This window comes from Cydia amplana, chromosome 14, assembly GCF_948474715.1.
Source record: "Cydia amplana chromosome 14, ilCydAmpl1.1, whole genome shotgun sequence".
Classification (NCBI taxonomy): Eukaryota; Metazoa; Arthropoda; class Insecta; order Lepidoptera; family Tortricidae; genus Cydia; species Cydia amplana.
Genome location: NC_086082.1, coordinates 15167015 through 15239103, shown reverse-complemented (window position 1 = coordinate 15239103; position 72089 = coordinate 15167015). Strand labels below are relative to the sequence as shown.

The 72089-nt window shown below is 39.1% G+C and overlaps 3 protein-coding genes and 1 non-coding gene across 4 annotated transcripts in view; 3 read left to right on the top strand and 1 right to left on the bottom strand.

Annotated features, from left to right (window-relative positions):
• LOC134654233 (activating signal cointegrator 1 complex subunit 2) overlaps positions 1-15298 on the bottom strand; it is a 24159-nt gene extending 8861 nt beyond the window's left edge. Inside the window, exons 1-9 of the mRNA XM_063509703.1 lie at positions 15220-15298; positions 15063-15140; positions 14071-14222; positions 10400-10580; positions 8884-8993; positions 7193-7280; positions 6793-6939; positions 4600-4703; positions 1830-2009 (exon numbers count right to left, since the gene is read on the bottom strand). Coding sequence (XP_063365773.1) covers positions 1830-2009; positions 4600-4703; positions 6793-6939; positions 7193-7280; positions 8884-8993; positions 10400-10580; positions 14071-14222; positions 15063-15140; positions 15220-15249 — 1070 coding nt within the window. The 5' untranslated portion in view covers positions 15250-15298. The remainder of the gene's footprint in view (positions 1-1829; positions 2010-4599; positions 4704-6792; positions 6940-7192; positions 7281-8883; positions 8994-10399; positions 10581-14070; positions 14223-15062; positions 15141-15219) is intronic.
• Positions 15299-16278: 980 nt separating this feature from the next.
• Positions 16279-16382, top strand: LOC134654394 (U6 spliceosomal RNA). The gene has a single exon (XR_010097326.1). It is a non-coding gene; the product is annotated as a U6 spliceosomal RNA (small nuclear RNA).
• A 4786-nt stretch (positions 16383-21168) lies between these two features.
• Positions 21169-22233, top strand: LOC134653851 (uncharacterized). The gene is made up of 2 exons (XM_063509215.1): positions 21169-21486; positions 21876-22233. The coding sequence occupies exons 1-2, from the start codon at positions 21211-21213 to the stop codon at positions 22158-22160; spliced, it is 561 nt and encodes a 186-aa protein (XP_063365285.1). The 5' UTR covers positions 21169-21210; the 3' UTR covers positions 22161-22233.
• Positions 22234-33690: 11457 nt separating this feature from the next.
• LOC134654172 (S-adenosylmethionine decarboxylase proenzyme) lies at positions 33691-70535 on the top strand. The gene is made up of 8 exons (XM_063509618.1): positions 33691-34050; positions 34996-35082; positions 62247-62448; positions 65488-65584; positions 66786-66949; positions 67752-67844; positions 68572-68727; positions 70369-70535. The coding sequence occupies exons 1-8, from the start codon at positions 33926-33928 to the stop codon at positions 70501-70503; spliced, it is 1059 nt and encodes a 352-aa protein (XP_063365688.1). The 5' UTR covers positions 33691-33925; the 3' UTR covers positions 70504-70535.
• Positions 70536-72089: the final 1554 nt, after the last annotated feature.

Below are 72089 nucleotides of genomic sequence, written 5' to 3'. Positions count from 1 at the left end.
CTACATCACGCTGTTAAGATTTTTCTTAGGATAATGACCTGAACTTATACAAATTTCAATTCAGTTACTGAATTGATCGCTAGATGGCGCTGTTTCCTGTAGCAACAGTTCTACATCGCGCTATTAAGATTTTTCTTGGGATAATGACCTGAACTTATACAAATTTCAGTTCAGTTACTGAATTGATCGCTAGATGGCGCTGTTCCCTGTAGCAGAAATTCTACATCGCGCTATTAAGATTTTTCTTGGGATAATGACCTGAACTTATACAAATTTCAGTTCAGTTACTGAATTGATCGCTAGATGGCGCTGTTCGCTGTAGCAGAAATTCTACATCGCGCTATTAAGATTTTTCTTGGGATAATGACCTGAACTAATACAAATTTCAGTTCAGTTACTGAATTGATCGCTAGATGGCGCTGTTCGCTGTAGCAAAAATTCTACATCGCGCTATTAAGATTTTTCTTGGGATAATGACCTGAACTTATACAAATTTCAATACAGTTACTGAATTGATCGCTAGATGGCGCTGTTCGCTGTAGCAAAAATTCTACATCGCGCTATTAAGATTTTTCTTGGGATAATGACCCCCGACTAGCAAACATTTTACTTAGTTTACAAACGTGACGTAAGATGTCGCTGTACCATCCAACAAAAATCCTATATCGCGCTATAAAGATTTTTCTTGGGATAATGACCCCAACTACCATAAATTCTGGTTAGTTAACTAATATGACACAAGATGGCGCCGTTACTTGTAGCGAAAAATTCTACTTCGCGCTGTTAAGTTTTTTTTCGGGAAATGAGGCCGTAAAAGTTTTGCTTGGTTACGAATCGAACGCTAGATGGCGTAACCACGCACGCAGCTAAAATCCTGCATCGCGCTATTAAGATTTTTCTTGACCCCAGACTACTAACAAATTTATTTAGGTCGGAAAATCACACTTAATGACTCTGTTTTGTGTGTTAACCTTTTCGACGCCGTGCCAAACACAAAAGCTGTCACTCGGACGTCACGTTACCGAAGTGTCGCTGAAATTGAACTTTATGCATATGCACGTAGGTCTACGTTGCCCTGTGGTCTATGACGGATTAACCTGTCAGATCCCAAGGGCCCGTCTTTGGCGTTAGACCTGCAGTTCGGATATATCCGTCGTTGGCGTCTTTTCGAAAAAAGTTGTGTGTTTTGATATTTTCTCAGAAATCGAAAGTCGACGTTGCCAGTTAATCTGTCAGCTCCCACGGCTCATATATGAGCCAGAACGCTTATGGTGACGTCATATCGTGGGATTCGACAGGTTAAAAATAGGTCGCGAAGAGCGTAATTTATGGTCATTCAAAAAATTAAAAAGTTAAAAACATTGCAGTCTCGATTTCGGGACTGCAATGTTGCATACAAATTTCATTATATAACGAGTTCCAAACTTTTAAAAACTTTAAATGGCCATATCAAATGAAGGCATAGGTCCATTAAACAGCCAAACAGATGATCAGCACTTATTATTATAATGTTGGTACCGCGACTATTTAGGTGTCTCAAATACGTTGGCGTATTTTAAGCAGAAAAATACACTTCTTTTTTTTTAAAGGCGGCATGCAAATCTTTTTAATGGTTTTACTTTTTTCTGTGAAAATTAGAACGTTGCTTCTGTAAAATATTTCTATTTCTTGCACCATTTTTGAGAAAAGCACTATATATGACTCGGCTGGAAGGCTACTTGCTGGCTTCGGATTCAATTAAACGGACTCCCAAGGTCGTCCGTTTAAAACGAATCCTCAGCCTGCAAGTAGCTACTTCCGAACCTCGACAATAATGTACTATTACTCACTCCCCATTCAAAATGGCGTTCTTATACACCGCCAGCATTTCCCTGAATATGTCTATGAGTTCAGCGCGCGCCGTGTCTATGTGCCCCTCCACTTCCGTGTACGCGACGCTGGTTTCATCGCCCACTTCTTTCAGCTTGTCATACAAGTTCGGGATGCCGTATTCATAGAGTTGCACTATACTGAAAAAGATACAATATCGATGTAGATACTAGATATTCTTATACCCTTATAGAGCAAGTTATTGGCAAAAATTTCATTTTTGGTACAAGCTTTTATCGCTGACTGTACTTTTCTTACGACAGACAACTAATACTCATCGAGACAATAGGGATGATGACACATGTTGAATTTTATAACAAAATTTAGGAAAATAGATAGCAAACGAGCAATTTATCACAATAATGTGGATATTAAAATAAAATGTTGAAAAATTACAAAAATACAGGACCTGAAAGTTTCAAAATTTAAGTTTTTTTTTAACTTCCAAAAACGATAAAAGTAAGGGTGCCATTCGATTCCTTACATTTCATCCAAAAAAATATTGTATAGCAACTATATACATAAACGCAATATTTCACCGACAAAAACGCAATTTTCTTGTTTTGTCCATACTACAAGATGGGCGATGACGTCACGGCCCCTGGCGGTTTTGTATAGGGCGTTTCGCGAGTGAAGTGCGACTGTCGGCCTTTGACTACAATTTCTGACTTTTGTGTTACTTTAATGCAAAGGGTCCCATATAGACATTTGATCCTAAAAACAAACCCGATCGATTGATACCATAAATGAAAATTAGTCATGTAGCCTATCCAAAAAACCCTAAAACAATTAGGTTGCGTTGTTTCATCACAGAGTTCCTATGGCCACCTGTCTCCATCATCAGATCAGCTCGATGGTACCATAATATGATAATATTGCATTGTCACCCGACTAGGGCTTGCATATTCGAAACTTTCAGATATTCGAATATTCGACTTTTTCTGACGACGTATTCGAATATTCGAATAATTATTCGAATAATTATTCGAATATTACAAAAAATAAGATAAGGAACGAGAAATCGGTTTATTATCGTTTTTTCAAAAGCTTTTTTCACATATTGCTAAAACTAAGGATATTTGGCAGAAATCCACTTAATTGACTAGATTTTATCATCCTACTATTTATAAGATGCCCACATTTATAAAAACAAGTAAAACGCCAAAATTAGACGTATTTAATATTTCTAGATAACACTTATTATAAATGCGTCGTTGCGTGAAATAATATAACTTTAACCATCCAAACACCTAGGTATGTAAGATATTTTTTTTAGTAGGTAATTATTTTCCGATTTAAATTAACTTGTAATCACTCAAAGGCCTGTAAAAAGGCCTTTAATTTCATTGTATTTTGAATCTTTATTGACTTTATTTGTTTTGGCAAGTTATTATTCCTAATGGTCGGCTAATTATATAATATTAGAATATTTAAGGGAAAAAGTTAGTTGAGTACTGGGTGGATTATTCGTCAGCTAAAGGTGCATGGTTAGATTACCAAGTTGGGCAGGTTTGGTATGATTAAATTTGAGAATTGCGATAAGTGGCAAGGTTTAGACTTCAAAAATTCGCTTAACGTACGCTTGTACTGAATAAACAGAATGACCCTTTAACTTAAAACTTACGCACCGTAAAAATAACATACTTTTTGATTTCGTTTTCTTTTAAATTGAGTCAGGTTTCACTGTATTCACGAAGTCTAGAGTGAGAGAGAGAGAGGAATAGAGTAAAAATATTATTTCCTTCGCATTTGGGGACCTACCGTTCCTCATTCACTGTAAATACCCGTAAAACACACAGAAACTGTAACTACAGCGGATGACATAGATTTTATTACAGTAATAAAAAATATTCGAATATTCGAAACCTGAGCGGCCGAATATTCGAATATCAAAACAGGTCGAATATTCGACAAATTCGAATATTCGAATTGCAAGCCCTACACCCGACTTACATGTGTATGCAAAATTTCAGCTCAATCGGAAACCGGGAAGTGGATCAAATTTGCAAGATTTGATTACAGACCGACAGACAACGGGACAGGTGAAACTAAATAAAATATAGTAAGAATAGAGCTCACTCCATACATCAGTGTTGGTACCAAAAAGACTATGACTTTCGTAGTGGTCATTTCGCAAAACAAAGCCCTGCACCCGTGTTTGATAGCACAGAGTGCAAGCGTTATTTTAAACGTCATAATTTCATAGAAGTTTGACGTGATGATAACACTTACACACTGTGTTATTAAACACGGCGCAGAGTTCGCTTAAGATCGGTTTTCCTAGGATAGCGGTGCCGTCATGTAGCGGCCGTCTCCATACTAAATAATACGGCTAAATATGCATGTCATAGTATTTGTATGGAGACGGCCGCTTTATGACGCCGTTTTCGGAGGAAACCAAAGCTTTAACCAAAATCGAACATGTTTGAAGTACAATAAAATCTTGGATTTTTTTTTTCTTTTCTCCACTGACTTATAAATTCTTATTATAAAACAAGAAATATTCTATAGGTATATTTTATCCTCCTAAGGCCCAAGGTCCTACCTATAGTACTTCTTCAGTCCGATGAAATTTAAACCATATTCAATTGGAACAGAGTTGCATTTCTTGTTTAAAATTTCAAACAAATAAAAATAACTCTATTCCCTGCACTATAGGTTAAAATTTCAATGGTAAATTTTGAGTTTTTCATTTGTATGGCTGGGCCTTTAGGAAGTTATTCAACTTACCTATTTACAAAATTAGTCTTTCTAAATATTTTAACTCCCTTAGGGTACGCTTCCAGAAATATCCTCAGCGTCATCGCCATATCCAGTAAGTGTATGACCAAATCCTGCAACAACGTATTTTATTAAATATTATAATTTGTGTTATTTAAAGTTTTTTATCTACATATTTGGGCGTTTTCTAAAATAAATATTGAAAACCTGATTATTTCAAATCTGGACGTCCTAGGGTTCATTCTACTCAGAATCGACAGCATTCTCCATCCCGCCATTAAAAAAAGATGTCCCGAAATGTCCATTCCATTACGTCACGTTTTAGCATGAATTTTTTTTCACTTGTATGGACGTGACGTAGTGGAACGTACAATTTTCATACAAATTGTTGGGACATTTTATTTTATCATCAGAATTGAATATGCTAGTGATTCTGAGTTGAAAGAACCCAAAAACACCAGGATCAGTGAGAATCAGGTTTTCGATATTTATTTTAGAAAAGGCCCATTTAAAAGAAGCCTTTATCAATGAGACATGTCGGTGGATGGCATGTTGGCTCTACATTACAGAGTTTCAATAAGTGTTACTAGATATGAAAACAACTGTACACGAATTTCGCAGTTTTAGGGGTACCGCCAATATCGAGTGAAAACCCCCAATATCAGTTACTGTATAACCATTAGCTTCAAATAGTTGCGCCATCTTATGTTATTTAAAGTTGAAAATGAACTGAAAACTATGTAATAGGGTTAATCAACTTTTTCTTGTCACACGTTGCTATGGTTACGGTCTCCTGAGTCACTCTCAAAATTTTAGTGTTTTCGCATTTTAATGAACCAAACTTGCATTTTATGGTAGTTATAAGACCTTTCCATAATGGGACATCTGAGCATGTTAGTAGAACATGGTACAGCAGCTCTTCTAACAATCTATGCTACTATTGTCTCCTCGCTGATGGGACAGAATAACAACAAGAAATAGTTGATTGACCCAATATCGTATTTCCCTCGCCACGCCTTTTTGGGCCGATTCAGCGGGTCTACGGCGTCGTACGGTGCCTTACCTTCAATATACTAAAGGTGAGCGGTCCCTGTTCCTTGCTGTTGGGAGGTCTCTTGATATCGCTGAAACCCTCGAAGGTCTTGGGCAGGTCCGGCAGGTCTACAACTTCGTTTGTTCACTTGTAGTAGGTGGTGCCTTACCTTCAATATACTAAAGGTGAGCGGTCCCTGTTCCTTGCTGTTGGGAGGTCTCTTAATCTCACTGAAGCCCTCGAAGGTCTTGGGCAGGTCAGGCGGGTCTACAGCTTCGTTTGTTCACTTGTAGTAGGTGGTGCCTTACCTTCAATATACTAAAGGTGAGCGGTGACCCTGTTCCTTGCTGTTGGGAGGTCTCTTAATCTCGCTGAAACCCTCGAAGGTCTCGGGCAGGTTCGGCGGGTCTACAGCTTCGTTTGTTCACTTGTAGTAGATGGTGCCTTACCTTCAATACACTAAAGGTGAGCGGTCCCTGTTCCTTGCTGTTGGGAGGTCTCTTAATCTCGCTGAAGCCCTCAAAGGTCTCGGGCAGGTTTGGCGGGTCTACAGCATCGTAGTATTTGTTCACTTGTAGCAGGTGGTGCCTTACCTTCAATATACTAAAGGTGAGCGGTCCCTGTTCCTTGCTGTTGGGAGGTCTCCTTATCTCGCTGAAGCCCTCGAAGGTCTCGGGCAGGTTCGGCGGGTCTACAGCATCGTAGTATTTGTTCACTTGTAGCAGGTGGTGCCTTACCTTCAATATACTAAAGGTGAGCGGTCCCTGTTCCTTGCTGTTGGGAGGTCTCTTAATCTCGCTGAAGCCTTCGAAGGTCTTGGGCAGGTTCGGCGGGTCTACAGCATTGTAGTATTTGTTCACTTGTAGTAGGTGGTGCCTTACCTTCAATATACTAAAAGTGAGCGGTCCCTGTTCCTTGCTGTTGGGAGGTCTCTTAATCTCGCTAAAACCCTCGAAGGTCTCGGGCAGGTTCGGCGGGTCTACAGCATCGTAGTATTTGTTCACTTGTAGTAGGTGGTGCCTTACCTTCAATGTACTAAAGGTGAGCGGTCCCTGTTTCTTGCTGTTGGGAGGTCTCTTAATCTCGCTAAAACCCTCGAAGGTCTCGGGCAGGTTCGGCGGGTCTACAGTATCGTAGTATTTGTTCACTTGTAGTAGGTGGTGCCTTACCTTCAATATACTAAAGGTGAGCGGTCCCTGTTCCTTGCTGTTGGGAGGTCTCTTAATCTCGCTGAAGCCTTCGAAGGTCTTGGGCAAGTTCGGCGGGTCTACGGCGTCGTAGTCTTTGTTTACTTGCAGGATTATGTATTTGAAGGCCTGTTAAAGATTGTTATGTAAAATTAGCATGGGGGAGTTTTGTTTATGAGTCAAAGACGATTCTAATCCTTTAAAAAAAACCTAATTTGGCTAAAATGCAACTTTAACCAACATTAAAATTATAATTTTAGTACGTCTCGCGACAGTTTAAATTCGGTTTAGACCAACAGTTTAAAGCTGTTTTGTGAAGTTGGTTCTTTTTTTAAGCTATACATATAAGTGGTGATAAAAATAATGAGTCTCTGATCCTTACCTCATTCACGAACGCTACCGCGGCCGCCGCGTCGCTCTCGTACCGCGGCTGCAACGTGAACACGCTCTCCAGCACACGGGACACGTGCCTGAAGAAAAAAAGCGGCCAAGTGCGAGTCGGACTCGCCCATGAAGGGTTCCGTATTTAGACGATTTATGACGTATTAAAAAAAACTACTTACTAGATCTCGTTCAAACCAATTTTCGGTGGAAGTTTACATGGTAATGTACATCATATATTTTTTTTAGTTTTATCATTCTGTTATTTTAGAAGTTACGGGGGGGGGGGGGGGACACATTTTACCACGTGTCTCTCGCGCAAACTATTTAGTTTAGAAAAAAATGATATTAGAAACCTCAATATCATTTTTGAAGACCTATCCATAGATACCCCACACGTATGGGTTTGATGAAAAAAAATATTTTGAGTTTCAGTTCTAAGTATGGGGAACCCCAAAAATTTATTGTTTTTTTTTCTATTTTTGTGTGAAAATCTTAATGCGGTTCACAGAATACATCTACTTACCAAGTTTCAACAGTATAGCTCTTATAGTTTCGGAGAAAAGTGACTGTGACATACGGACGGACAGACGGACAGACAGACAGACAGACAGACAGACAGACAGACAGACAGACAGACAGACATGACGAATCTATAAGGGTTCCGTTTTTTGCCATTTGGCTACGGAACCCTAAAAAACAACATTCCTTGAGTCTTTCACATGACAATAAAACATTAATAAAACATTGTCCTGGTAAGGGCATCTATTTGTGTGATGAGCACAGATATTTGTTCCTGAGTCATGTGTGTTTTCTATGTATATAAGTATGTATTTATCTATATAAGTATGTATATCGTCGCCTAGCACCCATAGTACAAGCTTTGCTTAGTTTACGGCTAGGTTGATCTGTGTAAGATGTCCCCTGATATTTATTTATTTAAAAAATCGACATTTTATGTTTTGTAATTAATAGACGACCCCTTACTTCACTTACTACTAATATAACAGAAATATAGTCTCTGTGGTCAGTAAATCCTACTAAGTACACTAACTGGCAGGAAGTTTGCGCAAATTTGGGACAGGTGGCATGCTGTCGTTTCGGAGGCCAAGATTCACTTTGGATCGCTGAGCCAAAATAGTTAGTTTAGTTAGTCAGTAAATCCTACATTTAAAAGAACATGTAAAGACTTCTCTAGGTAAGAAAAAGAAATCTGTACTAAACGAATAGGTATAATTTGAAAGAGAACAGGATTTCTAAGCGTAAAAATAAATATATTAATATAATGTCAAAGTTTTTTGGACGTTTGTTCCTTTATAATTTGTAACGCAAGAACGGCTAAATGGATTTACATTAAGGGCCACACCGCACTAGTGTGTTTTGAACAACGGCGTCTAGTCAGCGCTATGGAAAATGGCGTCGCTGCGCAGTTGCGGCAACGTTGCGTCGAGCAGCAGCCATAGAGTTAGCTAGACGCCGACGCTCGGGAGAGGCTAGTGTGGGGTCTAAATTTGGTACAAAGATATATACGTGTGTAGTTAATAAACTGGAAAAGGACATAAAATACTTTTTACCACAGAATCCACCTTCTAAGAGACAAGCGGGTGACGCAGGCACGGACAAAGACGCGATAAGGGGGTTAGAAATATTTCAGAGTTTTAAGTTAACAGTATAAACCAGGATTATAGTCACCTAGTGTTGTCCACGCCGTACACCAGACACGTGTCCCATAGTATAGGTATAGTGAACACGAAATTGTCGTATATGAGGTCGGCCATGTATTCTTTGCTTATCCACTGAGACTGGAAAATAAAATTTATTTTTTTGTAACCAAAACAGATGTGTCTATGGAGTCAACTGAATCTATGAGATTCAGAACCACACCGATGGAGTCACGGGACAGGCTTATCCTAGTGTGATCCACCAAAATTAATGTTTATATAACTGACTGATTTTAAAAATATAACTTTACTTTTAAAACGGTACTTATAAATCAATTTAATACATATACATTAGACTTAAAATTACTACCATCCATGATAATTCTCTGGTACCATGAGTGCAATGTAGAGCATATAATTCATAGATAATATATTTATTTATACGCAATTACGACTTTAGCAGGCGTGGCTCACTCCGCGATTTCGTCGCTTTGCTACAAGTAGCTAAAGTACATCCGTTCCACACCAATTTTGGTGGCTAGCCATAAGCCGCACGTGGCGCTGTCGCCACCTAGCGGCCATAACTGACCTGATCGTAACAGACGCGTTTTGTTAGAGAGTGAGTCTTCTGTACTTAGTACTATTATTTATTCTGTGACTTTAGTGAATAATACAGTTCCATCTCACCTTACTCTCCTTATTAGTAATAAGCCTGCTGAACACAACCAGTATCAGCCTCCTAATTTCGGCATACAGTTTCTGTACGTCTCTGGTCTCGTGCGGCGGCATGTACGGCGGACTCGCCTCCTGTAGGAAGGACACCAGCGAGTCCGTGCACTGCGGGTGGTATAGCACCGTGCTCCAAAAACATATCATTGCAGGTGACTGTACATACATCATACCTTACTCTCCTTATTAGTAATAAGCCTGCTGAACACAACCAGTATCAGCCTCCTAATTTCGCCGCACAGTTTCTGTACATCTCTGGTCTCGTGGGGCGGCATGTACGGCGGACTCGCCTCCTGTAGGAAGGACACCAGCGAGTCCATGCACTGCGGGTGGTATAGCACCGTGCTCCAAAAACATATCATTGCAGGTGACTGTACATACATCATACCTTACTCTCCTTATTAGTAATAAGCCTGCTGAACACAACCAGTATCAGCCTCCTAATTTCGCCGCACAGTTTCTGTACATCTCTGGTCTCGTGGGGCGGCATGTACGGCGGACTCGCCTCCTGTAGAAAGGACACCAGCGAGTCCGTGCACTGCGGGTGGTATAGCACCGTGCTCCAAAATCATATCATTGCAGGTGACTGTACATACAACATACCTTACTCTCCTTATTAGTAATAAGCCTACTGAACACAACCAGTATCAGCCTCCTAATTTCGGCATACAGTTTCTGTACGTCTCTGGTCTCGTGGGGCGGCATGTACGGCGGACTCGCCTCCTGTAGAAAGGACACCAGCGAGTCCATGCACTGCGGGTGGTATAGCACCGTGCTCCAAAAACATATTATTGCAGGTGACTGTACATACAACATACCTTACTCTCCTTATTAGTAATAAGCCTGCTGAACACAACCAGTATTAGCCTCCTAATTTCGGCGTACAGTTTCTGTACGTCTCTGGTCTCGTGCGGCGGCATGTACGGCGGACTCGCCTCCTGTAGGAAGGACACCAGCGAGTCCATGCACTGCGGGTGGTATAGCACCGTGCTCCAAAATCTGCAAATTAGGGTTCAGTCACAGCGCAGACACGCCATTGACGCCATACATCAAAAATCATTTGCGTTTATATGTGTGCGCGGCACGTCTGTGCACGCGTCATTGTGTACAGTGCCAGCCACTTGAATAGCCTCACTCACCAAAATTAATATTTCTCATAGTAATATAAAAAGGAGATATACATTAAACATTAAATATGAAATAAAACAAGAAGCCTTGTAATAGTAAATAAAATATTTATTGTTATCTAATCAAAGTTTTAAGAAATAACGTCAAACAAATAATTGACCCTTCCACTTGAATAGCCTCACATGCTAAAAGATACTGTTTAGTTATTAAAACTCTTTCGTTTAATATTTCGTATACCTTCCATTAGACCTTATTAATTCGAAAATACGTTTAGGTAGTGATTCATATAAAGAATGTATGTAATTAACGTCCACAGAATCCCAAACAGTGTAAATAGCTTGAATCAGTTCTTCTTTATTACTAAACTGTCTTCCGTTGTAATAAACTTGCACAGAAAGCCAACCCCAGACATTTTCCATGATGTTCAGATCAGGGGACAAGGATGGCCAATCTAGAACTTCAATCTGGTTTTCTTCAAACCACTTTGTAACTAAGGCTGACGTATGAATGGGAGCATTATCATGCTGAAAAAACATTTTTTTCTACCTATTACTTTTCTTATCTTACTTTTTGTTTCTTTTAATAAATTTAAATACTTTTCAGCTTTTAGTCTTCCGTCTACCGTCAGTAAAATCAACAGTACCATAGTAAGAAATTGCTCCCCAAACCATCACCGATCCGAGAGTTGAATGATGACGTGATAGTACTTTCGGTTCTTTCCTTAGGTCATGAAAATAATATTTAAATCCATCTGGACCATCTAGATTAAACTTTTTCTCATCACTAAAAATCACATTTCGCCACTCGGTTTTCCAGCACATGTACTTTTTAGCAAAAGACAGTCGACCCGCCACATGTTGTTCGCGCAAAGGAGGTTTACTCATGATTTTTTTTCGTTTGAGGTGGGATGATATTCTAATAATCCGTCGAACCGTAGAGAGAGATGCTCTAGTATTTATTTCACTAGCTATTTGCCTGGCGGTCTTGGTGGAATTTGAAGCAGTGCGTAAAATAAGTCGACGTTCACGATCTGTAGTGGCAAATTTTGTGCGTCCTTTATACTGGTGGCCGTAATTTTCCTTATTATTAACATAATTATTAATAACTTTAGGGCTGCGACCTATTTTTTTAGCTATCTCACGATGGGATAAGTTTAAAGTAAAATAAAAATTAACCTTTTCAATTTCTAAACTTGTAAGTTTTTTACCACGTCCCATAGTCACAAAACTCACAAAAACACTGTGTTTATCGCGTTACTGCAGGTACTTAATAGAATGCCATCTGTATTATCTAATCATAATAAAATAAATTTGAAAGCGAAACTTAAATGCACGGTTTGGACGATTATGTTACACTGAGGCTATTCATGTGGACGGCCCGTATTAGCTCTTGCGTCCACAACGTTTCGCGCGCAGACAAGTTCGGACTTGTTAATGTGTCGTTCGATAAACGTCAGGGCGTACAATTCAAATTTAAGATATATTAATCAAAATAATCACGTATAATTATAATACTCACAATATATAGGTGAGGCTATTTAAGTGGTTGGCACTGTATGTGTGGGTAGGTCGCTTTACTGAGAGTACGCCAGAAGTCCGCCAGATTCGTGTCGTGGGGCGAGGTAATGCGAGTCGGGGCGGTGCGGTGCGTGGCCGTTCTGTATGATAATACCATAGACTAGGAATCCTCTAGACGGAGTTTAGAGCAATTATTTCATGAAACCGATGCTGCCAAAAATACGGGGGTGATTGGTCCGTTCAAAGACACGGACGTCACATCACACAGACACTTTGACTCAAAGATGGAGTAAAACTACCGTATATTTGTGCAGAGGGGGTAGTGCTATGCTCAGTCTAGAGGATGTCTTGTCTGTGGATAATATAATACTATTACTTATTCTGTAGCTTAGTCAAGTGACTCAATCATTGAAAAAACCGGTCAAGTGCGAGTCGGACTCGCGGTCCAAGGGTTCCGTAGAATCCGTACCCAATTTTTAATAATGTATTTTTTTATGTGGAACTAGAATGAAATGTCTTTAAAAACCCCATAAGAGTCGGATCAAACACAAAGTGATTAAGTCCGACTCACGCTGCACATTTCAAATAGGTTTTCCTGTCATCTATATGTAAAGAACTATTTTGTGTAATTTTTTTCAAAAATTTAGGCCCAGTAGTGTCGGTGATAAAGGGGGGGGGGGGGGTGTTCGGACAGACAGACAGACGCACGAGTGATCCTATAAGGGTTCCGTTTTTTCCTTTTGTACGGAACCCTAAAATACAATTAAAAAAACCCTTTTTAAATATTTTTGTTATCTATCTAATACCTTTAAACGAGCAATTCTTGTTTATTTATTTATATATATATATATATATATATTTCGGGGATCTCGGAAACGGCTCTAACGATTTCGATGAAATCTGGTATATGGGGGTTTTCGGGGGCGAAAAATCGATCTAGCTAGGTCTTATCTCTGGGAAAACGCTAATTTTTGAAATTTTATATGTTTTTCGAGCAAAGCTCGGGCTCCCAGATATTTTTTATTATCCTGAAAGCAAAAAGGAAGGAAATCTAAATAACGCGATGTAGTTTTCTTGTTATATTAAACGGCGCCATCTAGAGTAGGATTCGTAAACTAAACAAAATTTGTATGTGGCTGGGGTCATTATCGCAAGAAAAATCTTAATAGCGCGATGTAGGATTTTCACTACATGAAACGGCACCATCTAGCGTGGGATCCGTAAACTAAACAAAATTTGTATGTGGCTGGGGTCATTATCGCAATCTTAATAACGCGATGTAGGATTTTCGCTACATGAAACGGCGCCATCTAGCGTAGGATTCATTACCTAAACAAAATTTGTGTCGCTAGGGTCGATATAGCAAGAAAAATCTTAATAGCGCGGTTCAGAATTTTAACTACATGGAACAGCGCCATCTAACGTGTTATTCGTAAACTAAACCTAATTTGTATATGGCTGGGGGTGGGGTCATTATCGCAAGAAAAATCTTAACAGCGCGTTTCAGGACTTTAATCTACAAGGAACAGCGCCATCTAACGTGTTATTCGTATACAAACGTGGAATCATTATACCCACCAAGAATCACTACAGTATAAAACAAAGTCGATTCCTACTGTCTGTCTGTCTGTATGTATGCTTAGATCTTTAAAACTACGCAACAGATTTTGATGCGGGTTTTTTTAAATAGATAAAGTGATTCAAGAGGAAGGTTTATGTATAATTTGTTAACCCGTGCGAAGCTGGGGCGGGTCGCTAGTAACTTATAAATATCATTAATATCTGAAAAACTATTGTTATCATTTTAAAGATGATATCCAACTAGAACTATGGAACAAAATTACCTGTGATGTTCTAAACTAAGGAGCCACTTGAGATCTTCCAAGTACCCGTCCATCCGAGTCTTCCACGCGTCTACAGCGCCGAGTACCAGCCCACTGCCCGACGGAGGGCTCTCATACACTATCATCTCTCTGCATTCCACCCAATATGGGTCCTGGAAAAGGGACAAGGTAAGTCTTCATTACCATAGAGAAATATAGTAAGACAAGAGTGCTCACTCCATACATCAGTTCAGACTATTAATTTCAGTGTCTACATCTAGCATCGAGTAGTGGAACTATCAGTACTGCTACTTGACAATAGATGTAGCACCGACCGGAAAGTCTTATTTCAACAGCATAAGACTTTCCGGTCGGTGCTACTCAAGTAATAATAATTCGTTGACATTAGTATAAAGAAGACTGTGTTGTACGGAACAGGGTAATGTTTTCAAAATGACGGGCGTTTTTCCGAGCCTTGCTAATTAGAGATGTGAAAGTTGCAGAAAGTTTCAAAAAAGTTGGGAAAGTTCACAGAAATTTTAGCTTTCATTTTTAAATGGAAAGCTTATATTCCCGTACAAAATTATGACAAGCTTCCAATTTTTTTTGCAATTTCATAAATTTTCCAAAGGCTATTCTATTGCTCATTGCAATTTAAAGCTGAAGAATTAATTACATTTTATAGATTTTTTTGTTACAACTTGTGATAATGTGCCTCCTAAGCATGTGAGTTTTACAATAATGAATGAATGCATTAATTTTTGTTTAAGTAGTTTTAAAACTATATTAGTAATATGGTACAGTACAGCAGGTTGTAGTTTGAATGTAGAAACAAAATATAACATAACCTTGAACAAGTGGTAAGGAGACTATACATATGTTCAATCATAGTAATGATTCTACAGACAACTATTCTATGTTACATTAACAGTAACATTCGGTACAGTTTATAAATGCCACTTGAGCGCGTTCATATTGCACAACCTTGTACAAAAATCAAAACAATGTCTCACCAATGCTTTGATTTGTCGCATAAAGCCCGAGTCCGACACCGACAGCAGTAGCCTCTCGGCTGGCAAGTTCTGTGGGTTCTGAAAACGATAAAAGTTTACAGTGCACCGATTTAATTAACTTCGGTAAAAAGTTATTCGGTGAGTAATAGATTCTTACCGAAAATTCAACATTTTTGTTACTCATCATACGTATACGTATTTAAATAATTCTAGGTACTAATATACGAAATAAAATTTTATTTTAAAACACACTTAATGGAATTAAATAAATTATTTAGCAGATTTCGTTCTGCACGTACAGAACCACGATTGCAATATTCAACATTAAACAACTGTACCGATATTCGGAACCTAAAGTAATATATTGAGAGTGGCAACACTGTAGTTAGTCGTATTGTCCTTTTCTAGCATATACGTCCATCTCTCTCCCACACCCCCACCACTTCAGGCAGTTGCGTTTGACAATTTTGACAGTTAGAAACAAACGCAAATTACCTCATTGGCTTGCTGTTTTTCCATCTGGAAGGTCGTGAAGCTAAACTGCTGGTGAGTTTTTGAATTTGTACCCCAGTTTAGCTGACTATATTGAAAAACAGTTTCTAACGGCTTTTGCCGTTCGAAATAAATATTTAAATTTAGTTGTCCGTTAAACTATCTAGCAAATAAAAATGATCCGGAATAGTGATGTGCAAGTGTTTTCAAAGGCTGCCTGCGCGCACCGTGGCTATGCCAATGAAAATACTAAAACACATGGTAGAAAACACATCGAGCTGGTAAAGCGTGCACGTGTCACCATTATAATTTAATTTTATTAAGTCTCTTCCGAGTCTTGTTAGTTTAAATCTTTGTGTGTGTATAATAACGGTTGAAATTATATAATACTTAAATGGTGATGTGTGGAGGTATACCCTTTCAAGTGATTTGTGTTTTCGAATACGAATGGATCGGATAGTTAATACGTGTTACGTAGAACCTACGTATTAAGGTAGAAGCTTATAGACGTGTAGGTTTTTTATCTGTCCAAGTATCTATCAGCAATTTATCTTTTTATCCCGTTCCGGGTTAATATAATATTGCAAAATTAATTTTTTGGTAATAAACTTGCTGATAAATAACGTGTACCCGAATAGGAGTCGACGATATTTCCGCTCTAAGGGACACAAGGTAACGAACAAACCTACATCGCAAACATTGCATTTATTTTTGTGGAAAGTGAGTACTTCGGCAGTACATAAACTTAAATCTGACTAGACATAGAGAGAGATTAGCATGGCTCTGCGCAAGAATGACATGGGAATTCGTGAAGTATTTCACTCTGTATCTATCAACTTATATCTCTCCAACTAGATCTTTGATTTATGTAGGTAGGTACCTACTTAAATATATAACTTAGCAGGTACTTACAGCTTTAAAGGTTAAGGAAAAGAACTCTTGCATGTAGGTGCTATATGTGCTTGTGTTATTTTGAATTTGAATAACTTGATTATTAATTCTATACGTAACTACATACAAGAGGGTCAATTCTTAAGCCTACTTACCTACCTACATAAATAGTACACTTAAATTAAACGTTTCAAATAAAATCGGAAGCCTGTGACATGGAAGGGCATTAACGATACGGGAATCTTTAGATTGATTCATTGACGAAGACGCATGGTTTGGTTCATATTGTCAAATTATATTAGTTAACTGTAGAGTTAAAGTTTAGTTTTGGCAAATCTGCACGTCACCGTGAATGACACTTTCTAAAAGTGCCTGTTAAAGCCTGCGTAAAGCCTTTCACCTTGTCGAGCAAGGAACCCGCAACTTAGGGAATATTACCCATAAACTCAGGGTATTTGATTTGAATGATACTTATTCTTAAACTTACGTTTGTTATGGTTCCACCTGCTAAGGTGCGCCTAAGAGAATCTTTTATTCGTTCACAAACTAACGTCAAGTTATTTGTGATGAAACCAATATATTATGTACCTATCTAAACCTGCGCAAGGCTGCCATGTTTACACCTGCGTAAGGTGTGCCAAAAGAATCTTTGATTCGTTCACAAACTAACGTCAAGTTATTTGTGATGGAAACCAATATATTATGTACCTATCTAAACCTGCGCAAGGCTGCCATGTTTACACCTGCGTAAGGTGTGCCAAAAGAATCTTTGATTCGTTCACAAACTGACGTCAAGTTATTGATGATGATATTATAACCTATGTAAGCCTGCGCAAGGCACGTCAGACATATTCACAGAAATATAAATGATATGGTCATAACACAGGCGTGCGAGTAGACCACAATCACAAAAATATTACAAAGATTAAGTTGTAAATATCTCTTTTTAGAGAAAGTAAAAATGGTTTAAAATAATGTTTTGGGTAAAAATCAGTCGAAATAGGCAAGGCTTCGTTATTAGAGTTTTCATTTTTGTTTACCAATCTATTTCAAGGGTCCCGAACACCCTATTGGCTAAACCCGAAATTGGGCTAATTAACTGTGGTAAAAGTGAAAACTGCTTTCCATTTACATAACATTTCTAAAATTATAATAGGTAAAATAAAAACCTAAGATTCCAGGCCTATCTCGACTCATTTTTATTTTAAAGATGAAAAAATCTTTGCACCCTAATATAAAATTGTGGTCTGGAGACGCTAAGCCTCATAACTTGGGTGGCATAGATAATACTAAGAGATTTAGTCACCTAATTTCGACTATAAGCCCAGGCAGAATATTGATAATTAGAATAAGGAGTGGTCAATCCTCCAAGGTCCATACAATCTGTGGACTCTAATTAAATCAGGCTCGGTAAGCTCACGACACGACAGAGCTTATGATTCCATTCTGAAATAAGCTATGTTTACAATATATATTACCCATGGTGTGAAACAAACAGCCTGCTCAAGGTGTACAAAGGGTCCGTTTAACGGCCCTATAAACATCTACAAACCTTTGAAGTCTAGGCCTGCTACAATATGACAGACTAGAAATAAATACATGCAGTTGCATAAATTATATTTGGCTGGAGAGCACTTGTCTTTCAGTTAACATGTTTACGAGTACCTACCTATGTACACGACATGACCAAGGTTACCTACCTTTTTTACATAATTATTATATCCCTGACTGCCATGGTATATTAGGAAAATTATCATGTGCTGGCGGTGCTGCACAAACATGTTTGAAATAAAATATACAAAACTGGCCTAACGGGCGTTTATGAATTATGTATTTTACACCCTTGTGTCTGTATTGTGACCCTGGAAGTTTTAAACCACCTGTATCGTAAGTGCTCCTATGCACGGATTAAGTTTATAATAAACTACCCATGCCCTAACCTCAAGGGCAAGTGCTTCTATGCACGGACCAGATACTGTTATCACTTATTTCACTTATCATGACTTGTCATAGTTTGATACTACACGTTTAATAAATTTAAGACCGTGGAATGTACCCACTACAAAAGGTTTTTAAAAATAGTGACTGAATGGTTTGCACGAACGGTTCTAGCACAGTTTCTGGGCGGTCACGTCTAGGGCATGACCCTCTAGTTCTCAATTTATACAAAATTATAGCATTGTGATACTGTTCGCTTTGCACAATAAAATAGGGGAACAGAAGCACGCCTTGCGAAAAGGCGAAGCTATTTTGAAACGCAAACCTTTCAAAAATAGATTGAAATATATAAATAATTATGTTTTTGGTGTGGAATATGTAATTGTACACCCAAACAAATGCAATCATTTATTATATGTTAGCAAAACTCTGCCAAAGTGTTAGTCTGTCTCTACAGTGTAACCTGAAGGCATGAATGCACATGAATCTCTTGAAACATGGTGGATTAACTAATTTACACCCCGTCTGTGTCTTGCTCCTACCAAATCCACAAGTTGAGGACCTCAACCTATCTAGGCACCCTTCTTGCTCGAGACCTGAAAAAATAATCTCATGCAGTCAAGTGTCGGAAAACCAGGTCCACACTCTTAGCACTACCGTGAATATATCTAAGAAGTCTGTATACTGCCTTCCAGGAGGCGGGATGTTAATAGACTAGCCTATATAGTAGGCCAGAGATATAGTATACAAAAGCACACTGGCCCAAATCCAGTAATATTATATGCACTTCAGAATACAAAATAATTGACTATTCTGCGTATATTTGATATCAAAAAGTTACAATTACCTACCCTTAGGTCATAAGGAGGATAAATATATACATAAATATCAAATATATTCGACAAAGTGTTGACCCTAGCATTGGATAAAATAGGTTCCTCTTAAACGGCATCTGCGCTGTTGGCTTTGGGCCCACGGGTGCCCGGCAAAAGGTCGGGGACCCCATGGTTCCGCACAGTTATTGCAAATAATGTAAAATCACAAAATAAACACAAATTTTCATTTTGGTTAAAAACACATATGCGATGAGCTAAGGTTTCGAATTAAGTACCTTATTCTTAATCTGGAAAGAGAAGACTGAATATTCAGAATTAAGCTATGTCTATGAATGGTTTACATAAATTAAGCCACTTTAGCGTTCAGAAACAATCAATGTCTACTAGTAGGCACCAGATAAGGTAAACTACTCATACTGCATATATAGACAATAATGAGTACAATTAAGGTCACTTGATGATAGCTAATCATGAATATAAGCAGAATGAGCTGCACCTATACAAATATCATTGATAAAGCTCTGTGGCAATTCTACATTTACCATTTGAACGCCAAGAGCACCAAAAAGCGTCGTAACTAGTGCCCACATGAGTATTATGATATGGCTTAAGCTCTCAAAGTAACCTTCACAATTTTAAGTAAGGTTTGTTTAGGTCCATTAGCTCGCGTTCGCGTTAGTAAAGCGTACAAACGATTAAATGCATTTTATAGCTATAACCAAATAAATAGCTCACACTGGCTCACAGTCATTAAAAGAATTCAGTAAAATCATTAAAAGTATTCCCTATGACATTTTATTAAGTACCTACCCGATATTAACTTTGTGGGTAGTGATAGTGATATAACGAATATTTAAAATATTCGTCTACTTAATCCTGAGGGATTCTGGAAATAAGAAAAGTCTTGTCCTTGTTATATCCTGCAACTGCTTACCTTACTAGATAATTATTATCAAATTTGTCAATAATTGGGAGTTATAAATAAAAACTACTCGAGTACTTTATGATTTTTATCTTTTCATATTTTAATTACATCACTCCATATCACAGATGTTGTATGCTCCCTGAAGAGTAGACTGACTTATCTTCTTTTACATAGTCTCACATACATATAGTTAAGTACTATAGCACCCTTGTGGTGACTCACTTATTTTCGTTGAAAATTTATAAGTACCTACATTAAATACGTATATAAAATGGAAAGTTAGTATCATAATATAATGGTATATAAAATTGTATGCTTTACTAAATACCTCTCTCCTCACATGTATTAAAATAAAGGGTGTACTACATAATTAATTAATTAACTAAACACTCCTAATATAATAATATTACATATACATAATATGTAAGTACATGTATAATCACATTGGCTTGGCGTCTTCCCACCACCAGGCGATAACAAACACGTCTCAATATATTACTTTAGGTTCCGAATATCGGTACAGTTGTTTAATGACAGCGTTTTACACAAAAATAAAACGCTAATTAAATAACTTACCATATTCGGAACCTAAAGTTTTAATCCTGCCTGGTGTAAATATGTATAATTTTGAGACAATGAGGTAATTTGCGTTTGTTTCTAACTGTCAAAATTGTCAAACGCAACTGCCTGAAGTGGTGGGGGTGTGGGAGAGAGATGGACGTATATGCTAGAAAAGGACAATACGACTAACTACAGTGTTGCCACTCTCAATATATTACTTTAGGTTCCGAATATGGTAAGTTATTTAATTAGCGTTTTATTTTTGTGTAAAACGCTGTCATTCAATTCATGTCAATTTTGACATTTTTGACAGACTTGATGTTTCGTCGAAATCCCCTAGTACGTCGAGTGAACGTGATTGTCTCTGGTCGTCAATTTGTGTTCTTGTAGTAACGGAATTTACGGAACGCAGCCATAACAAAATGTCAAACAAACAATAAGACTTACAAATGTTGGGATTTTATAATTTTGTAACTTTAATGGTTAAATTGTTTTGAATTTTACAATGAACAGGTATGGTGTAGATCCAAAAGTAAAGAAAACACTTGTCAGAAACGTGGAACATAAAGTGAGGCCTACTGCGCGTACGAAAGTGGTACACAACGTTGAAAATACCCCGTCCACAGAAGACCCGTCTACGATACAAACAAGGGAATTAGATCAACCAACACTTTGTTCGAGTGAATTATTGGCTAATTATTTATCTGGAGTCAAACATTCTCTTCCACCACCCTTATCTTCCAAAGATCTGTGTGAAAGTAAATCAGAAATATGTACCAAGGTACCTAATAATTTTATGATTGGTTTTAGCTGATATTTCTAACATTCAGTATTCAGTTAAAAGTTAAGTTAAAATTTGAATTGGATCTCTACCTACTGAGTTACTAATTAATCATAATACCCAGGGCCGGATCTAGAGTAGAGTGAGTGGAGCGGCCGCTCTAGGCTAGGGGGCGCCAAAATGGCAAATGAAAAAAAAAGTTTTAAAAGACGCATGTGGGGGGGGGGGGGGGGGTTGGTGGAAAATACGCTTGAAAACTCGCGCCAAAACCCGATTTCGCTCTACCCTGGTCAAGGGCTCAGGCCGGCACTGATAATACCTCATCTCTCCAGGGTATTAACATTAATTACATCAAAATTATTCTGAGTTGACACCCATTTCTGTTTCAGATGACAAAAAAGCTGAACTTCCACATAAACGACAGAATGTACAAGGATCTTATAGAACTAAATGCCACTATTGAAGACCAAAAGACAAAAAGAAATGTGCGGCCCTCAAGCAGTGCTAGTTCTGTTAAACGGGATGCAGAGCCAAATATTGAAGACTTCTTTGAAGAAGAGACTGACATAGACACACCGCCTAAAATACCTGTAATAAAACCTAAATTCAGACCTATCCGGAAGGTGGATGATGGCGAACTACACAAATTAGTTGCGAATTTTGAATGCTTATGACATGCATATGCCATTAAAAGCTATGCTCAACCTGTTTCAATTATTAAGTTGTAATAAACTATTTATGACATAATATCTGGGTGACCGCATATAATAACTCGGAAATGCGCGTTTTCCCCGAGATAAGACCTAGCTAGATCGATTTTTCGCCCCCGAAAACCCCTATATACCAAATTTTATCGAAATCGTTAGAGCCGTTTCCGAGATCCCCGAAATATATATATATATATATATAAATAAATAAATAAACAAGAATTGCTCATTTAATGGTATTAGATAGATAGATATTATATACTATTTACCTATATATATGTAGCCCATTAAAGGCTCCGTCACACAGGCGCGTTTTGCGAGCGGGGCGCGATGAGAGCGGCGCCAGCGCACCGCACCCGCCCGCATCGCGCCTTGAGGCCGCCGGCAGAACGCAGACCGTCACGCCAACGTCACGCTCGCGGCCCGCCAGCGCCGCGCTCACAACCCAAACCGTTCGCAAAGCGCGCTGTGTTGTGTGAGACTGCGCGGGCGCGATCAAAGCGGGGGAAGCGCGCGGGGCGCTGCGGCCACGCGCAGAACGTGCTCGCGTCGCGCCCCGGTCACACGCCGCCAGCAAAACGCGCCTGTGTGACGGGGCCTTTAAATTTCTCTCACACTGGGCCAAACAACCCTCGTTTGGTGTTGTGAAATCTAACATCATTATGTGACATACTTGTAATCTTGTATTGTAGTTTTCTGCAAAAATATAAAAAAAACTGGGTTTAGATCAGAGAATCCTATTCCTGGGAGTTGTGATATAATAGAATTATACATACTGTACTCTAAAAAGTAAAGTATGTATAGTTGGTCAAATCAATTTGTCAGTAAATAAGAACAATAAAAACTATACGGTTTCTTGGATTACTTTTAGATCGATATTGTAGCTGGAAATCACATATAGATAACTTGTGTATCAGATTAGAAAAATTTTCATATGCCCTGAGGCGATTACAACGCTTATCTGATGAAAAAACGGTTCTGGCCTCGAATGTCCAATTTTCCAAATGTCCAGTCCCCGTGCGTCCAATTCCTTGAACGACCAATCCCCGTATGTCTAATTACCTGAACGTCCGATCCCCGTATGTCTAATTACCTGAACGTCCGATCCCTGTATGTCTAATTACCTGAACGTCCAATCCCCGTATGTCCAATTCCTTGAATGCCTCCTCCTCGTACGTCCAATTACCCGAATGTCTAATATCTGATTCCCTGTACGTCCAATCTTTGTATATCTAATGACCCAATTGACCGTTTCGTCTGTGATGAAACATCAGAACCTGGCTGGACGTCTAGTAGAGTAACAAATAGTCCGTTTGCCTACGAAATTCGCCACATATTGTTGGCCTACTATTCAGGTGACACTAAAAACCGTTTATTTACGAAATTGTAGAAAATTAAGAAATGAAATATTTTTACGAAAATAAAACATGGCTTTTATCTTTATTTTCTGAATTTTTATAATAAGTAGATGCATTTTTTCAAAGCATTGATATAGAATAAGAGAACAGGATACACAATCAGCCCAAAAAAGTGGGGCCCATCGGAAGGGCTTATTCCCACTAGTTACCACCAAGTTGTTACCAGTGGTAACTACTGGGATTTTTTTTCCCACCTTTTACCACTGGTAACTACTGGGAAAAATTATTCCCAGTAGTTACCACCAAAATTTTGTTCGAGTTAAATACTAATAAAAACAGTATAAATAGTATATAGCATAAATATAGGGTGATGTTAAATTACCTAATAAAATCACTTGAATAATAATCTAAATGGTTTTTTACATTTATCTTTACATACGAGGGGCGTTCAAAATATTCTCGGTATTGATATCTTACGACCTCTTCTAAAATTTCTTTCGTTACTGGCCGCTAAGGTTTATTCATTGACATTAAAAAAAAGTATAATTCAAACCGAGATAGTCTTTTGTTTTTCTGCAATTGCTGAACAAACATGAACATCCTGTGCGAATTGACAATGTTAACTAAATTAGAACATCGATGCGTGATAAAATTCTTGACAAAACAGGGTAAAAATCAAAAAACCATAAAAGAGGAAATGGATTGTGTTTACCGTGAGTCTGCTCCTTCTTTATCTACCATTCAAAAGTGGTCAAGCGAGTTTAAACGCGGAAGGGAGAGTATTGAAGATGACCCTAGACCTGGCCGGCCTGTAGTAGCTACTTCACAAGAAAATATTGACAAAGTGGAAAAACTTATATTGGAAGATGGTCGAGTGAAGGTAAAATCTATAGCACAAGTAACCAATCTCTCTATTGGTACCGTACATGATATTATACATGACCATCTTAATATGTCAAAAGTAAGTGCAAGATGGGTTCCGCGAATGCTGACTCGGCTTCAAAAAGACATGCGTGTAGCTTGTTGTTCCGATTTTATTGACCTGTGCGGTGAAAATCCTGATGAGGTGCTGCAAAGAATAGTTACTGGAGATGAAACCTGGGTTCATCATTATGACCCAGAGAGTAAACAAGAGTCCATGCAGTGGCACATTAAGGGTTCAGCTCATCCCAAGAAGTTGAAGGTCATCCCTTCAGCTGGCAAGGTCATGGCCACGATATTTTGGGATTGTGAAGGAGTATTACTAATCGATTATAAAGAAAAAGGTGTAAATATCACAGGACAGTACTACGCTAACATTCTACGTCAATTAAAGGATGTAATTAAAGAAAAGAGGCGAGGAAAGTTAACCAAAGGTATTCTGCTTCTGCATGACAACGCCCCCGTCCATACTGCTCATATTGCCAAGGCAGCTATTGTTGAACGTGGGTTTAAAACTGTTACTCACCCACCGTATAGTCCGGACTTAGCCCCCAGCGACTTCTTTTTGCTCCCCAATCTTAAAAAGGATCTGCGTGGAAATAAATTTTCTGACGATGAAGCATTGAAGGCGGCAGTGGAGGAGCATTTTTACACGAAAGATAAAAAATATTTTTACGAGGGATTAAAAAAAATAATTGATCGATCTTTTAAGTGTATGAACATAGGGGGGGAGTATATTGAAAAATAAAAATATCAAACTTTTCGTACTTGTTTGTTTTCATTCTCATACCGAGAATATTTTGAATACCCCTCGTATATTCAAGTTTTTGTACTAGTACCGGTTAAACTGTTTCAATATTTTTGGTCACTTTTAAGGCAGTTTACTAAAACAGTAATCGACTTATAATCATTTATTAAATCACTCTATATTTATACTATACTATTTATACCCTTTTTTTCATTAGTATTTAACTCTAACAAAATTTTGGTGGTAACTACTGGGAATAAAAAATCCCAGTAGTTATCACTAATCTGAGTTGGTGGTAACTACTGGGAATATTTTTCCCAGTAGTTACCAGTGGTAAAAGACGGGAAAAAAATTCCCAGTAGTTACCACTGATAACAACTTGGTGGTAACTAGTGGGAATAACCCATCGGAAGCTGCCCGAGCAGCTTACTGTCGCATTATTTTGTGGCATGGCTCAAACTGATACGAAAATATTGCTGTGTATAGAATCACATATCAAGCAGCTAATAATAGTTATACCTACATATATTAATAGGTAAGAGTCGTACCCGACATGCAATTCTTATCGCTATTCTAATGATCAGTAAGATAAAAAGTAAGTTAAATGAGTGGTAAATGTACATTTCCATGAACGCATAAGACCGTGAAGTACCGTAAAATGGGGTGAGTAGGGTCAAAACTGAAATTCAAACCTCGATAACATTTTATTTTTACATATGAAAACTGAATGGTGTATATAATAAGTGTTCCGGACGTTTGTATTTTAGTTTTTATTTTATTTTGGGTAGTTCCATTTCATAACTTTGGCGATAAAGAGGAAAACCCACCTCACCCCGTAGTGCCTCGTATTTGGGGTGAGAGGGGTTTTCATACAAAGGTGATTTTGGAAGATTGTTGGATCGATGTTTTTTTATTATGCGTATTACTATAGCATTTTAAATTTGAATACATTATTTTTGTAGCAGTAGCCTTAAAATCCCTTCTCACCCCCCTCTCAAACCTTCTCTCCCCATCCATAACCCACCTCTCCCCGCGAAACCTACTCACCCCGTTTTACGGTAAGTAAAATAAAGGTATCAACTAAAAAGGTATCCGTTGGTAATGGTACACAAATGAATAAAATTCAATACTAGGTATATTTTTGAAACGGTACCGTTAGAGCGGTTTCACACTACGTCCGATCCGACTCCGTGAAACCCAGTACCCGTTGTTGTAGCCGTAGATCTATTTCCATGGTGATATGGACATTCAGGGAATTGGACATTCGATAAACGGACATTCGGGAAATAGACATTCGAAGAAAATGGACATTTAAGGAATTGGACCTTCGAGCAAATGGACATTCCGGGAATTGGACCTTCGAGCAAATGGACATTCCGGGAATTGGACCTTTGAGCAAATGGACATTCCGGGAATTGGACCTTCGAGCAAATGGACATTCGGGAAATTAGACATTCGAGGAAAATGGACATTTAAGGAATTGGACATTCGAGGCCAGAACCGAAAAAACCGCTATTATTGCCTATCACGGCTATGTTGCTTCATTGCTTAGATTCGGACTAATTATTTGGGGAAACTCAACTGACATAAAAAGGTTGTTTATTAGCCAGAAAAAATGTATCAGAGCTATTTGTGGGAAAGCACCTTTACAATCTTGTAGACCTCTATTTAAAAAACTTAAATTGCTGACCTTAACTAGTATGTATGTTTTAGAAATAGGCATTTTTGTTAAATCTAACCCTAACTTATTTACAAAACTCGTTGCAAATCCAAGGTTACGCTCCAGAGATCCTACAAAATTAATAGGACCAATATGTAAAAGTGCATTATTTAAAAATAACTGTCACATAATGTCAATTAAAGTTTTTAATCATTTACCATTAGATATTAAGGAAATTTCTGACATAAAAAGATTCAAACGGACATTGTATAACTGGCTACTAGATAACAATTTTTACAATATTAATGAATATTTTGACTTCCACACTAGCTAATGACATTTTCATTTTATTATTATTATTTTATCATTTTATTTGTTATCAGTGATTGACAGATTTGTTATCACTTATCACAGTTGTTGACTGATTAAAAGATTGCATGAAATGTAAATAGATTTAATTAAGATGTATTTGTACATATTTTTGCATGCTATATACGGCTAAATGTGTGACACTTATAATTACAATAAGACCTACTGTTAACCACATTTAATGCAAATAAATAATTTACTTTACTTTACTTTTATACTCATCCTTTTCGTTTGGATGCTAGTACTAGTGTAAGACAAAGATAGTATGATTCTCTTTGTCTATGTTTGAAATGAGAGTCTTTTGACAAACTATAATAGGTATAGGTACTTGGTCAAGCAGATCTTGTCAGTAGAAAAAGGCGGCAAATTTGAAAAATGTAGGGGCGAAGGGATATCATCCCATAGAAAATTTGAATTTCACGCCTTCTTTTACTGACAACATTTGTTTAACCTATTATATACAGGGTGGTCCAAACATAGACGTCCAAAAATTTTTTTTAGTTTCCTCACATGGTGGGCTATCAGAATATACCCCATGTAATATCGGGCGCAGCGACGGTTCGTTTTCAAATGCACCCCAGACGCGGTCCATTTATTTACATTATCCACCAATGGGAACAGTCCAAGATTTTTGACCAGTAACTCTAAATTTTTAATATAAACGTAACGTGCCTAACAATACGGTACAATTTACAACGGATAGGATATAGGAAAGGAGTGGTTTTTTTTAATACAAGTAAACCACTGAGAAACATCTGGCTAGTAACAGTCACTTAAAATTGCATGCATTCTAATGACCCAACTCAAATTCCTTACCTCGCAGTTTCGGTTCTAAAATTTAATCTCTTGACGACTTGCCTTTTTTCTAGCCACCTTTTTTAGGGTTCCGTAGCCAAATGGCAAAAAACGGAACCCTTATAGATTCGTCATGTCTGTCTGTCTGTCCGTCTGTCCGTCCGTATGTCACAGCCACTTTTCTCCGAAACTATAAGAACTATACTGTTGAAACTTGGTAAGTAGATGTATTCTGTGAACCGCATTAAGATTTTCACACAAAAATAGAAAAAAAACAATAAATTTTTGGGGTTCCCCATACTTCGAACTGAAACTCAAAAATTTTTTTTTCATCAAACCCATACGTGTGGGGTATCTATGGATAGGTCTTCAAAAATGATATTGAGGTTTCTAATATCATTTTTTTCTAAACTGAATAGTTTGCGCGAGAGACACTTCCAAAGTGGTAAAATGTGTGTCCCCCCCCCCTGTAACTTCTAAAATAAGAGAATGATAAAACTAAAAAAAATATATGATGTACATTACCATGTAAACTTCCACCGAAAATTGGTTTGAACGAGATCTAGTAAGTAGTTTTTTTTTTATACGTCATAAATCGCCTAAATACGGAACCCTTCATGGGCGAGTCCGACTCGCACTTGGCCGCTTTTTTTTATCTAAGTTTCAAAACAGTTGAGTGCTTAACGAGTTCAACAAAGGTCAATAAATTAATCAATCATTTATTTCAGACATAAAAGCCCATATCATTTGTTAGTTAATTAATTATACCAAAATTAATTACACCAGAAGATAAACAAAACTTCTTTCAAACTTTAAGTAAAAAAATTAACACAGCCAACTTAGACAAATGCGAAGATGTAGAGTCCTTATACAACATTTAAACTCAAAATGAACCTTTGAAAAAATAGTGTTATCACGGAAGATATAAAACAGCTAATAACAAGAAGACATGAACTAACAACTAAGAAAAAATTGACAAGAGGAAAAGGAGGAGCGCAGCTACTTATATAAACATATACATAGACTTATGAAGAAAAAACATCAAGAATATAGGATAAAAATATTAGAAAATCACCTTACCTCATCAGGCAGCTTGAAAAAAGGATACAAAGCGCTGAAAAGTACTAAACAATGGATTCCTTGCCTAAATGAAAACTCTACCAACAAAAAGACTTTCTCAAGATCAAAAATAATAGAGACTGCCACATCGTTTTATAAAAATCTCTACTCATCACGAGATAACTACCAAGAGGAAATTGAACCCATAGCCAGTGACTCTACAACTTTAGACAGATTCTCTGATTCTGAAATTATGAAAAAAATAGATAGACTAAAACAGGACAAAAGTCATGGACCGGACGGTATTCCAAACGAGGCAATAAAAATAGGAAAATTTCTGCTAGCCCCTCACTTAACACATTTGTTTAACAAGATCCTAGATGTTAGAAAAATACCCACCGACTGGGCAAAGTCAGATATAATATTGTTGTACAAAAAGGGCGACCCGGCCAATATAAATAATTATAGAACTATCAGCTTGCAACCGAATATGTATAAATTATTTGCGTCTTGTCTCGAAGAACACTTAGCAAAATACACTGAAAAACATCAACCACCAGAACAAGCTGGTTTTAGAAAAAGCTTTTCGACAACGGATCACATCCATACACTAGAGCAAATCATAGAAAAATATGAAGAACACCAAAGTCCGCTTTACTTAGCTTTTATCGACTATGCGAAAGCGTTCGATTCCATATCTCACAAAAGCATGTGGGCAGCTTTATATGAATGTGACGTACCGTATGAGACCATAGAGCTTATAAAAGATATATATAGCAAAAGTGTATCTTGTGTAATAAAAATGGAAAATAAAGGCTCTGAAATCAAAATCTGCAGAGGAGTTAGACAGGGAGACCCGCTCTCGCCTAGAATTTTTATTACTGTTCTTGAAAGTATTATGAAAAAACTTGACTGGAAACAGAGAGGTTTAAACATAAAAGGCAATTTTCTGAGCAATTTGAGGTTCGCCGACGATATCGTTCTCTTCTCAGAAACAGCAGTACAACTAGAAAAAATGGTTTGCGAACTTCACAAAGTCAGCCAGGAAATAGGACTAGAGTTAAATGCCACTAAAACTAAAATCATGACTAACTGTATAAAAATACCCATCAACGTCAACACGACCCAACTGGAATATGTACAGGATTATATTTATTTGGGTAAACAATTAGCATTTACCAAGTCCAGACACTACGACGAAATAAACAGGCGAATTAATATTACATGGAGTAAATTCTGGAGTTATAAAGATGTGTTGAAATCAAACCTTCCTATAAAGCTTAAGAAGAAAGTACTAGACACCTGTATACTTCCATGTCTGTCATATGGCAGCCAAACCTGGGTATTCAACAATAGTATTAAACAATAAGTTACAAGTATGCCAAAGAGCTATGGAAAGGAGTATCTTAAATATTAAAAGGAGAGACAGGAAACGAAACGCGGATATCAGAAAAACAACAAATGTAATAGACGCCTTGGAATATTGTAAAAAACAGAAATGGAGATGGGCTGAACATGTAGCACGCATGAGCAAACAGAAATGGACATACAAATGATACAAACGAAAAAGAGCAAGACCAAGACAGAGATGGATAGATGAAATAAACAGAGTAGCTGGCAAAGACTGGATGACCATAGCTAACGATAGAGATGTATGGAATAATATGGAGGAGGCCTTCACTTGAAGAGAGGTCCTTAATTCAAACTCGAATTCTATATTAATAAATAATTTAATTAAAACTTGCATGACATATTGAATAATAAAATAAGTATTAATTAATTAGGTTAGATAAAAATATAATTTACTTGCTGTTAAAATGAATTGTGAAATTACCAATCTAAAATAATTTTGCACGTGAAATTATTTACGAATTGTTACGTATTTTTAATGTATTAAAGAATAAATGAGGCTATAATATAATATATATAATATATATAATCATTTGTTACTAATACAATAGAAATTAATCTTAATGTGCTAATGTTAGTAAGTACACATTAAATTAAAAATAATAATAACAACACAAATAATACTATTGATGTGTTTAATTTATATTTATAATGGTGTTAACAGGCGCCTCGGATGCCTCGGTGGCAGCGGAAGCCCAGGTGGTTCTCCGGCGGCGTTGGTGGTGGCGTAATATTTATTCCACTGCAAACAATACACAGTTAATTGTCTTATCGGTCAGTTATTTATCTTAATGTAAGTAAATCTTATTTATTGAAGTTTAGTATAAAGTCATTAATTAAAACGAAGTTACTAAGCACTATGTCACTATGGCAGGTTTCTATTGTTTCCCCATAAAGTTTTAAGTCATAATGTATTGTTTCTCCTCATTTTCGTTAGTCAATAATTTGGTTTTTCTCAGAAACGCGTAGCTTCTCAGGATTGCCATATAACAAACCTAACCTTACCTATCTACATATAGGTTCACCTTACCAAAATCCTGAAAAGTTAACGGTTTCAGAATTATGACTAATGATAATATAACAATCATTTCATTTTCAATAATTATGTCAACCAAAGGGATCCGCGCTATCATAGAGAATAAAATCGCGCTATCATAGAGAATAAAATACATAGAGTGATCACTCCATACATCAGTTTTAGTACCAAAAAGACTATTAGCATCGAGTAGCGGAACTATCAGTACTGCTACTTGACAATAGACATAGCACCGACCGGAAAGTCTTATCTCAACAGCATAAGACTTTCCGGTCGGTGCTACACCTATTGTAAAGTAGCAGTACTGATAGTTCCGCTACTCGATGCTAGATGTAGACACTGAAATTAATAGTCTGAACTGATGTATGGAGTGAACACTCTTGTCTTACTATATTTCTCTATGGCGCTATCCAAAATTGGTGACTTTACATTTTTTAAACAATATTAATCCGTGAGTACTTACTTTGCGTCCATGTTCTTCATTAAACGGGCGCGTTGTGCCTCCGCTCCTGCCGAGGAGCCGGGTTACCCACCGGTGGCAGCGGAGGCGCCCGGTGATCGCCGAGTAGGTCGCCAGGTGGTCCCGCCATCGGACACCATACTGAAGCCATCCTTGAGTCCTAAGGACCAATCCTGCCAAAGGAAATCTCTTGTTCATGCAACGCCGTCGTTTAGGGCTTCCATTCTCGACTGTCTGTTACGGCTTATAATTCCTCGTATGTATAAAATTTATTTAGTATATCGTGGGGTGTACGCATAGTGCGCGTGGACCCCGCAGACTAGGGGATGACTTACGTGATGCACACGAAGGAAACTCAGTTGACTCAGTAAACTTATATTGCAAGTACATACAGCAAAAGGCTAGGTAACATAGAAGTAAAACCACATTAAACTACAACTCTAGGAGCGGAGCGGCGGATCGATGCTATCGTGACGAGAGGTTTTGAATGTTTTGATAGTCGATATACGCGGATTAGACTCTCGCGCAAGCCACGAGACCGCGCCACGAGACGCGAGTCCAGCGCTTATAGGCTAATTAAGACTCTCGCGCGAGCCACGAGACGAGCCGCGAGCCGCGCCACGAGACGCGAGTCCACCGCTTACACTCTCGTTCGGCTTGTCATTCGGTTATAAACCTTATGCCGTGCCGTTAGTGTTTAAATTATATTAGCTCGACGAGCTTGCGAGCCACGAGACGAGCCGCGAGCCCACCGCTTACACTTGCGTCTCGTGGCGCGGCTCGCGGCTCATCTCGTGGCTCGCGCGAGAGTCTAAATTGGGAGTTACACTCGCGTTCGGCTTGTCATTCGGTTATAAACCTTATGCCGTGCCGTTAGTGTTTAAATTATATTAGCTCGACGAGCTTGCGAGCCACGAGACGAGCCGCGAGCCCACCGCTTATAGTCGATTAACACTCGGTTTAGACTCTCGCGCGAGCCACGAGACGAGCCGCGAGCCGCGCCACGAGACGCGAGTCCACCGTTTACACTCGCGTTCGGCTTGTCATTCGGTTATAAACCTTATGCCGTGCCGTTAGTGTTTAAATTATATTAGCTCGACGAGCTTGCGAGCCACGAGACGAGCCGCGAGCCCACCGCTTACACTCTCGTCTCGTGGCTCGGCTCGCGGCTCGTCTCGTGGCTCGCGCGAGAGTCTAATAGTCGATTTAGACTCTCGCGCGAGCCACGAGACGAGCCGCGCCACGAGACGCGAGTCGCCGTTTACACTCGCGTTCGGCTTGTCATTCGGTTATAAACCTTATGCCGTGCCGTTAGTGTTTAAATTATATTAGCTCGACGAGCTTGCGAGTCACGAGACGAGCCGCGAGCCCACCGCTTACACTCGTCTCGTGGCTCGGCTCGCGGCTCGTCTCGTGGCTCGCGCGAGAGTCTAAATCGACTATTGGAATTGAAGCCTTTCAACTTATTTGAGATATTATCAAAAACGCCAGGATAAAGATATTTAAATATTTGTATATTAACCACAACTTAAACTATGAATCATTTAATTTTCTTTTTTTTTTGGGTATCATAATTTTACATATAATATTTTTAGCGTTTTAAACAATAACTTAATTTTACTCTGTTATCAAATCATGATCAAATCCCCACCATAGACTAGCTAGGCTATATAAAGAAGAGAAGCATCTGTCGGTTTTCCGAACGCACCCGCGCCGCGCGCCGACTCGCTCGTTCTGTAGAAAGAGAAGTTCGTGCTCCGTCTCCTCTTTAACCTGCATTTTGCCAATAATTTTGTTTCGTTCAGTCAGTCAACTTCCGACATTTCTTCTTTGTGGTTGTGCCCGAAGTCGTCTAGTCAAAACCCAGTGGGAATAAAATTCTCTATATAACAAAAACAAAGGGAATATCTGTCGCTATGGCTGAAAAGGAAATAATATCAAGTAATCAAATTAATAATGATCAATTCTTTGAAGGTGTTGAGAAGCTAATAGAAATTTGGTTTACACCGGCTAAAAATGCGGATTTGAGAAAAATTACACGGTAAGTTTCACTTAGCAATAAAATGGGAAATGTTGAAATAAAACTTCTGTTAACTTTATGGGTGTGTTTAAATTGTTAGTACTTATAGGTTACCGGCATTTTATTACTTGTTCATAGCCGGCGGAATAGTTTGATCTTAACAGCAACTTGTTCGTTAAGTTGCGAGAGAAGTTTTCCGCTTGGAGTTTTTTTAATGTATTCTGCTACTAGGCGAGTACGTTTGAAAAAAAATGAGTTGTGGAACGTTCTGGAATCAGCTGTTGCCGGACGCGGCAGTTGGTCGCCCCGTTGGCCAATGGCCACCACCGCCGGTGCCGCGATGTTCGAAAATATTTTCTTCTGATTAGAACCCTAACAGATGCTCTCTCGTTATTTATAAACAAGCTGTGAGTTGTATTTAGATTAGCAGAGTTAGATTTATAATGAGACTTGGTAGTTAGAATACATGTTTCCAATTGCCTAATTTATTGACTTAACCTATACATATTGTTGAAACAATTAGGTATATAGGTTAATTTTTGATACACATCCACTCTGTAAATAACAATCTACAAAGAGATCAAATTAATTACTGTTCTTTTTCTTATTACTTTACTATAATTTTCACTCCTTGTCTTCTGAAAACCAGATTTTGCCCATGTGAATCAAGCAAATTTCATAAAATTAAAACATAGGTTATTCTAAGATTAACAATTTGCATCATGACATCAGAATTTTTTATTTTTATTGGAAAAGCATTTGACCACAATCTCAGTCTGATCTATATCTATCCTCCTGAGACCCAGAAGGATTTGTTTTGTTTTTGAATTTGGAACCCTTAGTTACTCAATGAAAGTTCAAAATATTTTTTGGAATATGTACAAAAATTTGTACGGGGTCTTAGGAGGTTAGGTATACCTACTTTTTTAACTAGCATGTAACTTATCTGTGGTGTTTTTCCTGCAGCCAACAATGGGAGAATGTGCTCAAGATTGTGCGGTGCGAGATCATCTCTTTCACACAGAGCGAGCAAGTCGACGCCTATGTCCTCAGGTTAGTGTTATTGTAATTCAGCGTTAGAGTCTGTACGGAAAGAGAAGAGTCGTAGAATGTATTGGATCCCATACATTTCACGACTCTTCTCTTTCAGCACAGACTCTATTTTCAATTTATTTTAAGTGACTAGGGTTTTTTTTTTAAACAAGTCGTCTTATAGGGTTTACCACCTAATTTTACAGAATGAATGTTAGTTCTTGTCTTCATAGGTACCAAAGATTAAGGTTTTTTGATCATAAAATTAAAATTCGAATTTCTTTGTTAGCCAAAGACTTCAATAAAAAACTGAATTTGGTAGCTTACTACTATTTTAACTAATATTCCAAGTGTTAACTCTATACATAACATATCAGTTGTCTTTATTGATCCAAATGTATTACCATGAGTAGAGTATGAGTAATCACATCCAACATCAACAAGATAAGGACTATGAAAGTTCCACTCGAAGGGATCTGCTTATCTCATGTGATGTGTCAAATTACACAGAATTTATAAAAATATATATAAAATTGATTTACAAACTGTTAAGGGGGCAGCTACCCCTCTTCAAATCTCAGATAAATCTGCAAAATACTGCTACAGTCAGTAGTGATCGATCACAGTTATACAGTAGTGATATCTATTAATCATTTTGTGACCTATGTCTCCATACTAGATCTGCTATAAGGGTGGAATCACATTTAACTTTTATCAATGATAGTTATCTTGATAATTATCGTTATTTTTATGTTGTTGATGATGATACAATTCCTCGCCAGTCTGCCTGTGATCACGAACGTAAAGTCACGTTCGAAACGTCAGGCCGTAAATAAACGTAAATCTTACGCGATCAAGTCCCGTGGTAGTTATAAAAGTATGAGTGAGAATCGTGTTAGTTTAAATCAATATAATATTAGGTCAGTTTATATTTGTAGGTATATAGCAAATAACGCCCCAATCATTATTTTGGCTAATCAATGAATTCAAAAAAGATATAGCACCATCCATACCTGGGATAATTATCCGATATTTATCGGATAATTATCTGGATAATTTCGAACCCTGCTATCAGCATAGAACCACATTTTATATATGAGAAATCGCTTGTTAGTATGAAGATACTATCAGTAGGAATGCATGCACATCTCAATAAATTTTTGTGTATTACTCGTATGGCTCCATCAGGGCTTGATGATTCCGCCAGTGTCGAGGTTGCATAACACACGGCCAGTATGATAAAGATCGTCAGTTTTGTATAGACGGTGTTCGATAGAGTATCCATCCACCCTACGAACAAATGCACATCTGCATTGCAAAAACCCTCACTTCGCTCAAACGTCAACATTATCCTCAATTATCAATTAACTAAAACAAACTAACTTAATAACCGATACAGATAAGCTACTATCGATCAAATTTAACGATGCTTACGAATGGCACGCGTCAACGTTAGATAAGTATCACGAACTTTGGACGTGAACTTCGGTTTAAAGCAATAACGTATACTAACTACGTTTTTCATACGAAATTAGTCATTTGCCTTGATAAGGATGTCTATGACGTAATTGACGTATGTTATTGAAAGCAGCAGCAGCAAATCGCATTAATTATGTATCTGAAACTAATTAATTAGTCCTATTTTCTATGAGTAGATAACTGTCAGGCGTATTCTGATTCTGATTGGCTTAGTTGGCGAAATCGCGCTATTCTGTTACTTATTTTCCTTGTGGAAATCTTCTATGGAAGGAATAGGGCAATTAAAATGACTCATTTTAATTGCATTCGTGTATCGTTATGATTAAATAGTAAATGTACCTATGATTTTTCTGCCTGATTTTTTAAAATTGTTTATAATTCATATAATATGAGAGGATTATTTCATAGTATTTTTTTATAGAATAACAACGTTTTCATGGCAAATTTAACACTTATCGGTACAACAAGACCGTGAAACTGTAACTAAATTAAAAAAACCATAATGCGATTGTATGATCGTTTTAATATTTTTTTCTACTCCCGTACTTTTATTTGTCATTTAAAGGGTCGTGCACACACCTTTAAAACCCTACCTTATAGTTGTCAAGACAAGTCTTTAGTCTATTCCCCAAAAAAGAATTTGTGCATACACGCAGTATCGTTTTGGCGATTTTACGATACTTCGTGTAATGACCACTTAAAAAATATCGAATGAAATACAGTGTTGCCAACCTTATTATGTCATCTCTGACAAATAAGTGAACCATAGACATGTTTTTTTTTTAAATTTCATTAATTCATTCATTCTTTTCCCGCCCGTACCCTCCATTTTTGCTAGGTACTTCTTGAATTAAAAATATTTGTTAAATTTACAATTTTATTTAAAAGTAAGTGCTTGGTCGTAGAAAAAGTATTGTATGCAACGTTGTTTAACTGAGTCAAAAAATACTCGTGGCGTCTTTATTAACAATTTTCGGCTTCGCCTCAGATTTTTACTCACGCCACTCGCCTTTTTTGACCTCTCTTAAACAACGGTTGCATAAAATACTAAAAATTATTAGTCCCACTTGCACCATCCCACTAACCTGGGGTTAAGCGGTTAAACCGTTAACCCAGTGTCAAATTGTACTGGTAACCATGGTAATTCTAAGTTTAACTGGTTAACCCGGATTAGTGGAATGGTGCAAGTGGGCCTTAAAGACATATTAGTAATCGGTTCAGCCTGACTTGTTACGTAAGTCGTAACAAAAACATGTTGTAATAATATTTAGTTCAAGGTTATCTTTTTACACCAAATGAAGGTTTGCGAATTCAGTATTCTGCATTTATTTATTTATTTATTTATTTATCTAACCAACTAGGATTTATTAGCATGGCCATAGCAATATAAGTGTACCATTGTCCACCTTGTTTATTGACGCTTTTTAAACCTTATTACTAGACATACGACTCACCGATGATCAGTTAAAATTGTTTGTTGTAAGTGCAGTCGCCACCAGATATATCGGTGCGGCCAAGGTGCTCACAAATATCTGAACACGCACTCTATTGTCAAGGCGTTAGAGTGCCTGTTGAGATATTTTTGGGCACCTTGGCCGGTCCCATATATCTGATGGCGACTGTTTATACCGGAGTAACTTGCCGGCTGTCAGCCGATCTTTTTTTAACCGCCAATTTATCCATTAAGCAAGCATTATATTTAGATAACTGGCAATTGAGTTGGATTGTGGCGGGAAGAAGCACGAGAAGTGCTGTATGAAAAATGGTCGGAGCGTCTGGAGATCCCGGGAGCTAGCCGGGACCTGGTGGCCGCTGTTCGGCCTGTTCTGAAAGAATGGGTCGAACGCAAGCACGGTGCACCCTCCTTCCACCTCACACAGCTCCTGACGGGGCACGGCTGCTTCGGCTGGTACCTGTGTGAGAGGGTGGGAAGAGAGCCGACGACAGCGTGCCACCATTGTGATGGAAGAGCCGTGGACACGGCACAACACACACGCGAGATATGCCCTGCGTGGGCGGAGCCTCGCGCTGCCCTGTCCGCGGCTGTAGGAGGAGACCTCTCACTGCCGGCGCTAATACGCCGAATGATTAGCAGTGAAGAGGCATGGGCGGCAGTGGCTTCCTTTAGCGTCACCGTTCTGACACAAAAGGAAGCCGCAGAACGATCGCGCGAGGACGACGCGAACTCGCTCCCTCAGCGCCGAAGGAGGCCAGGTAGGCGGAGAAGAGCCTTCGCAGCAAGGCTAATGCCGCCTTAACGGGAACCTGCGGGTGATGGGTCGGGAGTTCCATCACTCGCCTGAAGAGGTTTCGAGCTGGAAGACCCTCAAGTGTTCCGAGGTGTCTTCAGCGGAGTAAGCTGCTAGAGCAGCCCCATATGGTGAGCTCGCAAGAGCATCGCCGACGGGGTATCGGAGGTCTACAATAGAGTTCCCGAAACCCCGCCTACAAAGCGCGCGGCGGAACACCCCAGGGGGTTTAGTCCGTGGAAGTCGGACATACCCACAGGGCTTCTCCCGGGCCAGTGGGATCCATAAGGGATTCCCCCTGGGTCATCAAAAAAAAAAAAAAAAAAAAAAAAAGGGATAAGACAGACTAAAGTAGGTACTTTACGTGGCGGATGCAATAGAGAGACATTTATTATCCGTACCAAATTGGTTAAACGGAACAATTATGGTATCACCTCCGCGTCTGTCAGAGATTGTTTGATTGTTGTATGTGATATACCCGATCCCTATTATGGTTACATCCTTGCATAAACATAAACCTTCCTTTGAAATTACATAATTCTATTAGTCATCCATTAAGGTTTATTTGATCCACACGGCCGCCGGGCACTTGCGCTCGGAAGCCGACGACGCGACGGGCCCGATGACAAGGGTCGTTTTTGTTTCACGAAATATCATCATAACATGTGCGCAATAAAGCTGTTCTATTCTATGTACTACTTAAACAATAAACAACATCGGTATCCTTTAGTAAGACGATTTGGCCCCTTATGGCCTCTACACGATGGCTCGGCGCTAGACCAGCGAGAGCGCCATGCTATGGTTATGGCTTCTCTACACGATGGCCCAGCGCTGGACCAGCGAGATGGCCATGCGATGGTTGAGAGCACGCACTATAGAATGAGCCACATGCGTACGCACCATCGCTGGCCCACTACCTTTGATGTGCGGACGAAAACCGACAACGTGGCCATGTCCCACCACCATCCCGCCTCGCCATAGGCCATCTGACACCACTACCCTCTACACGCTGGCCCATCTTAGTGAGCCAGTATGATGGCCCATCGTGTAGAGGAGCCATTAGAGATTATGTTCGTCTCAATCAAGTGATTTATTGATCAAGTGACCCCGACAATTGCCTCTTGACCTTCTTGTAGCCATTTGAAAGTTACAGATGTAATACAATAAATTGTCCAAGGGTAGAATTGCTCTAAATTAGGTTTAAAGAACTTTATTTCTCAAAGAAATTTACATTTCGCTTAATGAGAAAAATTACATAAAATACAAGTATTTATCTTAAATTACAAGAGCATCAAAAGAGCAGTTTACATTAGTAGGTACTCACTATTTTATCTATAAAATAAAAACTAATATTAAATACATATTATAACTATGTATTAACTATTAACTAATAGTAACTAAGGTAATCATTCCTATAATGATGTTTAAGTGGGTATTTTGCAAAACGTAAAAGTTAACTTAAAATATTTAGATGACAACTGTTGCTAATCACGTTGGTGTAAATGTTATGGTGTGTTAATTTCAACCTTATAAACTAAGCCTTTTTGCCTAAATTGCCTTTTGGCAAAGTAGTTTGCTTTAAGAGTTATAGTCTGTCAAGCTAGATATGTCAGTAGCAATGTAAAGCAAACTAAAGTGTGGTATCCCTAGGAAACGAACAATAAGCAGAAATGTGTACATCGAAATCGAACAACGATGAAATGTAAAGAGTTCAGTTCCCGAGTTCAAAGTTCCCGCTATGTTACCAGATAAAGCGCACTCATACCCAATTTAAATAATTTTCCACAATAGTTACTCATGATTTAAGTAATATAGTTACTCATGAAGTTTATTTTCCACAGCTAAAGCGACATAAGCGAGTTAATGCCTTCCAATTAAGTACATTGGTTCTTGACACGCGCATCCCCGTCTGTGCCTCCAAGGCTATCGTAAACTATAGGTTATCGTTATCGCCAATAGTAAACTACGCATGGTAATGATGTGACGTCACTCATTAATCGATAGCGTGTTGCCATGCAAGCGTCAAGCGGGGCAGGGTCATCGATAAACATTATCATCTTCCTAAATTGCCAAATTGTGATAAAATGCTTCGAAATCGGAATCATTACAAAATCACCAAGGGCATCTTAAGGTTTAACGCCAATTATATTCTAGACGCTTATGTTGGATTATTAATTATAACTGTCGTTTGTTGCGGATCATATTTAAAAAAAATAGACGCTATGCCAACGAACGCAAATCTAGATTTAAAAATACTCGAATAGTGTTTTTGATCCCGAAACCGTTGTCACATAAATATTGAAACAGTCTAATACGTAGTCAATACGACGTAACTAAACTAGACTAGTTTAAAACTAAAGTAGCATTTATGCTTAAAGTAAAGAAGTACCTTAAATAAAGTTAAATATTGTCCAGCCAAGTTCAAAGAAAAAAGAACTGGCGACGCAGCAACCGTGTGTAATATTACACGAACCATTTCGAGCTACTTTTGACCCCTTCACAACTTGAAACCTACTTAACCTACACACATGAAATTTGGCACATGTATTCAAGTCCCTTAGCTTGTACAAAATACAAAATTTCATAAACATAGCTCAAACAGTTATTGATAAATTAAAAACCGGCATTTTTGTGACTGACTGACATATGTATAGATCAAAAACCTAACCCACTTCCAGATGACCTAGCCAAGACAAATCCTTTATAATTTCAGGATTTTCTACACAGCACAGAACTTGGCATCCATATAGATCTCAATTCTTTTGTCGGCGAGTCAACAACGACACATACTTATTCTTAATATTGAACTTGGCTCTCATTTCACATTTATATTTTTGTTGGGATAAAGATACACGGGTTTTAAAATAGGGCTAGACAAGCAGGAAATACCAAAATACCATATCATACTACTACTTTATAGTATATCCTTTGGCACTGGCTAATTCTTACATGTTACCGGTCACCTGTTTACGTAATTTGCTACGTCGACGTCGCCAGACGCATTCGATGACGTAGCAGGCATTCTGCCAAGAGTGAAAGCCGTATGCGGCATATCTCCGCCTGAAATGTACTATTGAATGTTTTCATGGTATTATTTATTGACAATGAAAGAATGATGTTCTAAAGATTTTGCCAAGTTCATATGAGGTTGAATTGTTGAACATCCAGTTTTCACACTTTTCACGTGAAGCTAAAGTGATTAATTGTTGCTTTGAGGTAATACTTATTACGATCTTTCAGAGACGTAGTTGGTACGTTTTTCCGTCTTGATTATATTAGAGGTCGCTATCAGCTGTTTTAAAAAGGGAAAGCTCCGAAAATTATCATTCGACCTCCATATATATTATGTGCTTTAAAGAGTTACGCCATCTATTCTAATGTTTATTTACTTCACTGTAACGCATTTTATCGTGTCCAAAAATATGACTGCAAGCTGTAGTGATTCATAATTCAGCGAAGTTAATGCTCGTATGATTGTTTTTTGATAACGTTCTATTTTTACACGCGTGCAATCACTTTTACATTATCACTATTCACATTAATATTTAAAGATCGGCTTCCATTTTCAATGTTATGTTGATTCAAAAAACATTCATTGTTTCATTTCATATATTATATCAGTGGCATTGTACTCTGTGCTTTGTAAATTTGACAACAACTTTTTTATTTTTATAATGTTTGTATGGCATTTACTGTACAATTGTACATATTTTCAATGTCTGGCTGTCTGCACTTTTTTTAAACAAGTCTTTGCCAAATTCTGATTTATTTTATACAGAAGAGTTTTGGCGCAAATCCACCTCCTTCCAAGGCCTTTCCATGAAAATGTTGTTTATCCGAAATAATGACGCATTAAGTGTTCAGATATATTGAAAACTAGAAATTAATCTATATTAAAAAAGTTGTAAAGATAAATGCAGCAATCGTTATTAAAACACTTTATCGCATAAAACAAGTAGGTAATACATTACAAAGTCCCGAAAGCGCATTCATGAATTTGATCTGGTTTGTTTCGACTTTTTCAGCCAGAAACGCTACGTTTGAATCTCTCAGGCATATCCATAACAAATCCAGATCTAACTCATAACCCGTTATTACATTTAGAATACTCCACCAAAGAAAGATCAGTCGACTGGTTTCAATATTTCAGAAGCTGTAATTGTTGATATGATCGATCTAAATAATTTAAACGTTACGAGTATTTTTGAAGACTAGATGAGGCGACTCTTGGTGTAATTCAATAGCAAGTTAAAGTAAGCTAGTGTATAGTATAATATTATAGACTTAAAAAATGTACCCATTTTCATTGCTTTCGCTAAAATTACGTCAAGTTACGTCAAGCAAGATAAGAGTGATGAAGTAGTGATTGATGTCTGGAACATATTTCAGTCCGTTCTTAATTATTATCTCAGCCTCGTTCTGTTTGTTGGTTTAACTACACCATTTCCATGCGCTGTTGATTCTATTACAACTTTTCTTAAAGGAAATTTTAACTTGGAACATTTTTTACGGGACGTTTGATGTAGTTTAGTACCCAGACGTCCTTGAGACGACATTAAAATTACAGGAATTTTCTTAACCTAGCTTATTTTGAAGCATAAAAATCCGGGTGCAATGAACCCTATTCCTTCCAGCCAGATTTTAAATACTACAGACTTTAAATACGACTAATATTTTCCTATTAACGACTTTTACCCCAAGAAAATCAACGTAGTGACGTATCAGGAGCTCAAAACAGTGGCAGAGAGAAGAACGGAATGGCGATTACTCCACCGACAAGAGCCAGGCTCTTAAGTATTGTGATGATGATGACTTTTACCTATTGATCGCTTAGTTACATGCTATCGCCGCCGCAGATGTGTACATAACGACTATTTTATGTGTAGTAAACGTGTCAAGTGAACCACGAAGGGGAGGGTTGCCTCGCAGCCGAGCCGGTTTATATGCCTAAATATTATACGGATATTATATGTCGGGTCGCCATGCCGTATATACCTAACACATGCGTATCGATCGATCTTACATTACCTAGTGGTTAAGCTGGGTTCTAGGTATTCGCGCGGGAATTTGAGGTTGTGGCGATAAATTTGCACTGGCTACCTACCTACTGGTAGATCGGTAATTCAGGGATGTTGCGGATGCCGATTTTTTGACATCCGCGGACGCGGATGCGGATTTTTAAAGGCATAGGTACATAAAAAAACGTCAAATATTACATTTTAGTAATTTTTATTTCAAAAAACCGGCCATGTGCGAGTCGGACCTGTACATTAAGTCCCATTAACGCATGACTGCTCATTTCTAATAGGTTTTTGGCTAATGACTAAATTACCTAGCAGTCTAGCACTTACGCCGATGCTAAGACGTTCCTCTACCGACCTGTTCCACATCCGCATCCGCATTAAACTCCGCATTGATTTTATGCGGATGCGGATGCAGATGCGGATGTTGAAAATAATGCGGAAGTTCCGCGGTTGCGGATGCGGATATTCGCAACATTCCTGATCGGTATAACTGTTTCATCCTATGTCGTAAAAAGTTGATGAATGGATTGGATGGACTATACATGCTTATTTAGCCTTTGCAGTTTTTTTAATGGTATTGTTCATCAATGCACAGTGTAATCAAATCAAATCTTATGACCTAATTTTCAGTTGAGTTCGCTACTACCTAAGCAAGCCACAAATCGGGCAATGTTCTTATCATAATATGAAGTGAACTATGACCTAATCATAATCAACTACCTACCTACCCTATTAGGGATTCACCCCTAAATATAATAAAAACTTAGGTACCTTTACTTTCCGGAGTTAATTGGGACGAAGTCGTAGAAATAAGTAAGCTTAAAAGAGCTTTTTTATTTCTATGTGGCTAGGCCGACGCGGCCAGTCTATTACTTTACAATCTAAAAATATATATATGGTTGGTCAAACCAATTTGTCAGTAAATAAGAACAAAAAAAATACTATGGGTGCTAGTACTAGTGTAAGACAAAGATAGTATGATTCTCTCTGTCTGTTTGAAATGAGACAGTCCTTTGGCAAACTATATATATAGGGCAATATAAATCCAGAAGCTTCGACGAAGTATTACTTCCTCAAGATTTGCTCTTATCAGCCCCTATCTCCAATGGCCGCCCGGGTGACTGACTTTACATGACTCGGTTCAATGCTATAAGTACGTCTAATCGGGCACCGATAGCTGAATTGCCTTTGAGGTCTCTCGCAATCGATTGTTGAGAAGAAATAAAACAGTGTATAAACTTGAGACCGAATGATTTTAGTAATATTAACTCAAAGGTCCTATTATGTATATACTATACTACATATACGATAAAAGTGACAAATGAGACTAATGTTTCGATGTCTTGTTCTTAAATCTAGAGTCAGATGCAATTACGTTTATTAACGTTACCTTACCTAGATTCAGAAAAAGCTTATATTTTCTTGAATTGGGCCTAAATCTAATTTCTTTAAAAGCCAGTAAATACTTAAGATAGCCATTCTCTCATTATATCTTTGTTTTAAAGAAAACTTGGGATAAGTTAGTGTCCGACCGAAGTTTCGGTTCCGGCATAAAAATCATGTTTCGGCTGAAGGTTAGGTTTAGGCCAAAACACTGCTGAAACGTACAAGATCGTAATTTACGGTAGTGTCAGACCGAAATTTCGGTTTGAGCTTCAACGGGTTTTGCCCGAAGGTTCCGTTTCGGCCAGAACTAGAGCAAAACCGAAACTTCGGTTTCGGCAAAAAATCTTGAAGGGCTACCGCGAAAACCAAATTTCGCAAATTGCGGGGATCTTTCTCTTTTACTCCAATGAAGGCGTAATTAGAGTGACAGAGAAAAATGCCCGCAATTTGCGAACTTCGATTTTCACGGTTATAGCTCTGGTATCGGTAGGAACCTAGGATAAGCACCTATCGATCGATGGCTAGTAAACAAACTATTAGCTTCCTACGGCCCGTGACTCATGTTGTCACACATCTATTTCTGCACGCGACGATCACGCCGCATGCGCACCGCCGTACATATGTAGGTACTTGATCAATTCAAGAGAAAAACGGGTCACTTTGTATGGATATATTGCTTATGTATTTATGATCATAGTCAGCGTTGACTGCTTTCCATCAGGCTGATTGTTTGTTCGTTAGTTTATTATTATATAAAAGAAATATACAGGGTGAATTTGTTGTCTCTGAGAGGTGAATTTGTAGGTTATACTGAACAACGTTTACTATGGAGCCGATCCAGAAAATCCCGTAATCGCCCAGGTATCTACCTACTTGTTAGAAATAAGCGACGGCCACGATGGCATACTTACCTACGATAGAAGAACGTCTTCCCCAGGCTCAGTGAGTAATCATCTTTAGACAGCTAGTTCTTGACCGCAGATATACATCATTACATAATGGCAAGTAGAATAACCGAGGAGGCCAAGCAGCTATCAAAACAATAATATCAACATTCCCCGTCTATTTTTGCCTACGAAGCTCGTACCACGAAACAAACACCATTAATACCAACCGTTAGAAACCATGGGCGCGATTATGTTATTTCCCACTCAAGTATGTTGGGAAAAGTCGGAAATAGTCCCTGATACGTGAAGACATTTTTTCGAAATGTATTTAGTACAGTCGCCATCAGATATATCGGAGCGGCCAAGGTGCTCACAAAAAGGAGTACGCCTCTATTGTCAAGGCGTTAGTGCTTGTTCAGATTTTGTGAACACCTTGGCCGCTCCGATATATCTGATGGCGACTGTACAGGCAGCAGCGGAAGCTACATATAAGTTCTGGTGTTCACGGCGACAGAAAATACATAGCCGAAGCATCATCATGATTCATCATTCGCTTGCCCTTGTCCCATTCACTTGGGGTCGGCGCAGCATGTCTTTTTCTTCCATACTTCTCTGTCGCCCGTCATCTCATCATTCACTTGCGTTCGTTTCATATCATCTCTCACACAGTCCATCTACCTTTTCCTCGGTTTTCCTCTCCTCGTACTTCCCTCCACATTCATTCGTAATACCTTTCTCGTCGTATGACTTTCATCCCTCCGCATTCCGCATCACATAACGAACCATATGAATGACATGTATCTGAATCAACTTATTATCTATTACGCAATAATAACATTTTCACATGTTATCCATTAGGATAAGGTTTATTTTATGAACAGCTATAAACCTACTTTTGCTTAATAGGTACATTAGGTACCTACAGTGTTGGCAAAAAATCAATTCGAATTGACGATTGACGAAACTAATTTTAAATCTACTGATTGAAGATTGACGATTGATTCCAATTGATTCAATCGGATTGACGCGTCAATCAGAATTGAATCTATTCGAATTTTTTATTTTTATTTTATTTATAAGGCACACTTTACAGACGACATTCAATACATGATTACAATAAAAGTGGTAGGCTTTGTATAGAAATGCCACCCAAAATAAGTGAGCACAGCAAGAACAATAAATAATAACGAGCAAAAACTATCCTAAAATTATAAAAAAAAACACTACTACTTAACTACTACTGTTATTCTTTTTGAGAAATAAAAATATCTTTATACCGACTTAATTATTAAATTACATAAATGATCTTAACATGTTAAATTGCTTACTATTAGTATGTAGTATGGTGGCCAAGAACCTTAACGACTTGCCTCTTGAAAACCGCTAGCCGTGAGTTGAAAATGTCGATGTCTCTATGTTGTGATGCTAAATCATTGTACTGACGACACATTCTAACAATTGGGTTATAAAAAGAAGTATTATTTTTGTAGACTTGAAGGGCGAAAGTCTTAGGAGCACAGGATCTGAATCGAGGGGTATTGAAAGTAACCAGGGATAGTAAGCTAGGTGAGTCAATATTATGATGAAGAAGTTTGTGTAGGAATAAGAAGTCATGTAAGAAACGACGAGATTTAAGGGAGGATATGCAAAGTGTATGTAGTCTCTGTTCATAACTATGACGTATGAGATCAGGTTTGTAGCGATAGGACACGAGTTTAAGGCATTTTTTCTGTACTCGCTCAATGTTGTTAGAGTGCACATCGTAATGGGGCGACCAGACGATGCAACCATACTCGAGCACGCTGCGTACGAGACTCTGAAATAGGCAGAGAAGACTGCTCGGTTTTTTGAAATCTTTGGTAACACGAAGGATAAATCCCAGCATTTGGTTGCTTTTCTTAGTGATATATTCATAGTGGTACCTAAAATTAAGTTGTTCATCGAACCAAATGCCCAGGTCCTTAGCAACAACCCTACGCTCTAGTTTCTGACCGGTCAGCTCATAGTCATAGTAAAGTTTCTGTTTTTTATTAGAAAAAGATATTATAAAACATTTACTAACATTTAAAAACATACGATTACTAAAACACCAATCAGAAATTGTATGCAAGTCATTTTGGAGCTGAGTGCAATCATCAGTATTGTGTACCTTCGTGAACACCTTCAGATCGTCTGCATAAAAGAGTGATGGACAAGAGAGGTTATCTGCCAAATCGTTTATAAAAACTAAAAATAGTAATGGCCCCAGATGCGACCCTTGCGGCACCCCAGATGTAATGGGCACAGGGGCAGACATAGAACCATTGATAGCTACAAGCTGGCTCCTTTTATTCAAGTAAGAACATATCCACCTGAACAAACTTCCGTGTATCCCGTAAAACGCAAGCTTATGGCAAAGTATACTATGATCTACCTTATCGAAGGCCTTGGAAAGGTCAGTATATATTGAGTCGACCTGTCCCCTATTCGCAAAGCTGGTACATAAAAAGTTTTTGTATTCTAGGAGATTTGTTATGGTAGACTTATTTTTAACAAAACCGTGCTGTTTTTCGGAAAATAATGTACTAAAGTGATAGTAGAGATGTATATAGACTAGAGATTCGAAAAGTTTTGCTATACATGACAGAATACTTATGGGTCTATAATTTTCGCAACACGACTTATCACCCGATTTATAAATAGGAACAATGTAGGCAGTCTTCCATACGGTTGGAAAAGTTCCAGTCTTTATGGACATATTAAATATTAGACTCAGTGGCAAACTAAGCTCTTTAGCACAAGAGATAACAAAAGATGGAGGAATACCGTCTGGCCCCGGGCCCTTATTTTTATCCAGCGACTTATTAATTTTTTCTTCAATCATATTGGCAGAGATAGAAACGTTACACAGTGATTCATTACTTAAATTACAGTTGGATTTTAAAAAAGAGGCATACGAGTTAGGGGGAGGAGTGGTAACAGGTTCAAAGACCGACCCAAAATACGAGGAAAACAAGTTGCATATTGAGAACAAGTTGAATTGATCAATTCGGATTGACGCGTCAATTCGATTGATCAATCCGGATTGATTTAGTTCAGATTGATATATGCCAACACTGGGTACCTATCTACCTCCTCCCGGTGACACCCCAATTCTATATGGCCCGATTTTCGACAGCATGTATCTTCGCCTATCCTATTTTTTGAAGACATTACCTATATTTTTAGTTTTTCGCAGGATTCACGTCCCTCCAAAAAATAGGTAAGTACTGTAAGTATAGTAGTAGGTACGCTATAAAAACACATAGTACAAGTATTTCCACATATTGAATTCACATCGGTTTTAGTAAGCAGCTATCAAGCAGACACTGTTATCAGACCATTGTCAGTACCTGGCCTTATCAGCAATAATGACCCGGCCAATGACCTGGTTACCTACATTCTGAGCCTAATAAAACACGTGATCCTAGGTTTATCTCACCTAGCCTTTACCTACTTCATTTCTGGTATTCTGGTCAAATCTTACGTTCAGAGTCGGGTTAATTAGTCAATAATCGACCAAGGCTCAAGTAACGCATGCTATTCATATCTAATGCTTAATAGCAACGCTTGTATAAGATATTTCAGATCTACGGACAAACATTTCATTTGACAAAATATAAACTTCCCGTTTGATAAACGGCTGTTCTATTCGGTTATTTTTAGAATCTTGTTTGTATTTAGCATTAAGAAATTGCTCTCCGAATACCGGTTTACTTAATTTCCAAAGTTTCCTTTTGAGAACCCACATCACGCCCAAAACATAAATGTTTGCCCCAAAATCCTTGGTCCAAACTGAGACTTATGTCGTCGCAACAAGGTTCACTATTGGTTAATTGTATTCATGGCTCAAATGTTTGATCAAACCCACTCGTCGAGACGAGAGTCGTCCTTGCCCACGTCCCATCGATTTCCTCGTTAAAAATATAACAAAGAAATGAGTGGGCCGGATCCTATTTTAAGGATTCGCGAAATAGATTAGGAAGAACTTTTACTTAAAGGAAACCTCAATGGAAACATTTCTTCACTTAAACAGCCTAATATCCTGTCTGAATCCACACAGATTTAGATTGTAACGACAGTAACCTTAATGTTGTGCTTAATGTTATTAATAATAAAAAAAAGTTCACCCTTTTCGTTTGATGCATTTTCTAGACGCAAATCAGCCTAGGTTATCGTCACGATTATTATTATTGTCACGATATTCTAACAATATTAAGTAGTTTCCACCGTTTCGTTTTTATTTCTACGAAGTTATATATAATACATAATATCTGGGAGACCGAGCTTTGCTCGGAAAACATATAAAAACTCGAAAATACGCGTTTTCCCAGAGATAAAACCTAGCTAGATCGATTTTTCGCCCCCAAAAACCCCCATGTAGTAAATTTCATACATATAAATAAAAAAATAAATATGCAAGAATTGGTATAAAGGTATACATATATAATATGAGCGGTTTTTTGCCTAAATATCCCTCAGTCGCTAATTATATTGACGATATATAGGTCAGTTTTCATGCCAGTAGCGCCAATTTTAGACAACTAGACAAATTCGTCAAACCGACTTTGGACTGAAAACGACATACATAATGTAACGGCTGCGTATACTCGTGTTCCACATAGTTGTCTACGCAAATAGTATTTCAGCGCCACCCAGACAGAACGTTCTTTTCTTACGCCACTAGGCATATACGAGGGGTGTTCAAAATATTCTCGGTATGAGAATGAAAACAAACAAGTACGAAAAGTTTGATATTTTTATTTTTCAATATACTCCCCCCCTATGTTCATACACTTAAAAGATCGATCAATTATTTTTTTTAATCCCTCGTAAAAATATTTTTTTTCTTTCGTGTAAAAATGCTCCTCCACTGCCGCCTTCAATGCTTCATCGTCAGAAAATTTATTTCCACGCAGATCCTTTTTAAGATTGGGGAGCAAAAAGAAGTCGCTGGGGGCTAAGTCCGGACTATACGGTGGGTGAGTAACAGTTTTAAACCCACATTCAACAATAGCTGCCTTGGCAATATGAGCAGTATGGACGGGGGCGTTGTCATGCAGAAGCAGAATACCTTTGGTTAACTTTCCTCGCCTCTTTTCTTTAATTACATCCTTTAATTGACGTAGAATGTTAGCGTAGTACTGTCCTGTGATATTTACACCTTTTTCTTTATAATCGATTAGTAATACTCCTTTACAATCCCAAAATATCGTGGCCATGACCTTGCCAGCTGAAGGGATGACCTTGAACTTCTTGGGATGAGCTGAACCCTTAATGTGCCACTGCATGGACTCTTGTTTACTCTCTGGGTCATAATGATGAACCCAGGTTTCATCTCCAGTAACTATTCTTTGCAGCACCTCATCAGGATTTTCACCGCACAGGTCAATAAAATCGGAACAACAAGCTACACGCATGTCTTTTTGAAGCCGAGTCAGCATTCGCGGAACCCATCTTGCACTTACTTTTGACATATTAAGATGGTCATGTATAATATCATGTACGGTACCAATAGAGAGATTGGTTACTTGTGCTATAGATTTTACCTTCACTCGACCATCTTCCAATATAAGTTTTTCCACTTTATCAATATTTTCTTGTGAAGTAGCTACTACAGGCCGGCCAGGTCTAGGGTCATCTTCAATACTCTCCCTTCCGCGTTTAAACTCGCTTGACCACTTTTGAATGGTAGATAAAGAAGGAGCAGACTCACGGTAAACACAATCCATTTCCTCTTTTATGGTTTTTTAATTTTTACCCTGTTTTGTCAAGAATTTTATCACGCATCGATGTTCTAATTTAGTTAACATTGTCAATTCGCACATGATGTTCATGTTTGTTCAGCAATTGCAGAAAAACAAAAGACCATCTCGGTTCGAATTATACTTTTTTTTAATGTCAATGAATAAACCTTAGCGGCCAGTAACGAAAGAAATTTTAGAAGAGGTCGTAAGATATCAATACCGAGAATATTTTGAACGCCCCTCGTATAATAAAAGTCTGTCGCCAAACAAAGTATCCAATAATTTATAGTTTGACCTCACTACGGAAATTCGGAATGTTAACGCCAACGCTTTCGCTTTCAGTTATTTTATTATTCACGGCCCTGAAATTTATTTTGGGTACTTTGTACTACGAATAGAGTATGGACCGTTGTAATATTTTATATCCTCAGCGTAGGTACTTAGTAACTTAGAAAAAAATAATTCATTATTTTAATTTCATCGACTTTACGAAGATATGTCGAAATTCTGTAAAAGGCCATTCTTGTTCTGAAGCAGTAGAGTCTCCACTCTACTGACTCCTCAGTGGAGATTATTTTTAAGAGGAATTCAATTCCTTACCAATATGAACGCGGAATGTTATTTATTACGATAAAATATACTTGGTCAACAGCGGGCTCAGCACGGTTCCATTTTTATCGACTATCACTATGCCCGTCACTTTCGCACTTACATGCTTGTTAGAACGTGACAGGCATGGTGATAAACGATAAAAATGCGACCGTGCTACTAGGGCAGATCTTGACGGTAGAAAAAGGCGGCAAATTTGAAAAATGTAGGCGCGAAGGGATATCGTCCCATAAAAAATTTTAATTTCGCGTATTGCCACCCAGCGCGGCATTGCGGCCAGCCTTTTGTACTCCCTACTGAACGACCATGACTTAGGTCCCCATTGCATTTCGTTGTATCAATAAAGCAATTATTTAAATGCCAGAATTGAAGCGCCATTGATGTTAATTCAGACGAACTTACAGATCGTTAAAAAAGCCTTACTGAATAAATGTTTAAACTAAACATCATTGACTAATTTTACTGCATCAACAAACGAAATGAAGACCGAAAACCCGCAAACTCGCCAACATCGAACTCACGAGAGCCATTATTTATCCCCCCTACCTGGGTGTAAGGTCAAGGACGGCGCGCCTGCGCGCTGCACCGCTGCAAGTGCATACAGGTAGATGATGGGTATTGATTACATTTGATTTGTCACCATATAGACTACCTAAGCGATATACGTTCATATCTTGGCGTGTAAATAACTAAAATGGCGGATACGTATACGATTCCACGTATTTGCTTAATTGGTATCTTAGTATTTTGGGGTTCTGTACCCGACGTAGGCATGCCAATGCTAAACGGAGCTGTGTTAGCCTCCGCTGTCCGTCAATACGTCTGTCTGTCAGCGAGCTCTTATATACTTTGACAAATCGTAACGTAAAACGAAGGGGTTTTCTATCAGGTCCAGAGAGGAAAATATGGGACTAACTACGTTTGTATATGGAAAAGCGATGATCCACTGTAGTCTTAACTTAACTCGATTTGATTCTAGTCTAAGTAGTCTAGTCTACACTACTCATCTACAGAATAAGTGACGTCAAAGCTCACTAGCTACACATTGAATAGAAAATCTTATCTTGTGCCTAAAGCAACGGAACTATGAATCTCATTGAGTCATACTAAACAAGTTTGAAGCACTAAATCCCAGTTGCGTCGAGCTGTTCATTAACCTATTGAAGTCTAGGCATAGAGAGATCTAGACCAATTTCAGCACTTATCCTAATATAATATAAACATCTTTGTGTAGCTATCATCCAGGCGTCTAGGCGAGTTTGAGCAACTCAATTTAACTAATGAGTCCTCAACGTAGGTAACAATTCGTAAAAAGAGAACATGCATGGGGTCCTTTTTCCTACTCTTACAGTCTGTACGTACTCTAAAAGTGAACATATTGGTCAAACTGTACAACTTCGAGTTTGACCAACCAAATCCCAAAATCTTTTGGTAGTTTCCTTAATTTTGTAAAAAAAAATGGTGATTGGCGGAGTTGGTCTCATAGGATAAGATAAGTCGTTTGTCTGCATATTTTGCTCTAGTTTTGGCGAAAACCGAACCTACGTCCGCAAAATGTGATTTTTATGATGAAATCTGCCGAAACTTCGGTCGGACATTACCAAAAATACAAATTTCGGCAGTTTTTGGTTGCAACCGAACCGACCGAAACACGATTTTTATGCCAAAACCGAAACTTCGGTCGGACACCAAAGAAGCGTTCGACTCTCCCCGAATACCTGAATAATGCCCACTTGCACCATCCCAGTAACCCGGGGTTAAGCGGTTAAACTGTTAACGCAGTATCAAATTGTACTGGCAACCTTGGTAACTCCAGGTTTTAACCGGTTAACCCCGGGGTAGTAGAATGGTGCAAGTGGACCTAAGGCATTGGAACGAAAACCCGGTTTGTTGTGGTCATGGCGAATAACATGCAAAAAACCGTCGCCGCCGTCCCAACAGTAATCGTCGGGTTCCGTCGCGTCGCACGATTGACAGTAAAGGCCTTTGTCGATTTACTGCTCCGTGTTGCCATGCCGGTGACAATCAATAATCATTGACGCAGAAAGGTATCATTTTGACTTGTGAGCACGCGCTTAATTAATTCCCTTACGAGTATTAAAGAAGTCACTGTTCCGTTTAAATCATCCTAGAAATTGCAAAACAAAAAGCCACGTTATTCTTCATTTCGATGTTGTTCCTATAAGTAAATGCTCAGTGTGATGGTAATGAAAGTATGTCTGCGGAATTTTCGGAACGTTACGGCTTTCAAATCGTCAAGAAAAGGGCGTCCCATAATAAATGCTACCAACCACTCTGGTGTTGCAGGGCGACAGTATATATCAGGTGATTAGTTTGCTCGTTTGCCTCCTATATCATAAAAAAAGTTATTTATATTTTCACTTCGTAATAGTTAATTCATTAATACCTAGGATAACTTGACATTAGCATTACAGAAAAATCCTTATAGTCATAATAAGTTAATAACGTAGTAGTAGATACACTGCTCCCCTCCGAACTTGACCTAAATTGCCCAAATGGCTGACCCTTAAACGAAAATAAAACTCAAGAAGGCTTGTATTAAGACGCGTTTGAGACGAGTGGCCCAGATCCCAAATTTCAAATGTTCTACAGTCGAACCAAGCTATGTAATTGCTTGCATGGTATTTATGAAGAAAAATGTGGCCAAAAACTGGTTTAACCTTCGTATTGTAGACGTCGTCCTGAAAATAAACGAATGGAAATAATGATAAGAATCTTAGAATAGTTACGTCATCGACGTGTTTCAAATGTCAAGGCCAATTTATTAAAAGTTGAAAACTAATTAATGTGTAGGTATAACCCTTAGCATATAGGAGTTTTGATTATCGTTTTCTATCACTATCAACGATTGTCATTTTGGTTAGGCCCTCTGTTCAGGCTAAGAAGCGTAATAGCATCTAATTATTCGTTTGTTTATTGTTTCATTTCACGGCCATCAGAGATAACTCAGATAACGCTGGTATGCTATCAATTCTCGGTATTCCTCTGCATCTCACCGAAACTGCAATAACAAGACACAAGAATCCCGTTAATAATTTCTCAGAAACACCAAACGTGCGAACTTGCAGCTTCCAACCTGTTGTTGTTGTTCCATTCGGCCGGCAGTGCTGGCTAATTGTAGATCATTCTGGAGTTGCTGCGCCATTTCACTTCGGAGAAAGCATTTTATAATTTGAAAGCTGGACTTTTTAAAATGCTGTCGTACTAATTACATTACATACATATAGAGTGATATTTGCAAGAAAAAGGATGGCAATGTTATCATTAATTAATGAAAATATGATGTTTATATGTATATGGTAAAAATGACGGTGCACCCACTATTACCCAAGTAGGTTAATTTAATATTGTAATTGTTAAGTATCCACAGCCACACCATACTTCTAAAGATATTTCATGATTTTTTTTGTATTATCTTGTCTCCAAGACACGCAAATAGAACGAAAGTTGTCTTCAAGTTGTCTGCACGTCTGTCTGACATGCTCGAGGCGAAGTGAATTGAAACTACCTCTTCAAAAACAGTGATCCTTAGTAGGTAGCCATAAATCCCGTACACATTTGCATCATAGCATATGCAGAGGATCGATAGTTTCTGGAAGGGCCGTTTGACGAATGCGCCTGCCCGCAACTGAATGGCGCTCCAAGCTGGCTATCGATCGGGGCCTGCGCGCATCACGCAACAGTTCTACCATTCGCCAAGAACACCAGTAACTCTAGTATAGTACTCGCCTTAGGTGTTCGAAAGTCAAGTTGTAGTAGACGAGTAGTGTAGCGAGTAGGAGTGTTGGTGAATAGAGTTGTGACGCAGTTCGCTGCAGCCACGAGGGTTTGATAACAAATAACCTCAACAGGAGTTATGCTCGCGTTCCGGAAGCTTTCCCTTTCTGTGGATATTGCAGGATGCTGTATCTATTATCTTCTTACTATTTCTAAACAAATATATGCTTAAATAACCGCTGGTATAAACTTTCGTATAGGAAAACCTCTTCGTGGCCTTACTTCGCTTTTAACTTTCGTTTGAACGGATTATTTTAGAAATAGGGAGGGACTGGATTTGAAATTTGGTGGTCGGTAGACTTAGAGCCCGATTCGGATTATGAAAGAGACATCTATTAGATATTTTTTAGACATCACCAAGATACGATAACGATATGTTTAAGATCTAACCTGTCAAATTTGACATTTGCGCGATTCTGGAGATACTCTTGAGTCTTGAACGATTTCCACAAGATATGACTTAGAGATCCAATTCACATCTAATAGATATCTAACTCTATCTAACGTAAAAGTGACATTGGTTGCCCGAATTGCGCTGCAAAAGAGAACTAGTTGAAATCTAAACTATAACGTACCTAGAATGGATCTTGTATTACGTGTCGTCTTTTGTAAATATCTTGAAGTTCGAATACGGCAGTTAGGACGTGATTCAAAGCTTACCATTTATTATTTTTATCTCTATTTTATATAGCAGGAAGTCTCTGAACACTTGTCGTAAATATCACAAGGATTTCCAGTAAGATTCAGTTGTTTATCCGAGAGGAAAGTAACGCGACATAAACATAAGACAATACGGCCTCGAGGCCTTTTCGGTTATGAGTATATAGGTGTGGGAGCCCGGCAACGACGTCAGAGGGTTGATACAAGTGGGTTAGATAAACCGACACCGAGGGCGCTGGATAATATATCATGAAAACTTTCGAAGGTATACACATATGTTCATTGTCTAACCTCTACCTCTATTGGAACTGGGTACTCCTATTACTTTTATAAACATTATTTTTCAGTCCATGAATTAAGTAACACACGTAGTAAGTAAGCACTTCATAAATACATTAGGACGAGGCGAGGCCGTAAGAAACGATGTTTGTATTTTTCTAATTACACTTGTATTTAACACATTTTATAACTTTTAGCAGTTTTGTCGCAAGCGGGCAGACAAATGCGGTCTATTTCACTTATAGTACAAATGTACGCCAAACCGATTTAAAAATAAACAGGAAACATATAAATGAAAAAAAACTATTGGTCACTCACACCATGGTATGGCAAGGTCGCTCGCGTTTCTCAAGAGTATTGGCTTTACGTCCGATTAGCCGCTGAAGCTATGTTGTGTCATGTCACAGCTAATATTTATTTACAACACAGGAATAAACACACGGACAAGGTTGTATCAATGTATGTTTAAGATATGGATCTTTTTCCTAGTTCTTAGCACGAAACATATTGAGTAGAGTATGTAGAAGAGAAGTCACCACGATCCTCTAATGCTATTCAATTTTGTTGCCAAGTACTATAGAAAAACTACCAGAAAAAGACAAATAGAACTGACACTGAAATATAATTTCGGGAACAGGGAATGATAACATGGACGAACCAATATATTAGACGACTACTTAGAAGTTTCGGGGTCAAATGAATTACCTACATTACTCGAGCTACGGCCACGGGCGCTAACATAGGAGGTACTACACGTACACTATGGTGGCTAAGGAATTTAGGTTACCTATTTAAACTACATACTTCCATGAACTGAAAACAACGACGATTTTTATCTGGCTCGCTTCTTTAATTGTCGTGAGGTCATGAACCAATAGCAGTTTGAACATAAATCTAATGTTCGTGTTTAGATGATTGTTCAGTTTATTTGTGTTTAGTTGTTTAAGATGTCTCAACAAATTGAAAGATATACTACCGTGGGACGTTAAGATATGGGTCAATAACGCACATAGTATAGCTATAGATCCTCATAGACTCCTTATGTGAGGCATGTAGCTACTATCAATAAGATATTGCCATATATCGAAGATATTTCTTTACTTTTCAGAATGGTCTCATAATGGCCTCATGGCATTAAATTCCTTTGTGCCTTTTGTACATTAAGTTATTTTGTGCAAAGTTTACGTAAATAAATAAATCAATGGTCTCTTATGATTGATATTCAGTATAGTTAGGAGCAACATATAGTAGGTACACAGACGCACGAACACTGTGAGAAACTATTTAGACGCCTGATTACAATAGGGCCTAAATATAGCTATTTCTATTTGTCTGCACCGAGCGATAAGTAGGCTATGTGTGTTGTGCTAACATTAGCGTGTTATACATCTATACTAGTTCAACATAGCTTTATCAACTATCAACATATATATCACATTGTGAGAAACTAAGTGTGAAACTTACAAGTTTGTGGACAACTGGACATGGTCTCACTTTAGAGAATTATAAAAGAACTTTAGGTTTGAGATGTTCCAGGCATTCCTCAGGTTAGATAGAAACGAATAACTTCCTACTAAGTATTTTACAGATATTTTATCACAGCGTAATAACATTTACAACCGTTTGCCTTGTTATCCATGTCAAACTATTGTGCGTAAGAGCACCATTAAGATGACAGTCCATTTCCAATCGCAGCTGAACTACTGTTCATTTTACTATGGAAATTGACAGTAACAGCGACGCGTTCAGTACCAGTAGTGCAGCTGCGGTCAGAAATGGAATGTTACCCTTAGATGGTGGGTCTCTATTGTTTCCCAAATAGTTTTAAGTCATAATGTATTGTTTGCCCGCATTTTCGTTAGTCATAATACATTTGGTTCAGAAACGCGCTACTTTTCAGGATTGCCATAAAACAAACCTAACCTATCTATAGGATAACCTTAGCAAAATCCTGAAAAGATAACGGTTTCAGACATTGTTTCAGACTAATGATAATATGACAAACAATACATTATGATTTAAAATTTTATGGGAAACAAAGGGACCCCTTAGATGGTACTTATGTAAATTAATGCATTACATAACACATTAGCATAAGAAACAACAATTGTATCAAATGTGGTCTAGTCAACGAAACGCGAGCCGCATCAAGACATCGCACTGATCGACCCTGACCGCCACTGCAACATGACTCACTGTCCCTTATGTAACAAGTAAACAGTACGATAGTAAAACGTAACCAATATACTTCGATTATTACGCTTATACGATGTTTTAGATTTGGATAACCTGTTCGATGTAACTTTAGTAGCATTTACGAGTAGGGTGCACATAATATTTATTTATTTATTTAGAAATTTAAATCAGGCAACAAGGCCCATATTACAAATACCTTACAGACTAACATACATATGTATTTTATAAACTTAAAACTAAACACTAGTTATTTAGTCGACAAAACGGCGTGGCTCCGTTGCATCGGCTGCTCTTGTGTCGGTTTCGGCAGTTTGCCCCGGGACCTCCGAAACACGACGCCTTTCGGCCAGGCCAGAAGTCGGTGCACTCGATGGTCTCCTGCAGCGCGTAATAATAAACGCGTGTAAAGCTACATAGGATTACCTACTCATACACTAGCTCATACTCATTTATTGATAATATTCTTAAAATATTACAATGTCAACATCAGAAAATACATTTATAATATTTATATCGTTAAATCATGAGAAATAGTAACATATTATACAATATTATACATTTTGCAAGACGTGTAACATACCTATCTACCTACTTGTAGCGCAGTTCATACGTAGATATAGTGCAGTTCATTCCACCAACCGAAGCCGAAAAGTTCACCTGATTTTAGCTCTATTAGGTAAGAGTACTATATATTTTATTATTTTAACTAAATAGTCGAGGAAGTCTCGTACCATGCAAAATTCAGAGTTCCATCCTTTATTATATGAGGAGTTATTGGTATAGGATTGTATTTGTCATCTTTAGGGCTGTAACTCAAAAGCATAAGTATGATTTATTTTCACAATATGTTTTTTCAGTTCTTTTAATTTTGCTTGTTGCTATACTTTAGCCTCTCACATAGTTGTAACATGTATATGGGCAAAATACTACAACAGAGTTACAAATATAGTTGGTCAAACCAATTTGTCAGTCAGTAAGAACCAGGAAAACTATAAGTACTCATTCTTTTTTTTGGGTGATAGAAGATAGTATGATTCTCTCTATTTGAAATGTGACAGTCCTTTGACAAACTAACATCGTTTTCTGCATAGATAAACAGCAGATTGACGCATGCGCGGTATCAGCGACATGGCCGACATGTGTCGATCTCCTCGTGCCGGTACTACGCCGTGCGGGCATGTGTAGGGTTATGAATTAATTAGTAGGGCTTGGATGTTGTTTGTTTCTATTAGTATCATAGCGCACTATAAATATCTCCTCTTATTAGGCGCCACTGCCGCTATTAATGTAGGAATATAGCATATGAGGTGGTTTATGCGTTTGTTTGCCAAAACGAAATCATGGTTTTTTATTCGTACGGTCAAGGAATTTGTATTCACTTCATTTACGTTATAGTGACAATAATATGAGATCCCTAGCGGCTTAAATAAGCGGATAAATAAATAACCTTAAGGCTAATTTAGCATATTCAAATTAGAGAGTCTTATATACTCTCTGATAACTACAATAATTAGGATCTATAGGCATTCTGGCTTTTTTATTCAGCAAGCTAAATTTAGCCTATAAAGCGGCCTTTACTTACGACATAACTGTATATTGAATCGTTTATCGCCAACACAGTAATACTTTGTAATATAAATAAGCAATTTGCAGTAAAACTAACAAGTAGGTAACTTCACTTCCGCCATAAACAATAATTTCTCTATAATCCACAATGTTACAATTAATTGGAATTTGAACACAATGTCAGAGCAAACACGACATCCTATTCATCCTAATTGCGATAATATGCCTTATCACCTACCACACTACGTTATCTTTATTATTAAATCAGTCTGTACATTGTAATCCAAAGTAGATAGAGATATTAGAGATGTACCACAATGGTACGAAGAGATAGTTGTATAGACAGTGTTGTAGATGATCAACATAAATAGGTTATTTACCTAGACATAATTTGATCATTGACCATTAATAACAGCTTTACAATGTAACCACTCTAGTAACTATCTTAAATTTAGTCAATGATTCCTTTGTCCTATTGCGGATGTCGTTATCTCAATTCGTTAGTTTTTTCTCATTGAACTCGTGTTGTATAATAATTACTACGATAAGCCATACGTAATAACCTTTGGTCTTGTGATTTTTGCTATCGTGAGTTTAGTTCTGGAATGTACTTCTGTACAGACGTTGATTTAAGTACTTATCTATTTTACGTATTACGCGTGTACGTACGGTCTTAGAACCTATGGATAGAGTAAAGCGGCTAAGCTAATGGCGTTGACGCTTAACAGAAAAGTGTTATTCTAAATGAATTTTTAACTTAAGTCGTTTATAATTAAATATACATCAACTAAACCGTCTTGCTATTAGCTAACTCTTAAAACTAGGCGCCATTTCTTATCTTTTCCCTCGAATTAGGTGACACGTCCATACTCTTAAAACATTAATAAATAAAATAAAAAATAAATAAATATTGGGGGACATCTTACACAGATCAACCTAGCCCCAAACTAAGCAAAGCTTGTACTATGGGTGCTAGGCGACGATATACATACTTATATAGATAAATACATACTTATATACATAGAAAACATCCATGACTCCGGAACAAACATTAGTGTTTATCACACAAATAAATGCCCTTACCGGGATTCGAACCCAGGGCCATCGGCTGAGCAGGCAGGGTCACTACCCACTAGGCCAGACCGGTCATCAAAAAACTATATAGGTAAAACTTGTTTTTATTTAGTATCAACATTTCGGAGAAGCTATGTAAGAAAGTAAAAGACAGTCTGTTCGCTCAGCAGCAACTATAATAATTATTAATCAAAGATATGTGGTTGCCAACAGCGAGAGCAGCATGTTCGTGTCCCGCCGCCGCTGGATCCTGAAGACGTGCGGCACGACGACGCCGCTGCGCTGCCTGCGCGCCGTGCTGGCGCTCGCGCGCGACGTGGCCGGGCACGCGCGCGTCGACAACGTGTTCTACTCGCGCCGCGAGTTCGCGCGCCCGAGAGCGCAGCTGCGCCCGCACGACAACTTCGACAGCGAGGTGAGTACATGTCATGAAACGCTCCGAGCGTATACACCAGGGATGTTGCGGATGCCGATTTTTTGACATCCGCGAATGCGGATGCGGATTTTTAAAGTCTCACATCCGCGGATGCGGATGTCAAGATAGTACCATAAAAAACGTCAAATATTACATTTTAGTAATTTTTATTTCCAAAAAACCGGCCAAGTGCGAGTCGGACTCGCGTTCCAAGGGTTCCGTACATTAAGTCCCACTCACGCTTGACTGCTCATTTCTAATAGGTTTTTTTGGTTAATGACTAAATTACCTAGCAGTCTAGCACTTACGCCGATGCTAAGACGTTCCTGTACCGACCTGTTCCACATCCGCATCCGCATTAAATCCGCATCGATTTTATGCGGATGCGGTTGCGGATGTTGAAAATAATGCGGAAGTTCCGCGGTTGCGGATGCGGATGCGGATATTCGCAACATCCCTGGTATACACTCGACGCTGAACGAAGTGTATGACGGTGAGCGTCAGTGTCGGGCGCGTACGCTTGAAACGTACGTTCCGTGGCCCTCTGGTAAGGTCTTGGCCACTCGAAACGGTGCGATGCCACGCCGTAACGTGGGGATTCATGGCACCGCCGTGTCATGTTAGCAATCCCATGCAACGGTGCAGCGCCGCGCCAAGGCGTGTATTATAAATAATTCCCTCAGATGAAAATTGAATTTCAATATGACTATGCACGTACCGAATTCGCTAGCCAGGAAATATTTACCGAAAACGAAAAATTCAAATACTATTTTGATTAATATTACCTTGGCATGGCCTCTGTTATTTACAGTTGACGATTCACCGGAACATTGCTTTCATTGTACTCACATAACTAAATATCAATCTTTCGACCTTTCATTGCGGTTGTTATGGTTATCGAACCTCAAGTGTAAACGCACATTACTCACTACATTGTAAAATAATTCCAACTACATCACACATCGTCTGCCTGATCACTTCGGAGAACAGATAATTCAGTGAACGGCAAATAGGTCCTGAACCCAGATAACGTGTTACCAGACGTTTTTATTTGCAAATTATATCGCGCTTGATTAGGTACTTTACTGGAAATTGCGTCACATTGTGCCTATGTTAGTGATTATATGAGTAATTTGAAGGAATAATATTATTTTCCGTAGGTAATTTTCCCATAAGAAAATATTTTCAGTTCTGGTTTCCAATTAAAATATGTTTATTTCCGTTTCAACTTCGATTTTAGATCCATTCAATCTAAGATCAAATTAAGCTGAATATAGGTATTAATTTATCAATTTACGTGACATTCTTCTGTCGAACTGAACTCATAACCCTTAATAAAATCATCATTAAGATCATAGATAGCCTTCCTTGTTCTATGAGACGTTTAAAGTTAATTCGTTGATCAAGTACAGTCGCCATCAGATATATCAGAGCGGCCAAGGTATTCACAATATCTAAACAAGCACTCTAACGCCTGACAATAGAGGCGTGTTCAGATATTTATGAACACCTTGGCCGCTCCGATATATCTGATGGCGACTGTCCAACAACTGCATAACGGAAACGAAGTTGTCATTTTCCACACCGGACGCGACGTTACTTTTGCAACGTTAACTGTATGAATACTTCTGTCTCAAGTGACATGCCGTCTCTGATCGCTTCTCGGAAAAATAACTTTGCTCTCTTGCAATTATTTATTGCTGTTATTCTATTTATTCGCGGAGCTATACATAAAACTAATACTTATACACACTAGCGTCTTTTTAGCGTCGGCGTCTAATCAGCGCTATGGAAGATGGCGTCACAGCGCAGTTGCGTCAACGTTGCGTCGAGCAACAGCCATAGTGTAAGCCCTGAGTGGACGCTCGAAGCGGAGCGTTTGGCGGGACGTGCAGCGTGGCGTCGGGCTCACAAGTGATGTGAGCAGCGTGCACTAAGGCCGCTACTATACGCTTGCATTTGTTTAACATGCACGCCGCACGCCCCGCCCCGCTGCACGCCCAACTCGAGCGTCCACTCAGGCCTTACACATAGAGTTGGCTAAACGCCGACGCTCGGGAGACGCTATTTGGGCGCTAGGGGGTGGCTCTGAATGATTATGCTTTAGACGTTAGGCCGTGATTTAAACGGCAGCGGGCAGCGGGGCGATGAGCGGACGATCTTCAAGGCTCGGAGACACGCCCGACATTTAGAAAACATAACCATATGGGACCCATTTATAAAAAATTTACAATTAAATTAAATTCAATTTATTTAAGACCAACAAAGGAGTCAAAGGAGGTTTATGAGTCGAAAATGTTCGTTTACAGTCTACGGACGTCTTTGGGGCATATTGTATTGTAATCGTTGACATTGGTATAAGGAAGTCTCTGAACGTCTCATGTTTTCAAAATGACGGGCGTGTCTCCGAGTCTTGAAGATCATAGATTTGATAGAGATAAATCTATGAGCTCCTTGCTGCCCTCTGGTGTCCTGAACGTGGCCGTAAACATACATCGCGTGTTCCTCTAACTGTAGCCAGTACTGTAAATCGTAATCAGTGGGCCTACCACAAACACCGAAGTTCGCAAAATGCGGCCATCTTTTACTCCAATGAACGCGTAATTAAAGTGACAAAGAAAGATGCCCGACATTTGCGAACTTCGGTGTTTCCGGTAGGCCCTCTGATTACAATTTACAGTAGTAGCTACAGTTCGAGGAACACGCGATGTATGTTTAGGGCCACGTTCATGACACCAGAAGGCAGCAATTAGCTCATAGATTTACCTCGATCAAATGTACATCAGAATGAGTTAATACTAAAGTCTATTTTTTTATTCCGTAGACTGAAATGACAGTTAATTCTATGAACATGAAATGTCATTTCATACTATTAACTGTCATTTCAGTCTACGGAATAAAAAAATAGACTTTAAATGTTATATGTGTTAGACCGCCTGTTGTTTAACCTCTTCTTCCTGTATTATCCGTATTGTTTTCTGTAATGAGGTGTACAATAAAGAGTATTTGTATTGTATTGTTATATTGTTTGTGTCGCAGGTGGAACTGCTGGATTCGTTCTTCGGCGACGGGCGCGCTTACATCATGGGTCCAGAGAAGGACTGCTGGTACCTCTACACACTGCTGCCGCTTGAAGGTAACTTCTACATAATTATTATATACAAGGTTCAAACATGTAAATATCTTGATCTAAACTAACACGGTTTTCACTCATACTCCTCTGCCTGCCTGTGACCACGAACGTAACGTCACGTTCGAAACGTCAGGCCATATATAAACATAAGTTTTACGTGATTAAGTCCCGTGTTAGTTATAAAAGTATGTAAATATGTTGCCACCCCCATTTTAAAGAAGAGGTCCAATAAACCGTTGCCTGCATGTCTAGTGACGATATTTTCTTGCATGTGTCAGCGATTTAACGGAAACTCGGGTCTATCTGAATTGTCTAATGCTGTTGACTATAAGGATTAAGAACATAACACTTAGGTACAGTGTGTCTAATGCACTCTCATTACAAGCTAATAGCTTATAGTTCATCTCAGTAACATTCATTGCCACCCAGCCAAACAAGACATCCGCGCCAGGCCACCATTTTTTTTTAAATAAAGCTGTGGTACCACGATCCCGACTATCGAGTCGTCCGGCCTGGGAACGAAATCATAAAATACCCGATAGTCGGGTTTTCGGCATTGAATGTGTTAAAAGAAGTCTTAAGACGAGAAATAATCTTCTTAAGCCCTATTCGCAGGCGGCAACGGCCGCAGTCCAGATGTTAAGAAATTGCTCAATATTCATCTTTTGTTTACCTTGTCGTCATGTTAAATATTACTCATCTATACAAATATAATTATAATTGTTAAGCATAAAATAAAGCGATTGGTACCTACGAGTTGTAAACAAAATGTAAGGACGGTGAATCCTGACCCACCGTGATACAGTTCACACTAGTCAGATGACACTTGCCTGTTGGTTTTGTACCATAAAACAATGCAAGTTATGTAAGTAGTTTAAGCACCTTTATTAACTCAATAAAATATCTTTATCTTTATCTAATATATCTTAATAACTATGACGACCGGTCTGGCCTAGTGGGTAGTGACTCTGCCTGTGAAGCCGCGGTCCTGGGTTCGAATCCCAGTAAGGGCATTTATTTGTGTGATGAGCACAGATATTTGTTCCTGAGTCATGGTTGTTTTCTATGTATTTAAGTATTTGTATATTATATCTATCGTTGCCTGAGTATCCACATCACAAGCCTTCTTGAGCTTACCGTGGGGCTTAGTCAATTTGTGTAAAAATGTCCATTAATATTTATTTATTTATGAATGTTCCCCCAGGCACAGTAGACGCTCTGGAGAAAGAGGAGCGGAACAGCCGCGAGGCGGCGGGCGCGCTGCCCGAGCCGGACCAGACCCTCGAGATACTCATGTCGGACCTCGACCCAGAAGTCATGGACATTTTCACACGAGCGGCATCCGCGGACGCCAAGCAAGCCACCAAGGTAGCATACCTACCTATAGTTCGTTTTTTTTAGCATTAGAAAAAAGGTAAACAATCTTGATGTGTCTTTTAATTGAAAAATATGTGTTAAAAATAAGTCACGGCAAATATGTAACAATTATGAATCTAATACGATCATTTCTATTCTTCTGCTTTCATAAGTATAAGTTACTGATTTTTAAAGAGCGTTTTTCAATTAAAAGACAAGTCAAGAACCTTCTTTCTAATGCTAAAAAAACGAACTATAGTAGTGTAATATTAGACTACTGTATAGTGTAGTGTGTACTGTGTATAGTTTGTAGCTTTCTAATAGACCCCGAAGGCTAATCCTATTGTCTATTGTTAAGAAAAACCGCTCGTGCCACAACCACCTGCATAAAAAATCGGTACTTGGTTACTGAGTGCCGGCGAGTCGAACGCTACAGAACCAGTCTAAAATGTGTCATCGAGATGCGTAACAAAGGCGCGTTATCGGAGAGCGCACCTACACTGGTTTTTTGAGCGTTGGACTAGCCCGCGCTCAGGTGCCAAATAGAATAATTAGGACCCTTTTTTGCAGGTAAGTAGCACGTGCGGTTTTACTGAACAATAGACAATAGGATAAGCCTTCGGGGTCTACTAGAAAGCTACAAACTATAACATCTGTTGATATGAAATGATGATGTGCGTGCGTGCGTGTGTGCTTGTCTGTTTGTGTGATATTTCAGTCAAGTTCAATGTAGTAAAGTCTCTGTCTCATCGTACTTATGCATATACATATCCAAGACCAAATTGTAGATGCAAATAACCTATTTCTTTTACAGGTGTCGGGGATAGACAAAATCATTCCAGGCATGGTGATCGACGACTTCCTCTTCGATCCCTGCGGGTACTCCATGAACGGGCTTGATAAAGATGTAAGTATTCATTTGCTATATTTTCACTGTTTAGTGCAAAATACCCTTCAACTCTCCTCTAACAATATGGCAACAGTTTTCTACTGACATTTTTGTAGAAAATTTGCAATTTTTGTAGATCAAATTTGGTAGTTTTTAATTACTGACAAGGCAGGCTGACTTTTACACATTCACTTTTGACCTGTGTTTAATATTGTGGGTATTTCGAGCCCTTGATGAGGGTAGAGCGAAATCGGGTTTTGGCGCCCTTCGTTGAAGTTTTCAAGCGTATTCCCCCCCCCGATCCGGCGCCTACAGCGGCCGCTCCACTCGCTCTACCCTAGATCCGGCCCTGTTTGTCGAAACAATGGTCTTATGTTGTAGCCAGTCTTGAAAAAAGTAATCTTCGTACGTATCAGACCCCTAGTATGATCTCCGATGTCGCGCGAGACTGCATACTTGAAGTGGGGCATATATGGGTAGATCCGTGTTAACAGTATTATAGTACCTAGTTATTGTTTTTATTGCATGTTTTAATTACGTAATCTATTAATGTATAGTTATAGTTACGAGTAGTAGTGTAAAAGCCTCGAACTGCTTGAATGTTGTTGCACACCTGTTATTGGTGCGTAAACATTATTAAATATTGTATTAATACTGTACTTATGTAACTTTACCTGCTTTGTGTATGTAATGTTCGTGTCTTAGGAAATATATAAATAAACATGGTAAATGTTGATTGTTCCAGGGCTGCTACATGACGATCCACATCACCCCGGAGCGGTCGTGCTCGTACGTGTCGTTCGAGTCCAACTGTCCCGTGGCCAGCTACGATGACGTCATCGCGCGCGTGCTGCACGCCTTCCGCCCGCAGCGGTTCGTGCTCACCGTGTTCGCCACTCCGGTCAGTCAACTCAACTGCTCATACAATAGGGTTGTTGACACACAAAAAGACACTTTCCTCCTATCTCATTAAAGCGAACATCGTCCAACTACAGACGTAATAGTTTTCTGAACCGTGCGAGCCGTAATTTGAATAATCTAACGAAAAAGCTTGATATTGATATATTTAATTGCGACATTCCCTCCGTGAGGCGCAAATTGACGGAAATGTGTTTCAATTAGGCATTTTGTATTTATCTTGTAAGCGAGTGCTTTGTATATGTAGTATCCAATCCTTATTTTGTTCGTAGTTTTTACAATATTGGTGTCCTGTCACCGGTAGTAGGTTTGGTTTATGTAAGTGAATGTTGTTAGTTCTGTTTAGTTTTGGATTGAGTCTTATCTCTTTCATGTTTGCAATGTGTGTGTGTGTGTGTGTATGTGATGCGTGTTACTTAAGTATATGTTTTTATTACATATCTATTTGTGAGTTCCTGTAATTGGCTCTATATATCTATTTAAGATTCCATTGTCATTTAGTTAGCTGTTGGATCTCCTTATGTAAATAAATAAATAAATAAACATGTTCAATTCATCATCATCTTCCTCGCGTCCCGGCATTTTGCCACGGCTCACGGGAGCCTGGGGTCCGCTTGGCAACTAATCCCAGTAATTGGCGTGGGCACTAGTTTTTACGAAAGCGACTGCCATCTGACCTTCCAACCCAGAGGGTAAACTAGGCCCGTATTGGGATTAGTACGGTTTCCTCACGATGTTCTCCTTCACCGAAAAGCGACTGGTAAATATCAAATGATATTTTCGTACATAAGTTCCGAAAAACTCATTGGTACGAGCCGGGGTTCGAACTCGCGACCTCCGGATTGCAAGTCGCACGCTCTTACCGCTAGGCCACCAGCGCTTCCTGACACATGTTCAATTATATAAGTAAATCTAGTTAAATAAATAGAAAATGAGCAATTTATCACAATACATTGGAAACTTAAAAAATATGTGGGAATAATAAAAAAATATAAGACCTTAAAGTTTAAAAAAAAAAAAATTACTTCCAAGTAGGAAAAAAATAATGGTACCATTCGATTTCTTACGTTTAATTAAAAAAAAAATTGTATAGCAACAATATACATAAACGCAATATTTCACAATTTCCTTCTTTTCCATACTTACATCGAAACGGCTTCTAACGTTACATGGTGACGTCGCGATGTAGTGCGATATTGTTACAAGCGTTTCATCAGTAAAGTGCGGGTCAGACTTTGACCATCATTTGTGACTTTTGTATTGCTTTAAGACAATGGGTCCCATATAGACATTTGATCATCAACCACAGACAATCCAACCTCTAGACATAGCATAGTCGCGCTACCCCTTCTGCCACACATACGGTAGCGTTACTCCATCTTCGAGTAAATCCCGTGCCGTGATTGGTCCGTCTCTTTGAACGCACCAATCACGGCACGGGATTCGCTCACCTCGTCTCCCCGCACCCCCGTATTTTTGGCAGCATCGGTTTCATGAAAGAATTGGCCTAAGCTCAGTCTAGAGGTTGGATTGTCAGTGTCATCAACACAAACCTGACGACTGATACCATTCATAAAAAAATGTCGAATACCGTATTAATAGCTATATTGTTTTGTACCAACAGGAGCCGACGTGCACAGAGCCGCGCTCGCTGAAGCGGTACTCGTCGCTGCGCGAGTACAGCGCCACGGACGCGCACTACTGCCGCTTCGCCAACTACGAGCTGCACTACGCGCTGTTCGCCAAGTTCCCGAGCTGAGGCTTGGCGCTGTCGGCGCGCGAGCTACACACCCGCACTAGACACAACTACAGGTAGACACTAACTGAAGCGGTACTCGTCGCTGCGCGAGTACAGCGCCACGGACGCGCACTACTGCCGCTTCGCCAACTACGAGCTGCACTACGCGCTGTTCGCCAAGTTCCCGAGCTGAGGCTTGGCGCTGTCGGCGCGCGAGCTACACACCCGCACTAGACACAACTACAGGTAGACACTAACTGAAGCGGTACTCGTCGCTGCGCGAGTACAGCGCCACGGACGCGCACTACTGCCGCTTCGCCAACTACGAGCTGCACTACGCGCTGTTCGCCAAGTTCCCGAGCTGAGGCTTGGCGCTGTCGGCGCGCGAGCTACACACCCGCACTAGACACAACTACAGGTAGACACTAACTGAAGCGGTACTCGTCGCTGCGCGAGTACAGCGCCACGGACGCGCACTACTGCCGCTTCGCCAACTACGAGCTGCACTACGCGCTGTTCGCCAAGTTCCCGAGCTGAGGCTTGGCGCTGTCGGCGCGCGAGCTACACACCCGCACTAGACACAACTACAGGTAGACACTAACTGAAGCGGTACTCGTCGCTGCGCGAGTACAGCGCCACGGACGCGCACTACTGCCGCTTCGCCAACTACGAGCTGCACTACGCGCTGTTCGCCAAGTTCCCGAGCTGAGGCTTGGCGCTGTCGGCGCGCGAGCTACACACCCGCACTAGACACAACTACAGGTAGACACTAACTGAAGCGGTACTCGTCGCTGCGCGAGTACAGCGCCACGGACGCGCACTACTGCCGCTTCGCCAACTACGAGCTGCACTACGCGCTGTTCGCCAAGTTCCCGAGCTGAGGCTTGGCGCTGTCGGCGCGCGAGCTACACACCCGCACTAGACACAACTACAGGTAGACACTAACTGAAGCGGTACTCGTCGCTGCGCGAGTACAGCGCCACGGACGCGCACTACTGCCGCTTCGCCAACTACGAGCTGCACTACGCGCTGTTCGCCAAGTTCCCGAGCTGAGGCTTGGCGCTGTCGGCGCGCGAGCTACACACCCGCACTAGACACAACTACAGGTAGACACTAACTGAAGCGGTACTCGTCGCTGCGCGAGTACAGCGCCACGGACGCGCACTACTGCCGCTTCGCCAACTACGAGCTGCACTACGCGCTGTTCGCCAAGTTCCCGAGCTGAGGCTTGGCGCTGTCGGCGCGCGAGCTACACACCCGCACTAGACACAACTACAGGTAGACACTAACTGAAGCGGTACTCGTCGCTGCGCGAGTACAGCGCCACGGACGCGCACTACTGCCGCTTCGCCAACTACGAGCTGCACTACGCGCTGTTCGCCAAGTTCCCGAGCTGAGGCTTGGCGCTGTCGGCGCGCGAGCTACACACCCGCACTAGACACAACTACAGGTAGACACTAACTGAAGCGGTACTCGTCGCTGCGCGAGTACAGCGCCACGGACGCGCACTACTGCCGCTTCGCCAACTACGAGCTGCACTACGCGCTGTTCGCCAAGTTCCCGAGCTGAGGCTTGGCGCTGTCGGCGCGCGAGCTACACACCCGCAC

Coding starts and splice junctions, on each gene's coding strand:
- LOC134654172 (XM_063509618.1), top strand. CDS start 33,926: ATGGCTGAAAAGGAAATAATATCAAGTAATCAAATTAATAATGATCAA. Junction 34,051..34,995: donor GATTTGAGAAAAATTACACG/GTAAGTTTCACT, acceptor TTTTTCCTGCAG/CCAACAATGGGAGAATGTGC. Junction 62,449..65,487: donor ACGACAACTTCGACAGCGAG/GTGAGTACATGT, acceptor TTTGTGTCGCAG/GTGGAACTGCTGGATTCGTT.
- LOC134653851 (XM_063509215.1), top strand. CDS start 21,211: ATGAACAGGTATGGTGTAGATCCAAAAGTAAAGAAAACACTTGTCAGA. Junction 21,487..21,875: donor AATCAGAAATATGTACCAAG/GTACCTAATAAT, acceptor TTTCTGTTTCAG/ATGACAAAAAAGCTGAACTT.